At 37.3% G+C, this 72,089-nt stretch overlaps 1 pseudogene; it reads left to right on the top strand.

Moving 5' to 3' along the window:
- The first annotated feature begins 38,211 nt into the window (after nucleotides 1-38,211).
- On the top strand, nucleotides 38,212-48,233 carry LOC149832206 (uncharacterized; annotated as a pseudogene).
- Nucleotides 48,234-72,089: the final 23,856 nt, after the last annotated feature.

Raw genomic sequence — 72,089 nt, 5'->3', positions numbered from 1 at the left:
CTTGAGATTTTCCCTCGCCATTATTTTCCTAAGAATGAGATTTGTGACATTATTTTCCTTTTATATATATATATATATATATATATATATTGTACCAATGTATTTTTTCTTCATGGATTCACAACGCAAGGGCCGGACTGGCCCAAGAATTTGGAGTAATCTAGTGGAAAACACTCAAGAACGTTGTTTGTGTAGACAAAAGTTTGAGGGGAACAATCAGTGGTAGCCAATTTTTTTGTTTTGAGTAAGTAGCTGAAAGGTTGAGGCTCCAGTAAGACCACAGTGATTGTTGACCACACAATAATAATATGTATAATGATGAACATGGCTTAAGAGATGCCAATATGAAAATATATGAGGTTGCCAAATCCCACTCCACAACAATAACTCAAGCTCTTGCAGTAGAGCAGTTCCAAGGTAAAATCAATATTTTGGGTCATAACATGTTTCTTGTTTTAGGGTATGTTTCGATTTGCAAGACGAATCCCACCCAAGAACGACAGAGTTCCGTAATCTTGCATCATCCAGGTGCTCAATCAAACACTGAACAAATGTGTTAAAAAAACTTTTGGAACTTTTTGAGTCCAAATAGACCCAAAGTTTCAGACCCGTTTGCCAAAAACAAGGGGTGTGCAACGCATCTGTTCGGGACAAAGCCCACGACCCGATGTTTCCTCTTACCCCTCAACATTGACCTTTTCCTCTTTGGTACTCGGGCAAAAGGTGAACCATCACTGCTGCTGCAACTTGAGCACATTCAATGTCACTCCCTCTGGCATCGAGCACCATCTTCGATCAGTGATCTCTCTCTCTTGGCCTGCACCTCAACTATTCGACCATTTGTATCAACCAACTTTTGGTTCAACAACTCAACTTTGTTTTGTGGTTAAGGTGCTGGATTCCGAATTAAGAAAATCATATTTTTTTATCCTTAAATTTGTTCATGCTAAATCATTGAAAAGATAAAAAATAAATAAACAAAACATAAAGCGAAAGCATACCCGAATCCATTATTGCACAGATCTTCCAAAACCTCTATAGGTGGTCTTTCCTTCTTCTCCAAACTAAATGAGAGAGAGACAATTTTCTTTCTTGATGGAGAGGCAAATGGTTTTGAGGATCATAACCTAGTTGTAACCACCCTATAGTCTTCTTTCTAATTTAGCTCATCATAAAATAGGAAATTAACATATGAGGATACATGGAGTATATACATGTTATTATAACCATACTCTATAAGATGTCATGTGACCCAATCATATAAGATCACTTTATATGGCCATTTCCTTATACAATTTATAATGTATGATCAATTACATATGTAGGACCTTACAAAATTTCTAACATAAGGAATCTGGGTCTCTGCTTTGTGGTTAAGGAATCTAGGTCTATCTGCTTGTCACTGAAAATGGATTATGACTGGTCTTTATCAAAATTCCTTGCTCGACCAGTCCATTGCAGACAGTATAGAGGGAATGAATTGTATCATACTGGATTTTGATTCTTGTTTGTGGGTTTGATTGATGCTTGTGTCATTTTAAGATATGTAAGTTTATTAAAGTCAACTTCAGATAGTTGTTATAGAAGTAGCTGGTTGGTAAAACCAATTGCTATCTTGCAAGAGTGCTTTATATTATGTTAGAATGGTGATGCTCTTGAAGGTGGCTTTTCTCAGTACATCTCTTTTCTGATCATGTTTCAGTGTGTGTATTGCTATTATTGAAGTTCATTTTCAGCCATCTATTGGTTGTGGTCTCACTTGATTTTTTATTTTTTTTATTTTTTAATTTTTTAAATTTAACAAAATCAGTTTTTAAAATAAGTCTATTCTATTTTATTCAATACACGCCAATTCTGAACTTTTTTCTTGAAAAACCGATTTGGTTCAGAATCCAATTCCAACAACATTGTTCAAAAATATGCAACCATGTGTCACCGTTTACTTTCTTTAGCAAAATTTTATTGACTAGAACAAGTTGTCCTGGCAACTCAAACAACGATTTATTTGTTCAATGCTAATTATTATGTCAAATGTTTGCAGGACAAAAATTTGTTATGGTTAGCTTGTTCAGGACAGAAAACATTTTAATATGAATCAGCTTGATTCAAAGCAAACTTGGTTGGGGGGTCCTACCTATATTGTGCCTTGAACTGCCCCTGTTTACCAAGAGATTGACACACCATTATATTGAGACCACTACCTGATAATAATGTCGAATTTAGATTGGAGGTCTGACCCAAATTTGATCCATTTGTAGCACTACAAAACAGTGTGATGTTAATTTATTAAAAAAAAGATAAGAGAAATAGACCAAGAATCTTGCTTGCTCCCCTGCCACAGTAACACCTGCTTTAGCAAGCAACCAGCAATTTCCTCTATCCTCACAAACTAGTCAAGATATGAATGTGTGATAAATAAACTTGCATATAAACAGAGGCGTAGCTAGGATTCATGTGAGTGGTGGTGGTAGGGGGGGGGGAACAGGGGTGTAGCAAAAAAAAAAATTGGTGTGATAGTTTGGGGTTCGGAGGCAGCGCCCACGAATTTTTTTTTGAGATAAAATAAAAAATGACTAGAATTATTAATAAAAAACTATTTCATATGGACAAATCAAACTATTTGCTGCAGTCTTTCTCAACCTCAACGGAAAGTTCTTAAACATTATCTAATGGCAATATATTACACTGGTGCGATAATTTGAAGTTCATAACAATGCATAAATTTTATTTATGACAAAATAAATCAAAATATAAAAGTACCAACTAAAATAGACCCCGACGGTTACTCGCAGCATAAAATTCATCTATAAGAGAATATATAACTAAAGTCATAGTATATTCTCGTTTGATGTACAATTTCATACAATCAGCAAGAAAATCGTCATCCATTTTGTTACGAATTTCCGTCTTCACATACTTTATCACTAAAAATGCCCATTCTATAGTGGTCGCAGAAACTGGTAATATCAATACAAGATGAAATAATCTAATTAGCATGACATAACTTTTTGACCTTCCACTTGCAACCAACTTTTGATACAAATAAGGTAGAGTAGGTACTTGAAATCGAGGATCAGAAACCACATCAATTTGATAATATTGTAACTCTGCTTTCAAGTAAAATATATCATGTGGTGTAAAATCTTGAGGATAGAACTTCTCTGCAAGCTTGCAAATATCAGCTATATTAAAGGATTCAAATGAGTTTTTAGGATCCAATGTTGCACTGAGAGAAAGAAGTTCCACTGATGTGTCATTAAATCTAGTATTTAACTCCACCAACAAGAAATCTATAGCTTTATTGAAAACATCAAAACAATAGTGATGCTCAACTGAGGGATACTCACGACCACGGAATCGACCAACCATATATGAACCACTGAAGTCAGGTAGGCAAATATCATTTGTTGAACAAAATGATGTTACCTCTTGAAGGAATTCTTCCCAACCATCTTCTCTCAAAGCTTGAAGCATAGTCTTTGTAGTGTAGACAAATCTCATAACAATCAAACTATCTTGATTTTTCTTCTGAAGGGTCTGACATAGAATATAAGTAACTGCAAATATTTGATTCATCAAATGCAAGACAAATACAAATTCGAAACTTGTAATGCGATTGTATGCACCATCAACTTCAACCTAAGATCTAACACTTAAAGAATTTTCAATAAGGCACTCAAATACTTTACATGTTACAACGTACGTATTCATCAAGCTCTTTACAAATTCATAATGAGAACTCCAACAAGTAGCTCCAGCTCTATGCAAGTTCCCAATCTGATTAGCCCCACTTCCTGTTGATCGTTCCCCAGTTTCTAACAAATGCTCAATTTTTTTTCTATGTGCAACTTTCAACTTACCAAGACACTTAGGCGAAGAAGTAATAATCTTAACATTATCCAAATGAGAAAAGAATTGCCAAATATTATGAACACCCTTAGCTGCAGAAACCAATGTTAATTACAAACGATGCGCAAAACAATGGAAATAATATGCATAATGACAATCCTTCAAAAATAAAGCTTGGATCTCATTCTAAGCACCCCACATATTACTAGCACCATCGTACCCTTGTCATCACATATTCTGAATTTGAAGGTTGTGACTACTAAGAATATCATAAAATTGATTTTTCAGATTCAACGAAGTAGTATTACTAACACTTTTAATTGTAAAAAATTGTTCTCTTAAAATTTCCTCTTCAATGACAAACCTCAATACAATGCACATTTGTTCTCGTTTAGATGCATCTCGTGCTTCATCAACAAGGATACAATACCTTGCATCTTCAACTTCATTACGAATCATACCTTGTACTCGGTTTACCATAATATGCAGAATCTCGCTCTGGATATCTGGAAAAGTGTATGTGACATTTCTTGGTGCATTAGCCAAAACAACTTTACCAATATCTGTATTCATTTTTCCAGAATAATCAACCAGTTCAATAAAATTTCCACGATTCAATGAAGATAAAGATTCAACATAACCCCTAAATGTGCAACCTTGGAGCACTAACCACTGAAGAGCTAACATTGAGGTTTTTACTCTCAAACGAGCTTTCTGACGTTCCTATTGGGATATAACATTCATCATTTTGTCAATCTGATGACCTGGTCTCATCAAAATCTCTGCATTTCTTACATATATATTATGATATAAAGACGGTGAAGAACCGACATGGATAAGAAAAACATATTTTTCTCCTTGACTAACCCTCTTCCAATTATTAAACTCAGTCGTTGCCAATGCTGAGAGATTCGAAAAAGGGCTATTATCAAGAAAAAGAAAGCAATAAAAACAATATGCTTTATCTTCTGTCAAAGAAAACTCTAGCCAACGAAACTTATCATACCAACGTTCTTGACATCGACGCACTTGTTTACCACATTGTCTACTTGGGTATTATGCAAGTTTTGGTTGAAAATGTCTCTCTCTCAGATAAGCCTGTCTAATTTGATCTATTTCATTAATAGGGTGATCACACATATGCTTTCTTTTACACGGATCTCTTTCAATATAAAAATCAGATTTTGAAGTTGGATTCAGAGATGGAATATGTTCAGATGATGAAGGAATGGTTGGAGTAGGACTTGGATTTTCCTCGACTTGTCCATCTGAAGAGTTGTCTAACTTTGAAAAAAACGATAACAAGTTTTTTCTTTTCTTAGTGCTCGAAGATTGTCCTCTTTTCATTTTAAATTCTACAAATAAAATAGATACTACATGAGCATAACTTTGATTGTTTCAACTTACAGAAGTATTACTTTAATTGTTCAACATAACAATTATACATAAGTACACTGAATCAGATACAATTACCGATTGGTGATAAATAATAAAAAAATGATTGAATAACATCATGTTAAGGTAGTGAAAAAAACTAGAGAAAAGCAAGTATAAATTTTTCACCGAATCAGATACAATTACTGATTGGTGATAAAATTATTAATCCAACACGTAAACTATCAATAATCTACACAATTAATCATTACAATTCTACACAAGTACATCGAATCAAATACAATTACTGATTAGTGATAAAATTATTAACCAAACACATAAACTATCAATAATCTGCATAATTAATCATTATAATTATGCACAAGTATACTGAATCAGATACAGTTACTGATTGGTGATAAAATTATTAATCAAGCACGTAAACTATCAATAATCTACATAATTAATCATTACAATTCTACACAAGTACACCAAATCAGATACAGTTACTGATTGATGATAAATGACAGAAAAATACCAATATAACACTATAAGTCTATACCAATTAACATTATAACAATTAACACTTAACAACTATAACAAACCAATAATCGTGCATAGGGTATGGATCAGGACAAATAACAATAATAAATTTGTAAATTGCAACTAGATAAGAGTTAAGCATATACTTACAAGTCACTAAAAAAATAACTAGATAAGAGTTAGCATCGCTAAAACGATATTCACTCATTTACAACCTTCAAATATATCTTCTTGTCCTTCAAATAAATTCACTGATTCACAATCTTCTCCTATTGTCCAAAGAAAATTAATTTGGATATCAGAACATTAAAACACAAGTTAGAAGTCAAGGCTTTTCTATAATTCTATGTAATTTGAGTAGATAAAGTAGATAATTGATTCTATAATTAAGAAATCAGAGCTTATTCTAAAATTCAGAAGTCATTTATTCACAATTTTCTCCTAGCTTTGTTCCAGCCAAAATGAGTAGATAAAGTAGAATTATTGCACCAAAAAACATAAATTACCATCAACAATCAGCATTCATCTTCCACTTTAATTTAATTCGTGAGTCAAACAATTAACATGAGATAAAAGACTGAGAGACATCTGCATATATGTATATATGTATATAATATAGACATATATACATAGGAATATATGCATAGAAGCTCATTCAGGAACAAAAAATAGGATTTATCCCCAAAATAGGTAAATTGTTTTTTTTTTAAATAAAATTTGATAAAAAATAAATACAGTAAATTATTTTAGGTCAGGATCAACCCTACTTCGGAGTTGATTTGATTAAATCCACTATAATCCACTTATAATTTGATTAAATCAAACTAGCACATATTTGATTAGTCAAATTACCCAAAAGATCGATATCTTGTCATCGTGCTCAGTCGGTGTCTCGTCATCTCTCTCACTCAAGAGCACAGGAGCAACGTCGGAGGCTTAGAGGAGAAGCGTGGGCGGCCGGCGTCGGAGGAGAAGCTTGGCCGGCGTTGAAGAAGAAGTTGGGAGACGTTGGATCGGTCGTCGGGAGTCAGGGATTTGGGGAAGACGAGGACAAAGGCTAGGTCACTCAAAATCAAGATCGAAGAAGAAGAGGAGCTAAGGGGTAATAAGTTAAACGGGTTGGATTCAGCACGGGCGGGTGCTCGTGTAAGGTCCGTGCATAATTTTGAGGAGTTTACGGCTTACTTAGTGTTGATATGTATGCATACACATAATTACAAGGTTATACTGTGTAATTAAGTATATTTTGACTATGCCTTGTGTTGTGGCTTGGAACGCGCGACCCGAAAATCGCGTAAATATACTGTGTAAGTAAGAAGTGCCTAATTCTGGATGAATTAACCTTTGAAATTTTAAGGTTTAATTTATAATATGTTTTTAAAGTTTGTCCCAAAATTTGGGATTTATACGACGTAAAAACCTTGTCAGTGTATGTGAATTACGAGTTTTGGACCCGAAATTTTAATACGCTTAATTCTCGCAAACGAAAGGCAATTTCCTTAAAGGGTCTTGACCATTTTGTATTAATTGAGGTTATTTAGAGCACTAAACAATTTATCGAGATTTATCTAATATTTTAGTGTGTAAATTAAGCATTGTTTTGAAAGCACATACATAGGCGATTTTAGATTTGGAGCGGATCTACTGGGAAAGGACCCAAATCCATTGGGCGCCCTCTCTAGTGGACACTCTTGGTCATGGTTGACCAGCTGGTCAAGGTTTGACCAGCTGGGTGGCACTTTTGAAATATTTTGCATGGCATTTGAAAAAGAGACCTTGATTGGCCATAGATTTCAAAATAGCTCATGATGAAGCATCATGAGGGGCGACTTTTTAGAAAAAGGAGCATGGGGCTGGCACCCCATGGTAGTTTTGTAAAGTTTTTAAACCTATTCAAATGCTGGAAAATGATTGGGCATACGGAAGGGCAGCCCTTGTAATATTTCAAAATAATAAAGGCTCTTTTAAGTGGCATTTTTTAAAAGACTTTTTAAAAGTTCAAAAGACCAACATGCATTGGGTGTGGGCTAGCTATGGGGGGGGGGGGGGGGGGGCGTGGAGCACCCCAGCCATTCATCACCTCTCTTTTAATCCTAACCATTCAATCTAAAAGACCTAACCTATTTATAGATTGAAGAGAGAGAAAGAGGAGACCTCTTGGGCATTTTTCCTTGGAGCTTCTCTCTCCTCCTCCCCTTCTTTCTCCTAAAACTTGAGTGAGTATGAGCACTTAGTTCCAGCTCCAGCCGTGAACCACATTACCTCCAGCTCCACTAAAGCCTCGTAGGTGAGACACTCCTACTTATGTCCATAAGTGTGGTTTCCAATGGAACATTTGGGTTTCTCCCATTATCAATTTTCTTGAGCTAGTTGTATGCATGTTGAATAGGGTTTCGTTTTGAGCAAGTTTACATGTTCATGCATTCAAGAGAGTTTCCTCTTTGCATACCTCATTGTGGGTTCGTTTGAGCAAGGGTATGGGTGTTTTTATGTTTTTCGTGAGCTACTACATGTTTAGCTTGAAAATGGTGGATTTTAATGGTGTGTTTGCATGCATGGAGATTGTGTTTTCGTTTTGACACAATTGCATGTATTTTCGATGTGCAACGGAGTATAGGTACCAAGTAATCTTTCCTTTTGGGTTCAGTGTGTCTTTATTATCCTTTGCACGACCATACGTTATTCTCAATTGGTTTGTTTGGTATGTAGCAGCCACGGTTCTGCCCCGTTATGGCAGCAAACCGTGCTGCCAAGGCTTTCACTATTGTTCCTCTTCGGTTGGCAAGGAGGCACTGTTTCGGCCTAAGCCCAACAAACTCCCTATTCGGGTTCACCCTTGTTGGGTGTTGCTGGTTGAGGTCAAGCAGGCTGAGCCATGCTTGAGAGGCCCATTTTCCCCTTTGGTTTTGGCCTTGCGCTTTGAGTTGCCGGGCCATGAAGGCCACAGCCTTTTCATGATTCCATTTTCTGCTCGGTCCATGTTCTTTTAATTTTCTTTTTTTTTATACGTGGGAATTTGTCCAGGCTATTGGACGTGTCCAGCAGCCAGTGACCAGACCGTTCCAGTCGGGCCACCTTCCTCTTCCTTTTTCCTTGTGGAGCGGCATGAGCATGGCCGAACCCACCAAACCGAGTGGGTGTGGGTCGGTTCGATGTTTGGCCTGACATGGTCTGGACCGAAATGGTCCAGACCTGTCAAGGGCCGCCCCATGCAGGTTCGTTTGGGGTGTTGCCCCTCTTTTACCTTTTCAGTTTTGGCGCCTTTGTGCCAACACCCAATCCGGGTGGTTGGTGCATTAGCTCTGGCCTGGACTGGGTTCAATCCAGACCTGTTAGAGGCCCCTAACCGAACCCAGTTTCAGTTCAAGACTCTTTTGTTTTGTGCCCAGCTTAGAGCTGGTGATGTTCGGGTTTGCCGCAGCCTGGCTGCAGTAAGTAGGCGCAGTTGGGAGCAAGCCAAAGGCCTGCACCCCTTTGTTTTGGTGGCAGCAGTGCCACAGTTTGGGTCTGGATATTAGTCCAATCCCTACCCTTGGTAGTACAGCCCGTATGTGGGTCTGGACCAGTCGGTCCAGACCTGAGCCCTTGCCCTTTTTCGGCTATAGCCGGTACGTATACGCGTGCGGGCTCTTTTCCCGAGCCCATCACACCTAGCCCTATTATTTCAGCCTTGTAATAGGTTATTTTTGGTGCTTGGTGGCAGCATAGATGCTGTCTTCTTTTCGGTTTTGCAGCGCTGCCCAAAGCGGGGCTTGCATTATGAGGGTTGTGGCGCCTCATGGCACCGGGTGTCTAGTGAGTTGGCTGACCCATGTCCAGCCTCCCTGACGCTTTAGTGCTAGACTTTTGACAGCCTTTGCGTGTAGTTAGAAAACCTTCGGGCTACAGCCTATGGAGCTGCAAGGACACTTGTAGCACGGGGTCCAATACCTCTACGGTTTTGATTCGTTGCGTCGCAACGAATAGTGCGCACCGACCAAAGCAACGTATGTATTTTTGGTTACGAATGTATAAAGTAATGTTGAATTCATCGTCATGGTGTGATGGACTCCTACTTGCGTATGTGTGTTCGCTTTGCTAAAGAATGTGATTTTCATGCTAATGGCACCCTATCAAAGGTTTCTAAATAAAATAAGAGGGTTTGCGTAGTTAGGGAATCATTGACTCATGTCAATGGAATAAGTATAGCATTGGCTATTCCCTTGCCATACGTAATTGACATTTTGACACCTTGTTTTATGCCTTTGTAAATTTAAGGTTTTTACGATAATGAGAGGTTGACAACACTTCTCTTGTCCTATACGGCACGGCCAACCACGTGTCTGTTTATGCAATCATCACGAGTTAATGTTTGCAAGAGATCGTAATGAACTACGTACTATATAGGTTGATAAACCCATCAATACGGGTAATGTCAATACCTACTCTCGTGCGTAGGTTTGTGTGGCATAGAACACAATATATAAATACATATATATATTCGCAAAGCGAATACCTTATTAAACACCTTCAAGTAAATGAGGTGTTACTTAGGTATGAAAACCCAGGCATATGTCATCGAATGGATGCTATCATCATATTCATTGTATTTGAATGCATGATTCAGTTTGACAAAGGTTAGTGTACTTTTCCCTACGTGTGAAGGGAGTTTGAGGCACCCTTATGTATAGTCGCAGTCTTATGAGACTTATGCGACTATTAGAACTCCTTGGCGAGTCCTGTTGCGGGCAATGGCCCCACTTAGCGAGATAAGCGCGCTTATGGTTGCGATGCATGGTTTTACAGACTTTGGCACAGCTTGTTAGTCACGTGTCACCGTGACAAATGTTTCTACTATTCCATCATCGCGTGCAATGTTTGCATTGTCATTTGTTTAGTTCTCTCACGTATGACACGATGCACATCCGTGTCCACTGGTACCTGGACCCAGTTTACGATATAACATTAGTAACTTTTATGTTCTGTGATGCATACCTCTTCTTGGTGTTGAGACTATCCTTGATAGTTATTTCTGGGTCAAACCCATTTGGTCCAGGGGATTCAGTCCCAGTAGTATGCGGATTTCGGGACAGTGTGGCTGGCTATCCCTCTTTGTCTCTTTCCTTAGTTAGACCCTTGTTGTGACTGATTTGCTTTCACCTCGATGTGGGTGTTGTCGCAGTTCATCAGCATAGCCCAAACCGAGCATACGTGTGTACGCTTAGTGCCTTTTACATTAGTGTGGTTGGTATGGCGGCCGACTCCTTTTGGGAACTGTTCCAACACAGCTATTGGATTTTCTTCCCTTTCGTCCCATTTTCCCACTTCGATAAAGAGCTTTGGACTGCAGCCTATGGGGCTGCATCAGTGCCTACGAGACAAGTCTCGATGATCCTGTTGCCTAGGACGGTACCGTAGTCTAGACCAGCGGGCCGCGTAGGTTCGCATAGTAGTATCACCTTTATAGTTGTTTTGGAGACTTCATCCTTGTATTTTCATAGTCCTTTGCACGAGATAGCTAGTTGACTAGTCGTACCTTCCCGATCGTACGACGTAGATGCCGCTTTACCCTTTTACACCGATTGTGTTCGTCGCCACCTGGATAGCAACAATAAGTAGTTGAACATGTATTTTGTTACGTGTGCATTGTTACGTTAAATGCATCGGAGTTAGCACTCTCCGTTATGTGTGGTTCGCCAATGGTATAGCATAAGTAACACTTGTGTATGATGCGATTCAGTGAAAAGCAAGTAGAATCATGTGCTCATTGGCTTGCATGAGGTAAGATTATCCGAATACATCGGTTCGATGATTCGATCACCTTGTCTTCGCCTAATTGTTTATGACGCTTGGCTTTTGCACATTTTTTGATGTACATGTCCCTCGTTGTGTGGTTGTGGGATTCATGAGACTTGAGTGTTTGTATGACTATACTTGATCTATCCATGTCGTAGAACTCCTTGGAGAGTTTTTCGAGCTATAGTTTCACCTTGCGAGATGAGCTCGCTTATATTAAAGATACATGCTTTGTATGTTGTCTTGATTTGTTCGAGAGCGGTTTTACCGTGGCCACATGTTTCTATCTGTCTCATCGTGAGGCACGTTGTTATGCAATGTTGCATTAGCTTGATTGTGTACTTATCGTAGTCGGCACATGCGTGACTACTTGCACTTGAGGTTTACTTGCTTAGATCGTACTATTTCCTTGAAGTATAATACTTGTTCACACTTGATTGTTCAGTACACACTCGTGCTGTTTTGCCTTGTTGTGGATATGCGAGTGCCAATGTTAATGTTTTAGAGACAATGCTTATGAAATGAAATATTGATAAAAGATCATATGCTTATGAATGTGTATTTGCTCGTACACTTAATTGTCTCTCAGAAATGATATATGCAATGCCTATGTGTTTATATTTGTGCAAAAGATAGAACTTGTGATACTCTTACACTTTGCACTTGGCACACCCTGACACAATTGTTGAGTAGTGCGTACCCTGAGGAGGTACTTTGCTTGAGGTTTTGGTAAGTGCACCATGTGCCCTTACTTCATGAAATGGAAATATAACACCATAGGGTATGATTAATGATATGACTTGATATGGGCTCAGTGGAGTCCCCGGGCAGTGGCCCTTGTGTTGTGTGGACTCTTGTGTGATATACCTTGAATAAGAGATAAATAATATGGTGTTGTGACTGCTTTCACGAGCAATGTGCTCTGTTGGCCGCGTGAGGCTGAGCATGTGAATGGGCAGGCCAAGTCCTTGTTTTGCGTACCCTGCGGGGACTACGAGGCAAATTCCTCATTGTGAGGTATGATTGAACATGAGCCCTAAGAAAGATAAACCTGCTTCGCCCCATTCACAAAACAGTTCACCATGGGAGATGGTGGATGGTACAACCCTGAGTGACTTGTCGTTACTACGACACGTGTTTTGACAGGAGCCGTAGCGCCCTTTGGCCTCCAGTCACTCGGAGTTAGGGAGGTCGAGGTTACCTTTTTAGGACCTCACTACTGCAGTAGTATGGATTGCGATCCTTGCCTATGCGAGTATTTTCTCCTAGTCGTGTGCTGCTCGCATGAGGTTGACTCGGTCTATAGCTTCCCCGGTAATCGTAATATTATAGTTGCTTACTGCTTAGTACTCGTTACCGTTCAGATTGGTTGTTTTAGTTACTTATTGTACGGCTGCTCTGGTTGCTTGTTCGTTTCCAGCACTTGTTACGATTACTACAACTTGTTACCTTTCAGTTGACTTGTACTTGTCTCTTTTTTGCACTTACCTGACACCGTTCATAGCACATTTGATTATTATGTTCTTTGATGCATACTTTACCAGTTGTTATGGATTGTGTAATGAATTAGCATAGTTATTGCTCTATGAGTAGTTTTGTACTCTTGCTCATGCTATGTATTGTCATGAATAGCTCTGCTTCGTCTTCCACACTTTGATATATTGTGTTTGGTTTGTCTCACCAGCTCGAAAGAGTACTGACCCCATTTTATGGGGATACAAGTTGCTTAGGCGTGCGATGGAGCTCGATGTGCTGCAGCAGACTCTGGACCCACACTTCTGACACTTGCTGGATCTTGGCAGTTTTGATTTTTGTATAAGGGAAATGAGATTTGTACACTTTGTAAATGTATTAAATAAAAAGCTGTTTCCTTTTCTGTTGTTCTCTACTGTGACCCGCCCAGAGTTTCCACTTGTTCTTCCCTTTCGGTTTTCCGCACTTGTGCTCTCTGGTTTTCAAAAAAAAAATCCTAGAAATCTGGATTTTCCAAGTAGGGATTCTGAGGCGCCACAACTCGCCCTCGCTAGGTGTTGGATCTGACCCGAGAATCAGGGTTGAGCTGGGACTGGGTTTTTTAATTTATTTATTTTTTTAACTGGGCTACAGCCCAGTCCTGCCCCCTCCCCCCCAACTCCACCTTTGCATATAAATTTAGTGTTTGAGTGCATGGCAAGTCTACCAACTTCTCTCCCTTGCTTGGGAAAGAGCACATGAGGCCATTAAGAGAGAGAGAGACTATCCAATTTGTTTGAGTTTTCGATGGACAAACTAATCTTAGTTTAGACATTGATCTTGGGGTGTTTGAATGTACCAATTGTCCAAAAAATTAAAGATAAGTTGAGAAATTGCATTGGGCAATACAGTTCTACAACATTAAAATGAAAGTGCTATAGAATCGAGGCAACGAGCACTAGAGGGGGGGGGGTGAACAGTGCTTTTATATATTGTCTTTGAAATTATGACAGATTTTGAAATTCGCAAAGCAATCACACAAAGAACACAAGAATTTATCCTGGTTCGGCCTTTCTCGACCTACATCCAGTCTCCAAGCAAAACCCGCTTGAGATTTCCACTATCAACCTTGTGTAACTACAAGATCATACATACCAAATCTGGTCTCACTTTCAGTAACAAACCTACTAAAAGCAAACAACTTCTTTAAACCAAGGAGTCCTTTCCTTTTACAGAAAAATAAAATAAAATATTCAACTTACAATCAACCTACGAGCCCTTCTTATGAATGAAAATGAAATGCAATTGGATTTTGAGGTTGCTGAAATACTCAACTCACGAATTCAGACTCTCAAAGAAATTTGAGTAAAAAATTGGAGTGAAAATATCAAGTGAGTGAGAAAATGAATATGAGTGAAAAGCAAAGAATAATTCAATATAATTCAATTGGATTTCATGTTTTTGAGTGTGGAATGCACTCATAATTATAGTTGAAAGATTCCATACGTTGAGGGTATGAAAGGGTGTTAAAACAGTCCATTTTGAATGATCAAAATGTTTGAAAAATGAAAAGACACGCCTTTTAAAAGTTACAGAAAAACAACAAAATTAGTCGACTGGAACAATAGTTAGTCGACTGAAATTAAATATTAGCAGACTGACAGTTATCGTCGGTCAACTAATGTGTTTATCATCGCCATTTGAAAATCTTAAGTCTTGAAACTTAGTCGACTAAAGAAAAAGTTAGTCGACTGATAATATCATCAGTAGACTGAAAATCTTTCAGTTGACTGCTGCTAAATATTCTGAAAATACATGTTCTGTCCGGTCAACTGATAAAACCTTCAGTAGATTGCTGCTAAATTTTCCAGAAAACACATGTTATGTCCGGTCGATTTATAAAACCTTTAGTCGACTGCTGCTAAATTTTATAGAAAACACATGTTCTGTCCAGTCAACTAATAAAACCTTCAGTCGACTAATTTTACAAAAATAACATTTTTGCTTAGAAAATTTGGCGTGAAAAGATTGGTCGACTAGTGAGTCTATTGGTCGACTAATAAACATGAAAAATTAAGTAAAGAGTTTTCTAAAATGATTTTCATGAAAGGTTCTTTTAGAAAAGTTTTTCTAAAGACTTTTTAGGTGAAATGCAATCGAAATATGCACTCTAAGTAAGACTCTTACAAGAATCTAAGACTTTTAATGAATTTTACATTTGCACACTAGTTTTCAAAGATTCTTCATCGAGTTCTTCAATTCTTGTCATCTTTCTTCATTGCCTTAGCTGAAATGCAGTTGATTCACTTGTTCATCATCAAAACCTTGTACTTGAAGTATCATGTATGGCTTTATTGTCGTAGCAATCTCTCTTTTTTTGATGATGACAAACTAGTCAAAGATGGAGCATTTATATGCATAGATGGAGATTTTACTCTCCCTATCAATATGTTGCAAAACATAAGAAGTTAGTACAATCAAAACACATATATCACATATTGATTGTTTTATATTTCCATCATTACTTCATGCATTTCTAAAACTTTTTCATGAATGCAATTTTCAATGCTTTCACATGATGCAATTTCCATGTTTCTTTTTCTCCTTTTTCTCATGCAATTTTTGTCTTTTTCATGAATACAATTTTTAATGCTTTCACATGATGCAATATTCATGTGTCTTTTTCTCCTTTTTCTCATGCAATTTCTGTCTTTTTCTCCCCTTTTGTCATAAGCAAAAAGAGTAAGTGCAGATATAGCATAAGCAAAATGCAAATTCAAGTTCAAAATAAGACAACCTAGAAAGTATCAAAGTTCAGTAATGACAGTAAACAAAGTTCAAGAGAAGTGTTGTTTGATCATCTCCTTGAGTTCAGCAATATCCTTCTGAATTGAAGAAAGTTGTTGAGTCACATCTTCACGAAAAGTGTGTTGATGTAGCACCAAAGCTTCCATTCGCTGCAAAATTTCATCATTGTCTTGACTAGTAGAGAATTTCTTTCATTTTGCTTAAGATGAAGGTGTCATAGGACATGGTGATGGTTCAGAGGGTTCAGTTTGATCAAAATTTAAAGGAGGTAGATATTTAATTTTCATTCGTTTAACAATAGTTTGATCAAAGAACTCCTTTTGTTCAATATATTTTTCATTGGTTAGGGGTACTTTGAAATATCTGAAAATATGGGTAAGAAGACATCCAAACGGAAGAAAAGGTTTTTGTTTCCACAAATTAGTAAAATACACGTTGGCCCAATTTACAGAAATATTTCCAAATAAGAGTAAAGAGACATAGAGAGATTTGTGGAATAGTAATCAAAAGATCCAGTTTTAGGTAGAACATTGTGGGCAAGAATTTGTCCAGCAATGCGAGCGCGAGTTTGAAAATTGGTATTTTTGAAAAGAGGACAATGAGGTGCACCGAGAAGAAGAATTTGTTCAAAAATTCTTTCATCATTAAGTTCAATAGTATTGAAAAGAGTTTTTGAAGGTGGAATATCTAGGATTTGTCCAAGAAGTTTAGAATCAAACTCAATTTCAACATCACGAACAAGAGAGGAAATAAATCTAGTTTCATGATCAATTTGTAAATTTGTGTAAAACAAATGGATCAGTAAAGGATAATGAAGAGGGTCTGCACCAGTGTCAACAAGGTGTGAAATGCCTGTGAATAATTCCCTGATTTTGTAGCGAGAAAATAGATGAAACAGAACATTTCGGTCTGGTAAAATAGGAAGTGCAGGAATCGATTCAAAGGTATCATACAAAAGAGGATTTCTGAGTAGTCTAAGAGAAAATCCATGACGTGCCTGGTAAAATAGGAGGTGCAAGAAGGTTTCGGCAAGAGATTAAAATCTCCTAGTGTTTTTGGAAGAGATAGAGGGTTTAGTTTAAGAAAAGGGGAAAACATACGGGTGTAAAAACGAAATGGTGTGTTTTTTTTTAAATGAAGGGGTATCGGGTTCCTTAAAAACTTTTAAAAGAAACAGGCATAAAAACGATTGCCTTTTGTTTTTAAAAAAAATCCAAGGGGTATCGGGTCCCTTCAGTTAAAATTAAAAAAAAAACAGTCGACTAGAATTTTATCGGTCGACTAAAAATGTGCGATTTTGAGATTTTTCAAAAATAACATTTTTAAAAACAAATTTATAAATCTAAAAATGAGCAAATGCCTAGTTCTCTCCTAATTCTCATAAAATCTTCATTTTTAAGTGGTTTAGTGAAGATATCGACATGTTGTTTATTAGTGGATATAAAATTTAACGAAATGTCTCCTTTTAACACATGATCTCGTAAGAAATGATGTCTAACTTCAATATGCTTAGTTCTTGAGTGTTGAACAGGATTTTTCAAAAGATTTATAGCACTAGTGTTATCACAATAAATAGTTGTTGTGGAGTAATTCAAACCAAAATCTTTTAAGGTTTGTTTCATCCATAGTACTTGTGAACACGCTAAACTAGCTGCTATATATTCCGCTTCAGTTGTTGAGAGTGACACTGAATTTTGCTTTTTGCTAAACCACAAGACTAAGGAATGTCCTAAGAAATGATAAGTTCCACTAGTACTCTTGCGATCAGATTTGCTTCATGCAAAATCTGCATCACTATATGAAACTAAATCGAAGGAAGATGATTTTGGGTAAAATAAACCAAAATCTGAAGTATCTTTCAAGTATCGAAGAATTTGTTTTACTGTTTTTAAATGAGATTCCTTCAAATTAGCTTGAAATCTAGTACACATACAAACACTAAACATTATATCAAGTCGACTAGCAATTAAGTATAATAGAGATCTGATCATACCTCTATAGAGCTTAGTATCTACATTTTTTTGCATTTTCATCTTTGTCAAGAGAAGTAGTTGTGCTCATAGGATTTCTTCTTGATTTCGATGAGTCCATCCTAAATCTCTTGAGAAGTTCTTTTGTATACTTAGCCTGGTTGATGAAGATTTCTTCTTCAATTTGCTTTATTTGAAATCCAAGGAAGTAGTTTAATTCGTCCATCAAGCTCATTTCAAACTCTTCTTGCACAACTTTAGCAAATTCTTTACAAAGAGAATCATTAGTAGAACCAAATATTATGTCGTCAACATAAATTTGCACAATAAGAATATCTGAATTAAGATTTTAAATAAATAAAGTGGAGTCTACCTGACCAATGAAAAAAACAGATTGTTCTAGAAAATTTCGTAGTCTTTCATACCACTCTCTTGGTGCTTGTTTAAGTTCGTACAAAACTCTTTTTAATTTGTAGACTTTTTCTGGATATTTCTCATTTTCAAAGCCTGGAAGTTGCTCTACATAAACTTCTTCATTGATGTGTCCATTTAAGAATGCACTCTTAACATCAATTTGATATAACTTAAAATTCATGTAACTAGCAAAAGCAAGCATCATTCGAATTAACTTCAATCGAGCCACTGGTGCATAGGTTTCATCAAAATCTATGCCTTCTTCTTGATTATAGCCTTGTGCTACTAGTCTTTCTTTATGTCGAATGACTTCGCCATTTTTGTCAAGCTTATTTCGAAAGACTCGTCTTGTTCCAATTACCGGATAATCCTTTGGTCTATCAACTAAATCTCATACATCATTCCTAGTAAATTGGTTAAGTTCTTCAGACATGGCCAAAAGTCAAAATTCATCATCACAAGCCTCATTGATATTCTTTGGTTCTATTTTAGATATGAAAGCAATATTTGCAATATATTGCAATTACTTTCTAGTTTGGACATCACTCTTTATTTCTCCAATAATTTGTTCATGTGGATGATTGAGAACTTCTTTCCAAACCGGTAGAAGAAGAACATTTTCTTGAGAAGTACTCTCTATCAAAGGTTCTTCTTGAAGTATGACTTCTTCTCATTCGCTTAGAGTTATAACCTGCTCACAGTTCTCATCAAATGCAACATGTAAAGATTCTTCAATGCAAGATGTTCTTTTATTAAAAACACGATAAGCTTTACTTCTAGAAGAATATCCAAGAAATATTGTTTCATCTGATTTTGAATCAAACTTATCAAGATTATCTTTGGTATTTAACAAGAAGCATTTACTACCAAAAATTTTGAAATATGATATCTTTGGTATACGATCATAATACAATTCAAAACATGTTTTATGTAAGATTGGTCGAATAAGAACACAGTTCAAAACATAACATATTGTATTTATTGCTTCAGCCCAAAAGTATTTTGGTAAATTTTTATCTTGAAGCATGGTTCTAGCACATTCTTACAAAGTTTTATTCTTTTTTTTAACAACCCCATTTTGTGGAGCCGCTCTAGGAAAAACAAAGTTGTGAGATATACCATGTAAATCACAAAACTTTAGAAAAGATTCATTTTCAAATTCACCACCATGATCACTATGAATTTTAATAATGGATGTAGATTTTTCATTTGTAATTCTTCTATAAAGTTTAGAAAATTTAGAAAAAACATCATTTTTGCTTTTTAGAAAAATCACCTATGTAAATCGAGAATAATCATCTACTATAACAAAAGCATACTTGCTACCATTCAAACTTTGAATTCTAGATGGTCCAAATAGATCTAAATGTAAAAGTTCAAGAGGACGTTTTATTGAAATTATATCTTTTGCTTCAAAAGAACTCTTAATTTGTTTACCCATTTGACAAGCATCACATAAGTGATCCTTCTTATATGGTATTCTAGGTACGCCTCTAACAAGATCATTCTTGGATAACTTAAAAATTAATTTAAAGTTAACATGTTCAAGTCTCTTGTGCCATAACCATTGAATTTCATTTGAAGCAATAAGACATTTTTTATTAAAAGTGGGTAACTCATCTAGATAAAGTTCATATATATTGTTCCTTCTTTTACCTTTAAAAATGATCTTTTTAGATTGAAAATTAGAAATTAAGCATAAATCATGTTCAAAAGAAATGAGAAAACCTTTATCACATAATTGACTAATGAATAATAAATTATGCATTAAACCATCTACTAAAAGAACATTTTCTATCAAGGAAAATTTTGGATTATCAATGTTACCAATACCGATTACTTTTGCCTTATTATTGTCACCAAAGGTGACAGTTCCTCCATCCTTACTTTGGAGGGTGGAAAATAACTCCGGCCTTTCAGTCATATGTTTGGAACAACCACTGTCCAATATCCATTTGCTCCTTATTTTGTGTACCTATAACAAAATTAGAAGACAAAACATTTGAACCCTTTCTATTTTTGGGCCCATGAGAGTTAGTCTTAGGAACCCATATTCATTTGGATTTTGGTTTCCTTTGATAATAAATATTCTTTTTATAAAAACATTTAGCATTTCTAGAGTAATCATGTCTGGGCTTATAAGCATTATAAGTACCATGATTAGATGGATTTCTATTATAACTAAAAAATTGAGTTCTTTGAACAAATGGTTGAGAATTTTGTCTTTGATTTTTTACCACATAGTTTAGTCTATTTTGAATATCAAAGAAACTATATCCCAATCTGGTTTTGTTAACCGAGCATCTTTGAGAACCAAGAAGTCTTTTTAGATTCTCTTGTCCATTAGTGAATTTGGTCACTATAGAAAGAAGATCAATTGATTTTTCTTTTAGACTTGTTATTTCTTCTTGTAAGAGATTGGTTCTAATTCCAATTTCTTTTATCTCAAATGCTTGACAAGAGTTTTCCTTCTTGAGATCTTCTATCTTTTGAAGTAACATTTTGTTTTGAGAGTCAAGAGTTAAATTTTCAGTCTTTAACTCTTTGTTTTTAGAACTTAGACTCTTAAATTTAGCATATAAATCATTAAATGCTTCTAATAAATCATCATACTCAAATTGACTTACCGAGTCTTCTTGTGCTACAAAGCACATGTTGGCGACTTCTTTATTAGATTCTTCATCGAAAGAGGAGTCACTATCATCCCAACATGCTTAAAACGTCTTTTTCTTCTTGAATTGGTCCTTGGGCTTGATTTTGAGAAAAGGACAATCTTTCATGATGTGTCATGCCTTTTTGCAATTAAAGCACTTGACTTCATTAGGATTGGAAGAATCCGCTTTCTTTACCTTTTTTTGAAATCTTCTCTTTTTGATGAATCTTTTGAATTGCCTTGTAATGAGGGCAATATCTTCATCTTCTTCTGAATCTTCAGAGTCATAAGTAACCTTGAAAGCAAGAGATTTCTTCTTGGATTCTCTATCTTGTCTATCATGAAGTTGGACTTCATATGTCATTAAGTTACCAACCAAATCTTTAAGAGTGAAAGTGTTTAAATCATTTGCTTTCTCTATAACTGTGGTTTTTCTCTCTCATTCAAGAGTTAAACACTTTAGGATTTGTTTGACTAAATCTACTTGTGAATATTCTTTTCCAAGGGATTTTAGAGTGTTAGTGATATCGGTCATTCTTGTTACCATGTCCGATATAGATTCATTTTGCTTCATTTTAAACAATTTAAATTTATGAACTAAAGAAGCAATCTTAGATTCATTTACCTTTGACGTACCTTTATGAGTAACGAGAAGAGTATGCCAGATATCATTTGTTGTAGAGCATTCAGAGATGTGATTGAACGCTACCTTGTCAACGGCATAATACAATGCATTCATAGCTTTGACATTGAGTGAAGCAATCTTCTTTTCTTCATCGATCCATAGGTTAAAATCAGTTGATGATGTTTGGTACTTTTTTGAAATAACTCTCCAAATTTCGAGATCCAGTGATTGTAAGAATATTGTTATTCTTACTTTCCAATATCCATAATTTGTTCCGTCAAAGAGAGAAGGACAAATAGAGAAGCATCCTTCTTTGTGCTAAGATGATGTTGTTGTCATGTTAGATGATGGTAAGATCAAAATATATCTAACCTGCTCTGATACCAAATGAAAGTGCTATAGGATCGAAGCGACGAGTACTATAGGGGGGTGAATAGTGCTTTTATATATCATCTTTAGAATTATGATGGATTTTGAAATTCGCAAAGCAATCACACAAAGAACACAACAATTTATCTTGGTTCGGTCTTTCCCGACTTACATTCAGTATCCAAGCAAAACCCGCTTGAGATTTTCGCTATCAACCTTGTGTAACTATAAGATCATACAGACCAAATCCGGTCCCACTTTCAGTAATAAACCTACTGAAAGCAAACAACTCATTTAAACCAAGGAGTCCTTTCCTTTTACAGAAAAAAATGAAATATTCAACTTACAATCAACCTACGAGTCCTTCTTATGAATGCAAATGAAATGTGATTGGCTTTTGAGGTTATTGAAATACTCAACTCACGAATTCACTATCTCTCAAAGGAATTTGAGCGAAAAACTGGAGTGAAAATATCAAGTGAGTGAGAAAATGAATATGAGTGAAAAGCAAAGAATAATTCAATGTAATTCGATTGAATTTCATGCTTTTGAGTGTGGAAAGCACTCATATTTATAGTTGAAAGATTCCATACATTGAGAGTATGAAAGGGTGTCAAAACAGTCTATTTTGAATGATCAAAACGTTTGAAAAATAAAAAGACACGCCTTTTAAAAGTTACAAAAAATGGCAAAATTAATCGACTGAAACTGTAGTTAGTCGACTGAAATTAAATATTAGCAGACTAATAGTTATCGTCGGTCAACTAATGTGTTTATCATAGTCGTTTGAAAATCTGAAGTTTTGAAACTTAGTCGACTAAAGAAAAAGTTAGTCGACTGATAATATCATCAGTAGACTGAAAAATCTTTCAGTTGACTGCTGCTAAATTTTCTGAAAATACATGTTCTGTCCGGTCGACTGATAAAACCTTTAATCAACTGCTGCTAAATTTTCTAGAAAACACATGTTTTGTCCGGTCGACTGATAAAACCTTCAGTCGACTGCTGCTAAATTTTCTAGAAAACACATGTTCTGTCCGGTCGACTGATAAAACCTTAAGTCGACTAATTTTACAAAAATGACATTTTTGCTTAAAAAATTTGGCGCGAAAAGATTGGTCGACTGGTGAGTCTATTGGTCGACTAATAAACATGAAAAATTAAGTAAAGAGTTTTCTAAAATAATTTTCATGAAGGTTTCTTTTAGAAAAGTTTTTCTAAAGACTTTTTAGGTGAAATGCAATCGAAATATACACTCTAAGTAAGGCTCTTACAAGAATCTAAGAACTTTAATGAATTTTATATTTGCACACTAGTCTAAAAAGATTCTTTATCGAATTCTTCAATTCTTGTCATCTTTCTTCATTGCCTTAGCTGAAATGCAGTTGATTCACTTGTTCATCATCAAAACCTTGTACTTGAAGTATCATGTACGGCTTTATTGTCGTAACAGACTTCTCAGCATGTTCTACTTTTACCTTTTCTGACATCAAAACCTTGTACTTGAAGTATCGTGTTCTACTTCATTCTTCAAAATGGACTAGATTCATAGTGGGTTTGAACCCAGTAATTGGGCAGTCTGGTCATGGGCAGAAACCGGATCTACTTTAACTTGTTCCAATGTGTAGGGGTGGGCACCAGTTCAACACCAAATGAATAATCTAGTACCTGTACTGAGATACAACCAAACCTAGGCGGTATTTACAGCTCAAAGCCGGACCTCGCTAGACTTCCTTTGTCCACAAGCCCATCCTGAGACCATGTAGGCTGACTTAGTGGGTTTTGTCCATTGGTCATGCATAATTTTATGCATAATTTTTATAGTTTACATGCATGATTACGTGTGAAAAATGATTACAAATGCTTGTTTGCTAGTAGTTTCATTAATTTCAATCAAATTGTAAATTGAGCAAATTGAGTCTTCTTTGAGTCTTTTAGCAAAATTAAATAACTTCTTAGAAAATACTTTTGGAAAAAGGGAGTCTTTTAAATTTTTTTGAAAATTTTATGAACTCTTTTTGAAAAATATCTAATTAACCCTAATCATGGGTTATAAATAATAGCATGGGAGAAAGAGGGGGGCGTCTTTTCCCACCTTGAAGCTCATGCCTCTCTCTCTCTCTCTCTCTCTCTCTCTCTCTCTCTCTCTCTCTCTCTCTCTCTCTCTCTCTCTCTCTCTCTCCTCTCTTCTACCTTCTTCCCCCTTTTCCTCTTTCTTCTAGCCTCTTCTTTGTCGGCATCTTCGGTCCCTTTTGTTGGGAAGGCATAATGCGATGAGCAGAAAGGCCATTCTTTTTCTCAACCCTTTCGTGAGAGGCGAGCCTTCGAGGTAAACCTCTTCTTTCCCCCATCTCGTTACTTTTTGGCACGGTAAATAGGTTTGTTTGCCTCTAGCATGCATAAAATTTCATCTTTTAATTAGTGCATGCATAATATTTTCTTTTTTGATTTATTATAATAGAATAATCTAGCAACTGTTGCATCGTATGCATATTGAGAGTTTCGTTATTCTTAGAAAGATAGAAGATTCGTCCACGCTGCTGTCATAATACATGCATGAAAGAAAGGTCAAATCTATATTATTACTGACAGATCTGATCATTCTTTAGGTGCTGATATTGAATCAGCCAGGGCAGGTCTCGATCATGCTAGTTCAGGCCTGATAAAATTTTTGATCAGTATTGGAATGACTTAGGCTGCGCAGTGCAAAGAGTGGATTTGGAAATGCAGACAGATTCGTCCCCCAAGCAATCTGATCATCAAAATATTGTTGATCAGTATGCTCCTGGATTAACACATATCAGCGTGAAAAGTTTTTTTTAAGATTGAACATCTTTTGATTTATTGGATCAGCGCGTGCAACAAAACACATATATCCGCGTGACTGGCAGAAGATGTGTGTTAGTTAATCATGCATACTTTCTGAAGCTTTGAATTCCTTATTTGATCCAAACTGATCTGTCAAAATTGGATTGATAGAACCTGACTCACGCAATCTGGATTGTGCAGATTTTTTCTAAACATATTAAAAAAAAATATGACAACACGGGTTCACTAACCCAGACCAAAATCTATATAGATTTGGTGGCGTTGGTATTGCATGATTGATAGGCGTGAACCTTCTGATCATCATCATCTATATAATTTTTTTGTGCGATCAGATTTGTGTAGCTTGACAGCGTGTGCATCTTCTATTTAGCCTTTGTCATTTTAGTTGTGTGGTTTAACAGTGCATTGCATAGTGACTTAGAAATAGTTTTTTTAGTAACCAGTTGAATTGGATATTGTTAGAGTCGTTTGCTTAAGTTAGTTATTTTTATGTGTAAAGGCTAACTATTTAATCTTTTTGAAATCCAAGTGTGAGGGTGTGCTTTTGGTTCGTGTGTTTTGTGCTTTCTTTTGTACTTTTGCAGGAGGGCTCAACACTTAAGGATAAGGCACGATAGCAAGAGAGGTCGTGCACACATTACGAAAAAAGGCTAGAGTGCTTGGAAAAAAGTCCTGCAGATTTTTACTTTTCTTTATTTTTTTTAGGGCCAGGGGGTCATTTTATTAATTATGTTGTAATAAGGCCATTTTATTTTTTAAAGCATTTGTAATTAGTTAATTATTCTTTTTATTCTTATTAAAAGGCAATAAAATTTGTTTTGTGTGGGGTACAAAAGTGAATAAACTCATTCCCTGAGTTTGACTTGGACTTCACCACTAGTGTGAACCAGTTTTTATGATTTGATGCACAATTTACAAAGACTCTTTTATTGAAAATATTTTTTAAAAATACTTTATTAAAAAAGTTGCATCAAATTTTTGGCATCGTTGTTGTGGAACGATGAATTAAGAACTGAGTACTTATTTTATTGTCGAATTCATGTTATTTAGGGTTGTTAGTTTTTTTCCTGCAGTTATTTAGGATTGTTAGTTTATTTTCCTGTTAATTAATCAGGATTGTTAGTTTGCTTTCTGCATTTAGGATTGTAGAACCACGTGCTTGTGAACCTAGAGACTATCTTACTTTTCCTGTACGACCCACTTATTAGGCTACCCCTAGGAGGTGACTGCGCATGATTGGCATTGTGCCCATAGTTTGCTTTGTGTAAAATATTTGTTGGTTACAAGTGTGTGGTTTATTATTTCTTGTTTTCTTGCTTTCATTGTTTTATTTTTGCCTACTTTCATGGTGTGATTTGATCACATTAGTGCGCTAGTTAGGTAGAAACCCAACTTTTAGGACGGTTACTATACTGGTCTATAGCCTAGTTAGGTAGAAACTCAACTTTTAGGAATTCGAGATATGATAGTAGGGACTGGTTGCTCAATACTAGATCTCTCACTTTCTTCTACAGCCTCCCTTGATTGGTACTGCTTTTCACTCCTAAGGGTTGTAACAGCTTCAGTCTGCTCTTGATGGGCACCTGTCATGTGCAGGCCATGCATCAACTCTTTACCCCTAAGCTTAACCACTGATTGACTAGGCAGTGTCCTCTCGCTTCGCTTGCTAAGCATCTCGGTGAGTTGTCACATCTGTGTCTCTAATTTGGCAATAGACTGCATGTGAGAGCTCATATTCGCCTTGATATCTAAGAAGGCCTACAACATCTTATCCTCGAAGGACTGATTAGATACAGGCTCCTAGGATGAAGGCTGACTAAACGAAGGTTGGGCGAAAGTGAAAGACTATAAGAAAATAGGTTATTAGCGACAGAATTTAGCGACGGAATAATTTTGTCGCTAGTTAGCGACAGATTAACAAGCGAAACACATTCGTCGCTATAATTAATGAAATTTACGAAAATAGCGACGGAATATATCCCATCGAAAATCCGTCGCTAATTAGCGACGGATTTTGCGACGGAATATTTTGTTGTAATGGACAAAGCATTTAGCGACGGTGGTTGCGACGAAAATTCTTTTGTCGCTAATTAGCGACGAAATTAATCCGTCGCTAAGACGTCATGAATTGTCGCATAACTCTAATCCCAACCCTCTTTTTCTTTTCTTCTTTCGTTGCTCCCGCAACCGCCAGCCTTTCGTCGTTCGCCGTTCGCTGGCCCCACTGTTCGCCGGCCCCACCGTTCGTCACCGCCCGGAGACAGATAATTTCGAAAATACCTTAAGGGGGTCGCCCCCCTGCATTTTCCGGCAGGTGGTCGACCCCCTGCGTTTTCCGGCAGGGGGTCGACCCCCCTGCCGAAACGCAGGGGGTCAACCCCCTACGTTCCAGCAGGGGGTCGACCCCTTGCGTTCCTGAGGGGGTCGACCCCCTGCATTCCTGAGGGGGTCAACCCCCTGCGGTTTTGGTAGGTCATTGGGTATTGGGCTTCTCAAGGCCTATGCAAGATGTTTTCATTTGCCTCATTTTTTTTTTGTGGTTACTTCGTTTTAAAACAATGTTTTTTGCATATTTCTCAATGGAACCTGCTTGTGCTCAGCCACCCGTGGTAAGTAAGTGACAAAAACAATGCAAATCGGGTAAATACCCGTGGTGTGTAAGTGATGCAAGCACATCACATGTTATTTAATTTATTAGATGTAACACTTTATTGTTCACACACTCACTTAGTTGTTGATATCTAGTGTTGCTTTGTTGGAGTTCGGAGATCATGTTGAGCATGATTTTAATGTATGAATATAGAAGTGTTCTTATTTTTGGAGTACGGATTCCATGCTAGGCATGATAGTAGTTAGTGAAATATTGAAGTGTGTTTGCTGCAGGTACATGTTTGCCATTTGTTTGATATGAATGATTACGATGTATTGCAATGTTTGATGTAATTGTATCCATGCTTGCATGTAGTTACTTTAGATTTGACTATGGCTTTCATGTGAAATTGTATAATGAAAGCATGCTTCAAATGATTGTATCGTGTCATTAATAGTTTACACATGAAAATATTAAGTTATCAATGCATGCATCATAATTCTTGTTATTGTATGACATCATATATTGCATGATAAATTTGATATTTTCTTCATCATAGCATTCTGATGGTTCTCTTTTAACTGGTTAGGTTATTATTCGTAACATCATAAGAAAATGACTGCAAACCGTGAATGGATGTACCGTAGGATAGTGGACAATGAGTTATCACATGAATATATGGATGGTGTTAAAAGTTTTATTAAATTTACAATGGCAAGTGTCAGTACAGTGGATCCCATAGGTCGGATTAGGTGTTTCTGCAAGATTTGTAAGAATAATTGATTTGTAGAACCTCATGGCATTAGACATCACCTGTACAAGAAGGGTATTGTGAGTGATTATCAGAATTGGACGTTTCATGGAGAATAATTTAAAAACAATTTTGATGCACGGGTGAATGTGGTGCACAATAATCCATATATAGATTAGATATTTGATGCCGCAGAAACAGAACTGGGTTATGCTATGAGTCCTAGTGATGTAAGAACTACCGTAGATGAAGAATCACCAAATGATGCAGCTAGTAGATTTTATGATTTACTTAGAGATGCTGATGAGCCACTTTGGAATGGTTGCGAGAGTCACACTATCTTGTCTGCAGTTCTTCAACTAATGAATTTGAAGTCTGAGTATAATTTGAGTCAATCATGTTTTGACCGTTTGTGCATGATTATGAAGAGTATGTTGCCCAAAGATGAGAAATTGCCACAAAATTTCTATCGTGCGAAAGTTATGGTCAACGCTCTAGGTATGGGGTATAAAAAGATTGATGTTTGTCCAAATCACTGCATGTTGTATTTCAAGGATCAGGAAAATAACATATCATGCCCGTCATGTGGGCATTCTCGGTTCAAGCCAAAGACAAGAGGCAATGGTAGCACAAGATCAAAGGAAGTTTCATACAAGTCGCTCAGCTACTTTCTTATCACTCCTAGATTGCAACGATTGTATATGTCTTTAAGGACAGCTAAACACATGAAATGACATGCAAATAAAGTTCGACACGATGAAAACAAGATCACACATCCTATTGACGCAGAAGCTTGGAAGCACTTTAATCGTACTCATCAGAACTTCGTAATGAAAGTGCGAAATGTTAGACTCGGTCAATGTACAGATGAATTTAATCCATTTGGGGGTAGATCAACTCCATACTCATGTTGGCCAGTATTTGTAACTCCATACAACCTTCCACCAAGCTTGTGTATGAAACATCCAAATCTTTTCTTATCTCTGTTGGTTCCTGGTCTGACCTCACATTGCCAAAAACTTTATGTATATTTAAGGTCATTGATTGATGAACTAAAAGTACTATGGGATGACGGTGTTACCACGTATGATACCAACAAAAAACAAAATTTCAATATGAAGGTCGTTGTTCTATGGATAATCAGTGACTTTTCTGTATATGGTATGCTATCTGGTTGGAGCACACATGGGAGGTTGGCATGTCCGTACTGCATGGAGGATTCCAAAGCTTTTAGATTGACACATGGAAGGAAGTCTTGCTGGTTTAAGTACCATCGTCGATTTCTACCCAGCGACCATCCGTTTCGACGACAAAAGAATGCGTTTAGAGCATGTACAACTGAAATGGAAGGTTCATCCACAAGATTGTCTGGCATAGAGATTCTAAGAAGATTGCGATACTTTTCAGATGTATTAACAGATGCCCGTAGTCCTACACCCTTCCATGGATTTGGGAAGGATCACAATTGGACAAAGAAATCTATTTTTTGGGAACTACCATATTGGCCGACCCTATTGATACAACATAATTTGGATGTGATGCATGTGGAGAAAAATTTGTTTGATAATGTGTTCAATACAATAATGAATGTTAAAGGAAAAATGAAGGATAATATGAAGGCCCGTATGGATTTAAAAGTAATATGTAAAAGACCAGAATTGGAACTCAAAGAGTATAATGGCAAAATACTGAAACCAAAGGCAAAGTACGTGCTTGGACCTGATCAAATAAAGCATGTATGTTAATGGTTGAGACAATTGAGATTTCCAGATGGATATGTCTCTAACATTGCTCGGGCTGTGAAGATTGACGATGACCAGTTATATGGGTTGAAGAGTCATGATTGTCATATCTTTATGCAACGATTGATACCCCTAGCATTCCATGATATGTTAGACAAACCTATATTGGGGGTATTGTCTGAGTTGAGTGGATTTTTTAGAACATTGTGTGCTTCGGAAGTCATAGTATTTGATGTAAAGAAATTCAAAGACTCTGTCATCACCACTGTTTGTCTCCTATAAAAGATATTTCCGCCAGCATTTTCCGATGTTATGGAGCATTTGATCATACATTTGCCATATGAACTAAGAGTTGGTGGCCCTGTGCAATATCGATGGATGTACCCATTTGAAAGGTATATGTTTTTTTATATTTGTCTCTTTAATGACAGATATTTTAAATTTAAAATGTATATTTTTGTCAGATGCATGTTTGACCTCAAAAAAAAGGTTTGTAATAAAGCAAGAGTAGAAGGCTCTATTTGTGAGGCGTACACTTTAGAAGAGATTTCAAATTTCTCATCTATGTAATTTGAACCTCACATTCCAACACGTTACACATGCCCGCCTCGTAACGATGATGGAGAACAAGTAACTGTAGCTGACAAGATGTTGATATTTCAACCACTTGGGCATGCATTTGGTAGTTATTGATCAAGGCTCTTGACAGATCGAGAGCAAGACGCAGCACACATCTATATTCTTTTTAATTGCTGAGTGATTGACCCATACATCGAGTAAGTATATGTAGACACAACACAATTATAAATCCTTTTATGTTCTATACGTGCATACATGGTTCGGTAATATAAGTATTTGTGGTTTGCAGACGATTTGATCTGGAGTTGCAAAGAGAAGTTTCACATCTCACTGATGCAGAAGTATAAAAAGAATGTAAAACTAAGTTTGTGGAGTGGTTGAAACAGTTGGTAAGGACGCTAACATAAATTTTGTACTTGTAAACAACACTAAGTTACTTAATTGGTCGTGATCACCATCATTGTTTATGTTTGTGCGTAGGTCTGCCATGGTGATGTTAAAGATCAAGGAATATGTGATTTAGAAAATGGTCCGACCAAAGTTGTGCAATGCTACAACGGGTACATCGTAAATGGTTATCGATTCCATACAAAAGATTACGGTATAAATAAATCAACGATGAATAGTGGCGTGTGTGTCAAGGGTAACAGCTACGGTGAAAATGAACACGATTACTACGGTGTTATAGAGGAAATAATGGAGTTGACTTACTTAGGCATAAATAATAGGGTAACTTTATTCAAGTGTCATTGGTTTGATCCAACTGCAACAAGACTCGACAAAGCTTCAGGCATTGTGGAGGTGAATCATAAATCAAGGTTTGGAACATATGAACCATTCATATTAGTCTCGCAAGCTCAACATGTTTATTATACTTCATATCCGAGTATAAAAAAGTCAGATAGAAATGAATGGTGGGCAGTTTGCAAGGTGAAATCCAAACTATACCCTGAGTATGATCAGTTACAGGAAGACAAGTTAGCTGAAGACAGTGATTACTATCAATTAGATGATATCTATGACTTCGCTTATGGTCACGATGTTGCGCATGATATACATGTCATATCTCCATTGGCCGATGAAACATTCATAGAAGAATGTGATCCAAATGATATACCAAGTGGATGGGTAAACAATGAAGAAGAAGATGAAGAAGAAGAATATGAAAGTCAAACAAGTGATGAGGAAGAATTCTCAAGCTAGTGAGCAAAATCTTGTAATACAAACCTCTATTTGAATGCATTGCAATACTTGATGTGAATGATTTGAATTATTTGAATATATTGTAATACTTGATGTGAATGAATGAGTTGTATTGCAATACTTGATGTGAATTATTTGAATGTATTGTAATACTTGATACGAATGATTTGAATGCATTGCAATACTTGATGTAAATGATTTGAATTATTTGAATGTATTGTAATACTTGATGTGAATGATTTGAATTATTTGAATGTATTGTAATAGTTGATGCGAATGATTTGAATGCATTGCAATACTTGATGTGAATGACTTGAATGCATTGTAATACTTGATGTGAATGACTCAAATGCATTGTAATACTTGATGTGAATGACTTGAATGTATTGTAATACTTGATGCGAATGATTTGAATTATTTGAATGCATTGTAATACCTAATGTGAATGATTTGAATGCATTGTAATACCTTATGTGAATGATTTGAATGCATTGCAGTACCTGATGTGAATGATTTGAATGCATTGCAATACTTGATGTGAATGACTTGAATGTATTGTAATACTTGATGTGAATGATTTGAATGTATTGTAATACTTGATGTGAATGAATGGGTTGTATTGTACTTGATGTGAATGATTTGAATTATTTGAATATATTGTAATACTTGTTGCGAATCATTTGAATGTATTGCAATACTTGATGCGAATGATTTGAATGTATTGTAATACTTGATGCGAATTATTTGAATGTATTGTATGACATTTGTTATTTGTTAGAATATGGTTCATGGAGGTTACAGTGGTCGTTCATTCAGTAGTAGCCAGGCCCAGCCTTCATCTTCACGGGCTCCTATGATAGGTATATCATTTAACTAATTGGATGCTTGATTAGTTGAAATGCGCATTCTGAGAATTTCTAACGTATTTTTTTACAGATGATGTTTCGCCTGTACACGACCCACCTACACCAGTTGATCACACAAGTCAGGAGTCAACACAGAATGCAGGGTCTTCTCAGTCTGGCACAAGAAGACTCATTCGAATAGTGTATATCGATAATCGACCGTAAGTATTTCATTTTCAATTATTGCATATCTTATAAATATTTTATATTGATATTTACTGTGTACCAATTCATACACACCATGAGGTTTGAGCCACAAGAAGTAGTACGTGAGATTAGAAATTCACTTCTTCAACATCTACCAGAACCAGTCGCTCAATGAAAAGAGTATCCAAAAGAGGTGATAGATAGATTGTGGTCCTCATTCACGATATATAGTTGTTTCTCATAGTTAATGTGTTTCATATTTAAATTTTTTTTAGTCATGTCTACTAACTTTTAGAAAATATTTGTAGGCTTTGAATCGCTTCACAACTACGGTGGAGGAAAATGATGCAAGGAAGGTGTGGCAGAAAGTGATTGTCAATCGATTTACAGACATGCTGCACAATATGAAGACTGTAGCAAAAACAGCATCTGGCGGAATAGATGATCCACTACAGTGGAAGGGTCATAGCCCTATTACTATCAAGAGAAATTATTGGGATGGAATGTGTGATAAGTGGGCGGGGGATGCATTTTGAAATCGCTCTGCGAAGGCTGCACAAAATTGAGCGAAAATGCATGAAGTCCAACTACACATAGGTGGATCTAAGACATTTGGGAGTCACCTAAAAAAATGATAACTCATCAATATATAATATTAATTTTATAAGTATTGTTGCAAACTTGTTAACTAAATCTTTTATCATTTAACTTCGCAGGAAGCAGAAAAAAGAGGCATTGTACCATATAAGGATGTGTTTGTTGAAACACATAAACGAAAGACTACGGGAGACTTTGTATCAGAGAAGGCGAGAACGACAACAGTATGTATTTATTCTATTAATAATCATTGCAATATGCAAGTTATCATAATGTTATCATTAATTATTAATGCATACTTTAAATATTATTTTATAGGAGACATATGAGCAACAGATGGTAGAGCAATATGGTGATGATGCTACTCAGCATCCATCATTTGATCCTGCAGCATGGGTGACTGCAGCAGGTGAACCCAAAAAGGGTCGTGTGTTTGGGTTTGGGAGTAATATGAACACTTCACCTGTTATTGCTTCTTCTAGTTACGGCTTAGAGACTTCTTCCGTCGACATAAGCTACAAGCAGCAACCTATTCTTTCCGGTGATGATGTACGCCAGATCATTAAGGACACAATGCGTGACTACTTTCATGAAACAGTCGTCGATGTTCTCTGAGCTGAGTTCAACAGTTTTTTGCTGAACAGGGGAACTTCAATTGCAGGTCCCTCTCAGGTATGAAAGTTTCATGCAATATATTGCACGTCGTTAGATTTCATGTAACTTTGATTGCCTTAACATATTCAGTTTTTTTACTGCCTTAAAACACATATGAGCATGTAATAATCACATATTCAGTTTTTTGACTGCCGTAGAACACATATGAGCATGCTAGAATCACATATACAACTTTTTAACTGCCTTAGAGCACATATGAGCATGGTAGAATCACATATAGAGTTTTTTTGACTGCCTTAGAACACATATGAGTATGCTATAATCACATATTCAGTTTTTTGAATGCCTTAGAACATATATGAGCATGATCAAATCACATATATAACTTTTTGCCTGCCTTAGAGCACATATGAGCATAGTAGAATCACATATAGAGTTTTTTGCCTACCTTAGAGCACATATGAGCATGCTATAATCGCATATAAAGTTTTTTGCCTGCCTTAGAGCATATATGAGCATGATAGAATCACATATAAAGTTTTTTTGACTGTCTTAGAATACATATGAGCATGCTATAATCACATATTCAGTTTTTTAACTGCCTTATAACACATATGAGTATGCTATAATCACATATTTAGTTTTTTGACTGCCTTAAAACACATATGAGCATGCTAGAATCACATATAGAGTTTTTTTACTGCCTTAGAACACATATCATTCATGATAGAATCACATATAAAGTTTTTTGCTTTGCCTGCCTTAGAGCACATATGAGCATGATAGAATCACATATAGAGTTTTTCTGACTGCCTTAGAACACATATGAGCATGCTATAATCACATATTCAATTTTTTGACTACCTTAGAACACAAATGAGCATGATCGAATCACATATATAGCTTTTTGCCTGCCTTAGAGCACATATGAGCATGGTAGAATCACATATAGAGTTTTTCTGGCTGATTTAGAACACATATGAGCATGATATAATCACATATAGAGTTTTTTTACTACCTTAGAACACATATCATTCATGATAGAATCACATATAGAGTTTTTTGTCTGCCTTAGAGCACATATGAGCATGATAGAATCACATATAGAGTTTTTTTACTGCCTTTGAACACATATGAGCACATGATAGAATCACATATAGTGTATAATTTATTTCAATATATTTTGTTTATCAATACTGATTGTTCTTTTCTTGTTTAGGTTGCTAGCGATAATCAGCGTAGCGAAGCTGAAGGGACAGATCAAGGCAATGAACAAGAAGACACACAAAATCTTGGCGATGATTAGATTAATATGTTGAATTTGTTCTATTTTTTTTTGTTTCGAAAATATAATTGTTGAATTGTAAATAATTAAACTTGTTAATTTTAAAGTGGAACGATTAATTGTTTTAGATTCCTTTTATATGAAATTTTATGTGTACTTTATTTTTATTTACAGAAAATATAATTTGTAGCATTCTCGATATTTAATTTTCAAATAATTTTTTTTATTTTTTTTGTTTGCGACGGATATATCCGTCGCTATACATATAATTTAGCGACGGCTTAGCGACGGAATCCATCGCCAAGCCGAGGTTGCCGTTTAGTAACGGCGGATTTGCGATGAAATCTGTCGTTTGTTATTCCGTCGCAATTAGTGACGGAACTGGCGACGGATTTATTCCATCGCCAGTTAGCGTCGAAAAAATTGTGACGTAAGCTATTTGTCGCTAATCCGTCGTTAAACCGGTTTGCGATGGATTAGCGACAGAATGAGGTCGTCGCTAATTCACTGCTTTGTTGTAGTGAAACTAGACCACTGGAAACCAGACGCATAACCGCTTTGCCTGGGTGGGTTCTGGGAAGGTACAAGGGGATGTTGTGGATTCTTCCATGAGAAATTAGGATGGTTTCGCAAACCCGGGTTATAAGTACTGAAATATGGGTTGGGTACGGGTTTAGTGAAACCTTGCATCATTTGGGTTTTCTATTGAACAAACTCTAGGTACTGTGGCACCGCAAGGCAGTCAAACACATGGTGTGCTCGGCTAGCACAAAATGCACACACCTGCACAGTTGGTCAGGGATTTGACAATAACTGATCCAATTTCTAGGTCAGCATGTTAATCTTGTTCTGCAACTCAATGTGTGTCCCTATCTCATAAATACTAGCCTTCTTCGCTCCATCTTATGTTGGTGCAACCCTCTTAGATTGTGAGGTTGAAGCGTGGTGCATCAATTTCTTGCTCAGGGTCTCAAACAGGGTTCATGCCTCATCCCCACTCATCAGCATGAAAGTGCCCCCACAAGCAACATCAACCATTTGATGGTTCTTCTCTATCAGACCATCATAAAAATACTGCACCAGTTACCAATGGGGCACCTGGTCGTAGGGACACTTTCGAAGAAGATCTTTCATTCTCTCCCACGTCTCATGAAATATTTTTTCCTCAATTTGTGAAAAGTTGATGATGACTTTTTGATATTGGTTCATCTTACCAATCAATAAGTATTTCTTAAGGAACTCTCTTTGCATATGTTCTCAAATGGTAATCTGAACTATATCTAAGGCTTTCAGCCAATGCTTGGCTTTGTCTTTGAAGGAGAAAGGGAGCAACGTCAACTTCAATACATTATTCTCAAAATTGTTGATCCACATCGCAGAGCATATATCGAGGAACTCATCGAGATGATGGTAGGGGTTCTCGTTGCTAAGGTTGTAAAAAGATGGTAACATTTGAATGACATTGGCCTTGATCTCAAAATGATTAGCTCATACATCAAGTCTCATGATACAGGAGGCAGAAGTGTACAACATTGGGAATAAAGTACTCCCTAAGGGGATGGGTCAATTGTTGATCCTCAGTCATGGGGTTGGGTCTGTGGGCTCTCCTAACGAGAGACTCAGGGTCCTCTAAAGTCTCTACAAGCTCGAGGTCAAGCAAGCGTCGCCCTTGCATGCACCTAAGGGTAGACCAGTACAGCAACCACCCTAAGAAACTGGTTTTCTATCTACCTAACGTGCAGAGCGGTCAAACCATAAAGCAGGTAAAGAAAAATAAAAGTAAAAAATAGTAAACACAACACCACACACTTGCACCCAACAAATATTTTATAAAAATAAACTAAGAGCACGGTATTAATCGTGTGTAATCATCTCCTAGGAGTAGCCTAATAGGTGGGTTGTACAAGAAAAGTAAGCTACTATCTAGGGTTTGCAAATACATAGTTTTAGATCGTAAGTACTAAAAAAAACTAGCAATCCTAAACAATTAAATAGGGAAAGAAATTAGCTATCCTAAGCAAAGAACAGAAAGGAAACTAGCACCCTAAGTAAACGAGAACACACAATAGCAATAAAGTGAATACTTGTATTTTAATCACCGTTCCCATGCAACGACGCCAAAAATTTGGTGTGAGTTTTATGAAAATGATTTTTAAAACAGTATTTTATGTAAAACCAATGTGAAAGCCAGACACCAAATAATAAAAACTGACTCGAACGAGTGGTGGAGTTTGGGTCGAACTCAGGAAACAGGAAAAATACTTTGTATTCTACAGAAAAGCTAAAGTACTATTTATTGCCTTAAAAATAAAAATAATTATTTAAATAAATGAGTGTGCAACCCTCTGCGGAGGGCTTAAACAAATAAAAATAAAATGCTTTATTACAAACCCAAAATTGAATTGAATCAAATAAAATAAAAAACAAAGTCTAAGCTAAAAATAGCGAAAAAGTCTTCTGTGCTTTGAGCTTCTAGTCCCTTCTTTATTGAGTTTTATTTTTCTTGTTGTTGAGGGCTCTTTGAGGGCCTGAAGGGTCTTTTGAGGGGACTTTTTAGGGATCTTAGAGGGCTCTTTGAGAGTACTTTTAAGGGCTCACTGTACAATCACACACTTTTTGAGCAGCTCACCTCTAACATACGGATTGAGAAGAAGAAACATCTCTTTCACTTATCGCAAACACCTTCTGACAAAAAGAAAGACCAGCGAAGATAGGGGCAAGAAGAAGAAGAAGAAGAGACAAAAAGAGGAGGAAAACCAATGGAGAGAGAGAGGAGGGAAAGAGAGAGAGATGTAGAAGGGTGCGTGAACTCTAGCGAGGAAAAATGTCTCCTTCTCTCAAAAAAATTCTTTTTATAGTTGTTAATTAGGTTTTTAGAGATTATTTCAAAAAGAGTCCAATAAATTTTTAATATTTCAAAAAGATGACTCTTTCAAAAAGTAATTTTTAAAAACTTAATTATTCTGCCCAAATTACTCTAAAAAACCTGAAATTTGCTCAAATTTTAATTTTGATAACAACGTGAAAACCTTCGCAAACAAGCATTTTTAAAGGTTTATCGCATATGATCATGCATGAAAATGTATGAAATTATGCATAAAAATTATACACGATCACCTTCCTTAAACAACAGAGGATGAATGTTGCAGAATTAGATGGAAATGTTGATGCAGTTTAGTTTTGTTCATATTATCCATTCCATAATATATTGGTTGCTACAACGTATACATTGCAAGAGGGTGATGTACCATGTCGACTTGGAGGCATTTCACTTTTCTCTGTCAAGTATGAATCAGGTCTCCAATTAGTTCAACGCATTGAAACTACTGGTATATTGGATACAAAATGGAACCCTTGTAGGGGAAATATTAATAATCTACTTGCTGAAGCCAACTCTGGTGGCTTTTTGAGGCTTCATGGACTAAAATACAACTTTGAAATGGCTGAAATGCAGGTATGTTTTTTATTTGAAAAAACCCCTAATAAGTTGTATTGAATACTATCCCATGCAGTGACTAGCTCAATGAACATCAAATTGATTTATTTATTTAAAAAGCAATCATATTTGTATGCATATAATATTGTGTGCAAGAGAACTTGTTGAAAGCCAATACAATGATACATGTATCATGAATGGATTGTGATAGTTCTTTATCCTAATTGTGTGCCTTATTTTGAGAAAGGATCCAGTGCACCTATTTATGTCATGAGTTTCCTCTCTCTAAGGTCTCTTAGGGATTGTTGCCTCTTGTCCTGTGTTTATGCCACATTATTTCTTGTCTTTTGAATCTTGTTCAGTTTATATGTTTAGGTTTTGTTGGTCTTTCTCTATTTCTTCACATTGATATATGGATAGCTTCTTTTTATGTAGGCCTTTATTTAAAAAAATTCTATTAAAAGAAAACAAGTTATTGCATTAGGATGCTCTGATATGTGAAGCATGATGTGTTTGGCAAGCTCTAGGGAAAACAAGTAGGAAGTGGAGTGGAAGTGAGAAGAAGTGACATCAAAATAGTAGTTAAATTGTTTTACTTAATTAATTTTTTTCAAACTTTTTACTAGAAAATGCCCATTAGATAACCAGGTTTCATAGGAAAACACAAATTTTAAAATAAAATCACAACTCCATTATCAAGAAAGTACCATTCTCATATTAGGGATAGCAAGCTCCCATTATGTGGAAATGTTATTCCTCTAAATCTCTGGAAGCCCATAGGTCCACACCTCTGAAGCAAGCTTCTTGGGAAGCACACCTGTAAGGTTTTTAGGGGTGTCCAGTAAATATGGTGTACAATACGTGGTGTGTATGTACCTGCACATACACACATAGACAAATGAAGACATAAATATGTATTGCAACTTGAAACAACATGATGCTTAGATATTGATCTAGTGAATAAAACTCCTATCTTGAAATAGAAACCAGTTTTCTTTATGGGAATCTTCGTCTTTGTTGATAAAACAATTAAGGGTTGGAAGAATAACTTACCTGGATTCATGAAATCCTTTTAACGCCTTTTTTGAAAAGATATGGGAATGTCGTTTGCAAGTCTTGACGGTCCTTTGCTCGAGAAAAAGGTAAATTCAAAACAGGTTATTCTGATCTCCGTAGCTCGAATCACACTGCCGAGAAATGCCAGATTGCAATAGAATAAAAAAGAAATGGGTAAATATCTATTGAAATGAATAAAGAACTAAATAAATAAATAAAAAGAGACAAATTGATCTAAAAAGTACCTTTTTCGGACTCGAGAGTCTGTTTTGGCTCTTTTAATCTGTCAGCACCTCCGTGTAGGTATGATGGTTCTTCAATGACTTCAGGACAAAGTACATGCAGGCTAGAGTAGACTTGTTCTGCAGGGCCAACACTTAGGTATCTAATTTTTAGATTTTCTTCGGATCTAGGAGAAAGGTCTTATTTATAGATTTTTTGGATGAGATATAGACTACTGGATTCTCGAATCAGGATCCAACCCAGACGAGTTTAGGGTTATCCCAAATGGGGATCATATCTATCTGGAATAATCTCTTGTTTTTTAGAAACACATAGGAGGAGGGGGGGGTTGTTAAGGGATAAGATAAGGATAAGTCAAATGGCTTATCTGCACATTCAGTGTACTAGACAGCAAAGAAGTTGTCCCATCCCATAGCGGACGACATTCTCTTTTGTCGTCCATAACGGTGGACGATGTTCTGTTTTGTCATCCTCAATAGTAGACGACATTCAAATTTGTCGTCCCCAATAGCAGACGACATTCCATTTTGTCGTCCCCTATACTTGACAGGTCAAACGGGGATGAAACAATACTAGACAGCAGACACTTTGTTGTCCCCAGTACCAGAGGACACTCCTACCGGGTGGCAATCCTTCCATACAGTACTCTTAATGGAAGACAATCCCTAAAATATGAGGATTTTGTCATATTTTTTATATTTTTATAGGATTTTTTTTTGTGGGGGTCAGGGGGGGGGCTCCTAAAATAGGGTAAGAAATGACTCGGTTTTGAGATATTCATCTTAAAACCTCAAAAAGTAATTTACAACAATGTTATCATTTGAGCATCTTAGAAAATTTTTGGGTGTCTACAATCTTTTATCTCTCCATGATAAACTACAAAGTTCAGAAGATGTACTTATACTGGGAGGTATACTTTATTAGAATATGTGTTCACATTTTTGTGGTCTGTGGTTATCATTTCCAGGTGAAGTTCTGGGAGAGGCTAGCAGAAAGGATATCAGTTCTTCAATGTGTTTATGCCTGGATTGAAACTTGTCACCCTCATACATAGCAGTTGGACTTTCTGATAGTTCGGTCTCTATTGTCACCATAGGAGAGGGCCAACTTGAAATAATAAAGCATTGGCAGGCCCATGATTTTGAGCTTTGGGCTGCTGCCTTTGACACACACCACCACCACCACCACCAATTGTTGTATACTGGTGCAGATGACTGTAAATTCAGTTGCTGGGATTTGCGAGAGAGTACCTCAAAGATGATATTTCAGAACAGCAAGGCACACAAAATGGGGGTATGCTGCATACAGAAAAATCCTATGAATACCAATTTACTGTTAGATCAAGCATTCAATCCCATAGATCAACATGTCGAATCATATAGAAACTTTGATAGAATTCTGTAAACGGAAGCGTACCTGAATCCATAGCAACAATCGCTGAAGGTATGATCTTCTAGATCAATATACTCGATTTTATGTGCTCTTGTTTCCTGTAGCTTCTTCTCTCTCTTAATGGGATGTAGAGGAATGCTCAAGTATGTGATCTAGGGACCATGACCCCTTTATTAAAGATGATAATCACCTTTTGGGTAATTACACTTTAGCCCATCATTAAAGTGTAATTACACCTTAGTCTCTACACATTAGAGCACCACACCCTATGGATACATTAAAGCTTAAATAACTTAAACAGAAATTAATCACTTTTAAGAAAGCTTACAAATTAACAGTTTATAATACATAATTATTATACATATAAGTCCAATGTTGGATAAATGATCCAATGTAATTGTAAATGTTCCAACAATCTCCCACTTGGACTATATGTGTAACCTTATAATTATGTATTATTAAAATACCATATGAGCTCAACTTTACTGTCATACCTGAATGTATCCAAAATCAATCATGTCCATCAATTATATTAACACAGAATCAAGGCGGCCTTTATTACATTTGTCGTAACTTGACCTTCAATGGTCACTTGTGCCAACACAATTGAATGACAAAGATCATGATGTGGATGTGTAGCATGGAAATTTCATGCAATGTGATTACAACATGTCTATTTCCAACTGATCCACCTTAAACCTTATTGAGATCAATCATATACCATATTCAAAGTGTGAATAAACTGAATGACTTTAATTTCTGCAGAAAATTAACCTTAAAACATCTTTACAACATAACAAAATTGTGTCTATAATAAAAAAAAACATTACAAATGCAAACTCCCACTAAAACTGAATATCTTCAAGAGACTTGACACCCATACGAGCAACATGCTCAACAAACAGTTTGGGTGGCAATCCCTTAGTAAGTGGATCCGCAATCATGGAGTTTGTCCCAATATGTTCAATAGACACTTGTCGACTTTGAATTCTTTCTTTAACAACCAGAAATTTGATGTCTATATGCTTTGACTTCATCGAACTTCTGTTGTTATTGGAATACATAACTGCTGATTTATTGTCACAAAATAACTTTAGTGGTTTTGTAATATTATCCACTATACGCAGTCTCGTGACAAAATTACGCAGCCAGATTCCTTGGTTGGATGCTTCAAAACATGCTACAAACTCAGCTGCCATGGTAGAGGATGCTATGAGAGTTTGTTTAGCACTCCTCCATGAAATGGCACCTCCTGCAAGTTAAAAGATGTAGCCCGACGTAGACTTCTTGCTATCTTGGCATCCAGCAACATCAGAATCGGTATACCCAATGATCTCTAGCTGGTCCGATCTCTGATATGTGAGCACGTAATCCTTCGTCCTCTGTAAGTATTGTAATACTCGTTTGACTGCTCTCCAATGGTTCATTCCTGGATTACTTAAATATCTGCCCAACATTCCCACAATGAACGCGATATCTGGACGCGTACATAATTGAGCATACATGAGACTTCCTATTGCCGAAGCATAAGGGATGTTCTGCATTTCCTTTTGCTCATAATCATTTTTAGGGCACTGATTGAGACTGAACTTGTCTTCTTTAGCTACAGAGGTATCTCCTGGTTTACAATTTTGCATGCCAAATCTTTTTAGAATTTTTTCGATATATCCCTTTTGTGATAGTCCCAGAGTACCTCGAGAGCGATCTCGATGTATTTGTATTCCTAACACAAAAGATGCATTACCAAGATCTTTCATCTCAAAATGCTTAGCTAGAAATTTCTTGGTGTCATGCAATAAGCTTATATCGTTACTGGCAAGCAAAATATCATCAACATATAAAACTAGAAATATATGTTTGCTCCCACAGAACTTATGGTATACACAGTCATCAACCAAGTTCACCTCAAAACCGAACGAGATGATCACTTGATGAAACTTGAAATATCATTGTCTAGATGCTTGTTTGAGTCCATAGATGGATTTCTTAAGTTTGCAGACCATATTCTTTGAGTCATCTGACACAAAGTTTTTTGGCTGCACCATATAAATTGTTTCATCAATGTCACCATTGAGAAACGTTGTCTTTACATCCATCTGATGTAACTCAAGATCAAAATGTGCCACTAATGCCATTATAATCTTGAAAGAGTCTTTCGAAGAAACTGGAGCGAAAGTCTCTTTATAGTCGATGCCTTCTTTCTGTGTAAAGCCCTTTGCAACAAGACGAGCCTTATACTTCTCCACATTGCCTTTTGAATCCCTCTTGGTCTTAAAAATTCATTTGCAACCAACAGGTTTCACACCTTCAGGCAATGGGACAAGTTCCCATACGTCATTGTCACTCATGGACTTAATCTCCTCATTCATGGCATCTATCCACTTTTGAGAATTGGAACTCTCCATGGCCTGATGGAAACTGATAGGATCATCTTCCACCATTCCAATGTCAACATTGTTTTCTTGGAGAAATACAATATAATCATCTGGTATTGCACTTCTTCTTTCTTTAGTGGATCTTCTTAATGGTATAGGTTCTTGAGGTTGTGGAGTTTGTTCATCTAGAATAGTTTCTGGAATGAGAGATTCTCCAACATTGTCTTGAGTTGTGTTTTGGACAGGGTCAGAGTAATTCTGATCAATACCAACAACACCTAATGGAATATCAACATATTCCTCTTCAAAGACAAAGTCTTTTACTTTATCACCCCCCGCAAACTCGACATCCTCAAAGAATCGGGCATTTCCAGATTCAAAAATTGCCTTGGTTGTGGGATTATAAAACTTGTATCCTCTAGATCTTTCAGAGTATCCAATAAAATAGCAACTAATGGTTCTTGTGTCCAGTTTCTTTTCATTAGGCTTATATGGCCTTGCCTCAGCTGGACATCCCCAAATGTGCAAATGCTTTAGACTAGGCTTCCTGCCTGTCCAAAGTTCATAAGGGGTTTTAGTAGTTGCTTTAGTTGGAACTCTGTTGAGGATATATGTTGCAGTCTTAAGTGCTTCTCCCCAGAGTGATTCTGGTAAGATAGAATGACTAATCGTACTTCTTACCATATCCTTAAGCGTTTTATTTCGTCTTTCAGCAACACCATTCATCGTGGGTGAACCTGGCATGGTGTATTGTGGGACGATACCACATTCCTCTAGGTATCTAGCAAAAGGTCTTGGACGTTGTTCACCTAAACCGTCATATCTACCGTAGTATTCACAACCACGATCAGATCTGACGCTTTTAATCCTTTTGTTGAGTTGATTCTCAACTTCTGCCTTAAAGGATTTGAACACATCCAAGGATTGTGACTTTTCATTAATAAGAAAAATGTAGCGATATCTAGAATAATCGTCAATGAACGTTATAAAGTATTGTTGACCATTCCAAGCAGCCGTAGGGAATGGCCCACAAATGTCTGTATGAATAAGTTCAAGGACGCCTAATGTCCTGTTGGCTACAAATTTCCTTTTATTGGTTTGTTTTCCCTTAATGCAATGAATACAAATATCATAATCTGTAAAATCTAAGGGATCTAGAATTTCATTAGACACAAGTCTTTCAATTCTTCGTTTTGAAATATGACCTAATCTCTTGTGCCATAATGCAGCTGAATTCTCATTGGCTAATTTTCTTTTGATGCCATGACTTAAATGCAGGGATTCATTAAATGCAGCAATAATATCAATAGAATAAAGATTATCATGCAAAGACAAAGAACCAGATCCAACTGATTTTGAATCATGAAACAAACTGAATTTTCTATTTCCAAATGAACAAGTAAAGCCTAATTTGTCCAAAGCAGAAATAGAAATAAGGTTACGTCTAAAAAACGGAACAACAAATGTTTCATCAAGATTCAAATAAAATCCAGTTTTCAACAATAATCTAAATTTTCCTATTGCTTCAAATTCAACTTTCTTGCTATCGCCCAAATAGATGTATCTTTCAACATCACTTGGCTTTCGGCAATGGAGGCAACCCTGCATAGACACACTGATGTGAGTGGTTGCACCAGAATCTATCCACCAAGTGTGTCTAGACACCGAAGTTAAATTAACCTCAGAACAAACCAAATTAAGTAATGTACCTTTCTTAGCATGCCAAGAATGATAGTTGGTACACTGCTTCTTTACATGTCCTTCAGCACCACAAAAGAAACATCCAGTACCTCCCGGGTTACCCGGTTTCTTTTCTTGTTTCTTGTTGGGTGTTGTATCTGCAGCTTCCTTTTTTCTTTTAATTCCCTTGCTTTTACCCTTCGGGTTCTTAGATGTAGAGGCAAAGTGAGCACTTTCAGTCTTATCTTGCTTCAGTCTTTCCTCTTCCTGAACACAATGGGAGATGAGCTCATTCAGAGATCAAGTCTCTTTCTGGCAATTGTAGCTCACCTTAAACTGACTGAATTGTGTTGGAAGAGAAATAAGAACCAAATGCACTAGCAATTCCTCGGAGAGTTCAAGCTTAAGTGCCCTTAATTTTGAAGCGAGATGAGACATCTCCATAATGTACTCCCTGATATTGCCTCTACTTTTATACCTCATTGAGATTAGAGTTGTCAAGAGCGTACCAATTTCAGACTTTTCGTTCTTGGCAAATCTTTTCTCAATGTCAGCAAGGAAATCTTTGGCTGTAGTAATATTTTCAGACGTAGTGCCCCTGAATGATTCTGGAATGACCTTCTTCATGATCATCATACACATGTGATTTGATCTATCCCACCTGTCCATTTCCCTCTTTTCATCAGAGGTACTATTGTCTGTAATAGGTGAGGGAGAATCAGTCCTTATCGCAAGGTCGAGATCCATGACTCCGAGAACTATCAATAGATTCTCTTGCCATGACTTGAAGTTTGTGCCATTAAGCATGGGAATAGAATTTATACTGGCAGTAATATTAGCAGGAGTGGAAATAGCTGAATCAAAATAAAATAAACTAGTCATGCTCACATAATTAACATAGTAATAATAATGATTTCAAATAACGGTAAATTGCATTTCAAGATATTGACACTCCATTAATATCCCATCTTTGGATAGGATATTAACTTGTAATTGACATCTTGGTGTAGTAATCAAACATTAACAGTAAGAACATGTCGAACAATGACCTTCCTTTGGGCTGATCTATTGCCCACATGTAATCCGAATAACTATCACATGTTTATTACCACAGGTGCTCATGTAATTCTGTTAAATATTGATCTTCCTTTGGGCCGATCATTATTTACATTATTACACTTGCATAAAATCCTTTTATATTTTGAAATGAATCGATTTCCATAAGAGAGGTCACTTTGGTGACATGATGTTTCAATCAATTAATCTCAAAATACATATAACTTTTCCAATATTTGAATTCAAAATTATTTGGCATAATAAAATTTAACAGATCCGAAATTGATCAAGAAAACAATTAAATTAGCCTTAAGATTGAATTAAAATTGACTTAAAAAAGTCAATATAAAGAAGGTCGGGCAAAATATATATATATATATATATATATATATATATATATATATATATATATATATATATATATATATACTCTGTTTATAATTGTTCCAAAATTAACCACTGTTCTGGAAATAAAGAAAAAGTGTAGGGCAATTTTGTAAAATGTTATTCCACAAAGAATGCGGAAAGGGGTTAAACCGCTTCACGATTTTCCGTCGTGCACGTCTTCTTTCCGGCGAAAAATCAGCAGCAAACTGAAAAAGGAAAAATTCGGTCGCCGGTCACCTTGAGGCGGAAACGGCAGGTCACTGCTCGCCTGTAAGGCGACGCCGGTGGCATTCCCTTCACAGAATGGACGGAATCCTCAGTCTGGCGGACAGAAAAACTGAATCCCATCATCTGGCCGATGTTAGATAAAAGAAATTTTCCGGTCGACGAAAGGTAAGATTGAAAAATCATTTTTCCGGTCATTGAATCTTTCGTTTGTTGAAAGAGATATCAGTGTTTCATTCAGCCGATCAAAAAAAAAAATTTGCAGCATGTATACTGATATCACGATTGAAGTTCATGTTGCAAATAACAGAAAAAAGTGTGCTTGCAGTTTCTGTGTGTTACACAAAAATGTTCTGTACGAAGATGCAGAATCGAAAACTATGCTTAATCTCAAAATGTATAACCTTTTAATGTTTCTAAATGATCCGTTCATGTATAGCTCTGATACCACTTGTTAGATCAAGCATTCAATCTCATAGATCAACATGTTGAATCATATAGAAACTTTGATAGAATTCTGTAAACGGAAGCGTACCTGAATCCATAGCAACAATCGCTGAAGGTATGATCTTCTAGATCAATATACTCGATTTTATGTGCTCTTGTTTCCTGTAGCTTCTTCTCTCTCTTAATGGGATGTAGAGGAATGCTCAAGTATGTGATCTAGGGACCATGACCCCTTTATTAAAGATGATAATCACCTTTTGGGTAATTACACTTTAGCCCATCATTAAAGTGTAATTACACCTTAGTCTCTACACATTAGAGCACCACACCCTATGGATACATTAAAGCTTAAATAACTTAAACAGAAATTAATCACTTTTAAGAAAGCTTACAAATTAACAGTTTATAATACATAATTATTATACATATAAGTCCAATGTTGGATAAATGATCCAATGTAATTGTAAATGTTTCAACATTTACTGCTTACTGGAAGTTATGATGAATCTCTTAGGTTGTGGGATGTACGTTCAACTTTTAAACCTGTGATGGATAATCATATTTTATTGGGCTGTGGGGTGTGGAAATTTAAGCACCATCCATATATTCCCGGCCTTGTTTTTGGCAGCTTGCATGCATAATGGTTTTGCAATTGTCAGAATCAAAGAAGATGGCATGGAAATACTGGAGAATTACCATAAACATGGGTCACTAGCATATGGTGCAAACTGGTTTCGGGGACAGTTCCATTTGAAAGGTGAACGGCATCCAAGTTCTTTGGTGGCTACTTGTTCATTCTATGATCGGTGTCTCCGTGTATGGATACGAAAGACACTGTCAGCTGACGTCCCAGTGGAATAAATACCCTTTTCTCTTGTTTGGATGGTTCATTGCTGATTGGGGTTTGACAACAGTACTTCAAAGTTGATGTTTGGCTGTCTTAGAAAACTTATAATCTGCTTACTTCAGCTTAATTTGGTAGCACCAAGATGGTGCTTCTACTGATGCTTACAGTTGAGAATCAGATTAAGATCATTGGCGGAAGTAGGGTTTTGATTAATTCTCTGTTGCTCCTGGTCTAGCATGGGCCGGCAATGCTAGGTACTGTAGTTCTATTTGAACATTGTAATAATTTAACTTAATATGTTATCGAGTTTTCTTGGTTGAAGAGCTGCCATAAACATGAATGGCTGGTGTTTGGTGCAGGCCATCATCATGGGCGATTTCCCATGAGAGGTGATCAACTCTCAGGATCCTTGTTATCTGCCTTCTCACTCTCTGATGGACCTTTTTTTTGTGTTTTTGGGTTCTTGGTGCATTCTATCTAATACGTGGCAGCAGAACCTTGCTTTGAAGTTGATAATAGAGCTGTGACTCTGGCATACTGGATAGTGTAGTCCATAAGATCACCATTTCCTGCTATCCGAAAGACCGAACTGTAACATTTGTTTGCATTTTTATGTAAATTAATTGCTAATGTTAAAACTACATTTTGGTTATACACACACATTAACACTCCTCTTATGTTCCAAGACCTCTAGGTGCATAACAACTATGACCCAGAGACCATGACCTGATCTGGCAAGCCACAAACCCAGTAGTCATGTTTTTTTTTAGAGAGAGAAAACCCCAGTAGTCATGATAAGTTATACTACAGAACTGCAGCTAGCGCTTATTTTTTGGCAGGAAACGATGCACTGCAGTTTGGATCAGATTCTAAAATTTATTGACAGAAGCCTGGTTAGATCACTTCTAAGTGATTCTTCATAATTAATGGCCTAAAATACTTGGTTTGAACGCTCTAATGTTTAGAGTGGAGTGATTAATCCAAACGTCCGATTACAGTATGGACAAACTGCAACAAGATGATTAGTGGTCAGTTATTCAGATCAAAAAAGGAAACTGGTCCCATGGTTGAACAAATCCACTAAGTATTTATATTGGATGGATGAATACATTGGATAAGTGTTCACCAAGACACATACAGGACTGTGCATGTCAGGAGCAGGAAGCTACAGAGTGTGCAGATGCTGTATGTCCCCTCGTGTGTCCGTCTGCACACTTGGGAATGATTTTTGAAACTTTGTATTTTGTTATAAGGAGAAACAGCTTCAATGTTGGAGTTGGAAGTCATTCTTCACCTAGTGGGGATTCTGCTGTCCCTTCTCCTCCTGTTGGTTCCCCATCCAAGATTCTTGTTGTTTTGTCACGTTATGACAATGAAGAACCAAGCAACATCGACTTGAACGTGGAATGCCTCTTTCTCTCTCTCTCAATCGGCCTGGCCTAGTTTGATGTCCACATCTGAGAACCGTAAAGCGGATCTGGATCCAGATCATTTGGGGAGAATCAGATAAGAGTGAAGAACTGGATTCTCCCCATTCTAGTTCCCAATTTTATCTAGTGATCCAGGGAATGAGGTAATTGGATGGTCTGTCTCCCTTCTAATTCCTCTTTTACCATATCCCTCTAGATTGTCTATTTCCTTTCCTTGTAATATTGTATGTTGAACTTCCTCTGTCACCACAACTAGATCCTCACTTCACTGTTATGTGTCGGTAAACGTGGGAAAATACTTTCATTTCCCAATTGATACCAATTGCATCGCGATCCAGACAAATCCATCAAACTGGGGCCAAGATTTTGGCTAGGAGCACAACAGTAATACTGAAAAAAAGTTGGGTATGGATCTGTTACCATCGTAATTTTATAGATACTTTTAGTATCTCTTTGGTGCACTGATCGAAACAGGTGGGCCATGGACCTCGAGAGTCCAGATTGAGCACAGTCACTGCATTCAATGCCTGCCATCCATCTATGCAGACCCATTGATCGCTTGCCCATCATAGGGGCTTGGTTCATTGGCCTTTCTGCAATTTGTGCCTCTTGACGAGTATCCAGTTTCTTGGAATTTGGGGGTCCGAGACTGCATTTGAATTGGGTCAGGTCCATATGGTCACATTTCATTGGGTATGGGTCCAAGTCCAGAAATGGCTATAAGTGAGACCTGCACCTCGCGCGCGACCCATATCCTGGCCCGAGTCCATCCCAACTCGGTTACAATCGAGCTCAGGTTGAGATCAGGCTGGGCCATTTAGGCCTGACCCAATTAACGAACCAGGCCTGTCAGACCCGGTGTATTTTACACAAGGGCCCAGCTTGTTTGGTGCACGATTATTTAACCAGGCCTGGGCTGCATTTTCAGCCTGATGGCCACCCCTGCCTAAGGGCTGTCAACCGGTTGGGTCAGGGCCGGCTCAGTATTGACCCAGACCCACCCATATAACTAATAATCAAGTTCTGGTTTTGTCAGGTCATGAAAATAGAATCCCAAACCCAGACCCATATAATTTTAGAAATTTATTTTTATTGTATATATATATATATATATATATATATATATATATATATATATATATATATATATATATATATATATATATATATATATATATATATATATATATATATATATATATATATTACTCAGGTCTGGTCGGGTAGGGTACCTGCCAAAAATCATGACCCAAACCCGGCCTGCATATTGCTCAGGTCGGGTTCAGGTGAACCCGAATATTATTCAGATTGGCACTTTGCATGCCCATACCCGGGAATTTGGTTTCGGGTCGAGTTGGGTACCCGATACAAACACTTTTCTAAACCCTTTTCAGTTACTGTCGTCTGTTCATGTTTTTGTACCTATGTCACAAGTACATGCTAGTTCGGGTCCTACGTCCAGGGAGGCACGAGAACATCCCACATGGCATGTACCCTGTTCTATTTGTATTTTTTAATTTTATTACTTATAAATAAATTTTAAATAATAAACTATTAAAAATGTATTTTTTATTTGCTAAATATGAAAAAATGTCCTCCTGCCCTACTTTTTGTGCAAAATAAGTATTCTCTTCGCCTGCCCCAAGCCGGGTTGGCGTAGTGGGGATGGGCCTTGGCTATCACACGGGTGGTTAAGGCTCAATCCTTGTGGGTGTTATCTCTTTGTACAAGCCAATGCCCAAAATAAGCCCTGGGGGCAAGGGTCCTTGCCACGGGTGGGGTCAGGTCCTCTATGATCTTCTAGTTCCCAGGCCTTGGGTTTCTCTGTATAACTAAATCAAACAAAAATATATATATTCTTGTCCTATGAGTCACCCATATCTATATCCATATCCATATATCCATGTGATATACGTTTACACAATGATCTTCAAAAATCAATAACCTACAATGAAAATTTTGCAACTAAAAAATCTGCTTTTCTAACGGAACAGCTCAATCAAAGTGTGATGCACCAACGGTGAGATCAAAAGGACAAGGACCATCCAGATCAAGATGAATGACCGATGCAGGCAGATGAACAATGGTGACCAACATTCACGAGGGCTTTGCCCATATGGCAGGTATAACTCATGAAGGTCATCAAGCGGAAGAGATGTCAAAAGTTCAAAACCTACAAGTGCATGTCCCTTGCTACAAGATTGAAGCTGGTTGTACTCTCCGGTGGGCGAGACCCGATTTTTTAATCCAATGAAATCCCAAGTTAATGAGATGCATTTTCCCAGTTATCCGAAAAAGAAAAGAAAAAAAAATCATGAAATTTTTTGGAAAGTTTTAAACTTTTTGCATTTTTTATCCGCAACATTTGCACAAAAATAAAATAATTCAAAACATACCTTGACTTTATCAGCGTCCTATTGCCAGTTTTTGAGCTAAATCAAGTTTTGAATAATGTGAATGTGAGTTGCAAGCAGTTCACCGAAAGCTTCAAAAACTTAGCTTATATAAAACATACTTCGACTTTATTAGTCTTGTATTGGTTTCATATAATAAAGGCGGGAAGCCATAATCTTATATGGGCATTTTATACGAGCCAACTTGTTTTGCAAATTCTTTACTAACCGCACGTTGACAGGGCTTAAATTGGTCACCCTTAAGGACCTCCGGTTAGGGAGATATGGCCCTAACAAGTTGGTCCTAATTTGGGTAACGATTTACAGTGATTTGCTTACTGAATAATACTACAAATCGCTATAGCGATTTGCGGAAGACACTACAAATCGCTATAACGATTTGTAGTGTCTTTCGCAAATCACTATAGTGTTTCATTGGAGACCCGAAAATACTACAAATTGTTGTAGGAAAGTCCGATAATACTACAAATCATTGTTGGAAGGCCCAAAAAAAAATTGGTCCGGAGGGCGCTGCTCCCCCGCCAGGGGCGGCCCCGGACACCCCTCCTGTAAGGGCAAAAACTCTAAATCAGGCACATAAGTAGAAAGAGAAGGGAGAAAGAGTGAGAGAATTGGTGTTCATGGCCTTCTCCAGGAGGAACTCTTTACCTCCCTTGATTTCTTCTCTAGAGAGAGAGGGGGTTTTACAGTGTTTTACGAAGAAGGAAGAAGAAGAAGATGGCGATGGAGCATTGTAGGATCGTCTATTGGATGTGCACAAAAGTAGAGAGAGAGAGAGTGATAGGGTTGATGTTCATGGCCTTCTCCAGGAAGAACTCTTTGCTTCTCTTGATTTCTTCTCTAGAGAGAGAGAGGGTTTTACAGTGTTTTACGAAGAAAGAAGAAGAAGACTTTGAAGAGTCAACATCATCCTCGACTTTCTGGATAAAGGACATGTTTGTCCTTTTTTTGAAAAGAGAAAGAAGAAGACTTTGAAGAGTCAACATCATCATCGACTTTCTGGATGGAGGATATGTTTGTCCTTTTTTTGAACTGTTTGTTTTTTTCTTTTTTGAATAAAGGGCATTTTTGTCATTTTCTCAAACCATCACTTTATGAGAAGAATAGCAAGAAAGGGTACTTAAGTCTTTGCAACAACACCAGAGTCCGATGCAAAGTTATGTCAACATACACGGGAATACGAGCCCCATGTGCTTGTATACGTGGTGCTCATTCAAAGCCCCGAACACAGATGTGGGATTCAGTGAATCATCGGGGGCGAACATACACCATCCACTCGAGTCACTCAAGGATGAGCCAAGTGACGAGTTATAAAATACTAATATTAGGTAATGCCAGCCCCAAAGGGGTTGGAAGTAAAAGACTTGGCCTTGGCTGTCATACGGGAGCTATGACCGTAGTCCTGGCAGGTTGTGCCAGCTCAACCACGTCTTTAATCCCAAATGCTGTTTCTTGAGTATCAATTATCATTTTTAGAGAAGGAAAAAGATGGTCACGGATAGGGTTGCACGTTCCCATGTTTCATAATCATTAGAATGGCATTGTGTTTTCTAACTTTATTTTATAAAGAGTTAACTTATTCACATTCTTCCCTTATATCTGTTAGTGACATAAGATTTTTTGGATATCAGGTTCTTTCAACTAAGTCAAGGTTGGTGTTGGTGATTTGCCAAACTTTATCAGCCTTGTATTGCTTTCATATGACGAACCAGACCGAGTATACTTATGTTTTGCTTGGCCCAAGTACATGTATAGTCATGGAGCCTTGATGCCATATTTAGTAGAAAAAAACACTATTCTTTCATATTTTCTCAGTTTTTTTTTTTTTTTTTATGGATCAGACCCTACATGGGTCTAGATGTTTAATTGATAGTAGAAAATGGGTTTTGTATCACATGGATGAGATTTGCAAGCAGGCTGAAAAATCAATGGCCTTACATATATCCAAATCCTATATAGGGTCAGATTGGCTGGATACAACCGGGGATCATGACTTTCAGCTAAACGGAATGCTCATGTCAACGTTACCCAAGTATTTGTCATAGACGCTACTTGCAAAGTCTTACTTTTTCCACTTTCAAGTATAGGCTCTATATTCTCTAGGGCATTTACATTCGAGCTGCGAGATGAAAAGTTTACTTAGCATGGAAAGTAACCGTTGTCATGTAGAAGTACAAAAGGTTGTGTCAAGCTTGTGTTAAACATTATTTTTGTCTTTCTGTTTTTTTTATATTTACACGGAGAAACCACCGCCCGGATCAGAGACCTAACCCCGCTGGCCCTGCCTACTGTAATTACGGTCGCTGTCCTGACTGTGTAAAACTTCATGGGCTTACCCTTTCATAAAAGGCATTTGTGCAAATAAACTCTGTGCATTGACAAGATGTGGTAGGGATGGCAGTGGACCAGGGGAAAACAGGCCCCGCCCGATCAGGGATGGAGGCAGGCATGGAGGTTAAAATCAAAACCCAAAACCCATGTGGGGATGGAGGGGGGGGTGGACTTACACTTTCTCCGGCCCCGCCCCGCCCCGTCCTCGTCCTCGTCCTTGATCCCTGCCTTGCCCCGCTCCGTCACATTCCCGATCCTTCTTTAGAGATGGCAGTGGATCAAGGAAAAATGAGGTCCTGCCCGCCTTGCCCCATTTGGACTGTGGATAAAGGACACAAAATAGGGATGGAGGCAGAAATGAAGGTTAAAATCAAAACCCTTGTGGGAATGGAGGGTTGGATTTTGAGACGGGGTGGGGTGGAGACCTTGTCCCCCGCCCCACTCCACTGCCATCCCTAAGATGTGGATACCACAGCATATGCATGTGTATATTCTGGCACGTGTAACCCCACACCTACACACATACGCACAAACCCATACACGAGAAAAACCACACGTTGTCAATTTGCTTGTATGTTATCAGGAGAATACAGAGAAAGAATTTTAAGAACTTCACCCAAAAATAGTCCTTGGATAAGTTTTCATCCTTGTAGCAGTACATTCAAGAGTACCGTAGAGTTATTAAGGAAAAAAAAAATAGACAATTTTGGAAATAAAATCTTGGTAACTTCAAGATTGACAAAAAGCAACAGAGAGAACTTTGATGTAACCCGAAACCAGATTTACAGAGAAAAGGTACCAAACTATGGCTAATCTCTACCAATTATCTAAGAAAAACTAGAAGAAGCAGGAAATAATTAATGGGGAATTGAAATAAATAAAAATTAAAAGAAAAGACTAACTAGGATTTGTCACATCTTAAGTCTTATAAATAAAATTCTTAAATCTCTCATCCATTTATAAATAAAAGTTTTTCTAATTCTAAAAGAAAACAAAATACATATTATATGATAAACTTTTCCAATCAGGGAAAATCACTTCACTCACTTACAAGCTCATTAGCATGTTTGCCTGCCGAGTACACCCATCTTCAGCCTTGCAACAAACGATTTACTCCTATGTGTTTCGATCTCATAGCTTCCCTTCAGCTTGGTGACTTTCACGAGTTACCCTTACCAGAAGAGTGGAGCTCTTGTTGGGTTTGGTGTGATGAAAAACAGAGAACGTAAAAACTAATGTTATAGAGAATATCCAAAACATAAAGGATAAAGTGGTCATTTAGTACTTAAGGAAATAGGCAGATTATGAGACAAAAATACTAAGAGGCTATCATCATACTCTGTCTAGTACAAATGTGTCAAAGTCCTGATCCAGATCCGGATAGGTCATGTCAGAATACGATCTAGATCTGGATCTGGAATGAACATGATTGAGTCTATTCAGTTTTGGGTCACAACCAGATAGGCAGACACGGTCAGATCCAGGTGGAATCAAATCTAGGACGACCTGGTTTATCTTTTTCACTTGAAAATCATTTTTTTTTTCATATTTAGCATATCCAGTACCAGAGATTCATATCTGAACCAGATCCGGAACTTCAACTTTAAAATCTGATTAGATCTAGACCTAAAACCAAACTCACACTTCAAAATGGATCCAGCACCGGGTTAAGCCTAGTTTGAACCATATACTCTCTCTCTCGCTCTATTACCAAACCCTGACCGTAGTGTTTGGTACTGGTCGGGTCCAGGTCAAACCCAACCCATTGACACCCCTACCCCTATGAATGATGGAGCAAGTTGTTCAGTCCTCAAATGCTACTGAGCTACAAGTGTCATTTTGTCTGATATTCTTATGCGTGTAACTTTGGCCACTAATAATTCCTAAATCATGGTCCTACAATTTGAATCCATGGCTTAAAATTACCAAGAACTTAACAGCATATGGTAGTTAAGACTTAGGTATAAAATAATAATATTCATGAATATATTACAGTGGTGATCGAGATATATAGGTCAAACAATATAAAAGCATGAAAAAGAAAATATGGTCACATAAGTAGGAGAATAAGATGCCAAGTTTTGAGTAAAATCATGTAAACATGATAACTATTTAGAAATCAATTAGAAAAGGTAGATAAAGATGGGGAACCAAGAAAGTAGCTGGACCAGTTAGAGTAGCATTATCTTAATCAAGGGATCTCTACAACCCTTGGCTTGAAAACAAGAGAATAAGTCAATGAATAAACAAAAGTAGATATCTAAGCAGTTTGAAAGTTTATGAACCAATAATTATCTTCTTCAATATCATGAAGAAACAAAAAAAAATGGGGACAACCCTTAGCTTGAAAACAAAAGAATTAGTCGTTAAATAAATAAAAGTAGATAGTGATAAAGGTCAATCCGTCTAAGCAGATTGAAAGTTTAAGAACCCAACAATTATCTTCTTCAAGATCCTGAAGAAACCTAATAAAAACGAGACAGAAAGTATTATTCAACTCAAAAACAGTGCATAAAGGCTAAAGCTACGAGCCTATTGAGTTAATGATTCCTAGTGTAGGTTCAAAAATTTAATTCTTGGCAGCTGCTGGTGCCACGTTTCAAATGTGATACACCCTCAAATCTTTTGCTAATTCCAGTAAGCACTCATTTATTCTGCAAAACTTCTTCTATTAGGGCTGTCAACAGTTCAGGTATCTGACCCATCAGGGTGCACTCAAACCCTCTTAAACATACATGGTTGAAGTTATGTCAGCTTAAGAAAAATAAAATTCCTATATAAAAGATAAGCCTCTTGCTAGGACAACAATAGTAAGTATGTCAAGCAGAGCTGGCGCGGATCCCGAAGGTGGTTTCTCAGTGTAAATTTCTCTCTATCCCTACACACACACACACACATATATATATATATATATATATATATAGTAACTCGCATCTTCAAACACGTAAAGTGTTTGAAGATACTTTGGATGCAGCACTGCATGTCATCAAATTAATGGCGACACTACGTCTAGATTTTTTTGCACACTCAGTCTTCACTGCAGCTAAAAGTATGGGCAAATAAATTGACATTTATGGTTTAAAACCACCGCTAAAAGTCATTTTTTTTAAAAAAAAAGACATGCAGCATTACACTACACATCCGAACGGTTAGAAGGAAAATCCGTTCAAAGATACAGGTGTTCTTGTATATATATATGTGGTTAATCTAACATTAAACTAGTTGTGTCTTGATGAATTCAATCTTATAAAAATAACTAAAAATACTTTTAAAAGAATTTTTTTTTAAAAAAATCATGGTTAGTTTTTTTTTTTTGACATTATAAGTCTTTTGAAAGAATTGAAAAGTCAAACACCTTTTCAAAAAAGAAACCTTAAATATCTTTTTTACTTCAAAAATTAACCTTATATTTTCAAAAAATTTATTATTTTAAAAATATTTTAGTTATTTTCGAAAGGTTGAATCCATCTAACCAATTTAATGTTAGATAAACCTATATGTATATATATATATATATAAAGAGAGTTTATACCTATAAATAGGTGAGTAAACACTGTAGTTAGGCCAGTTGGATATTCAACAAAAATCATAATGCAAACCTGACCCATATGCGTCATCAAAAAAACTAAACCATATCTTTTTCGGGTCAGATTCAGGTCGACTCGAACAACATTTAGGTTGTCATTTTTCTGTTCATAAGGATGTTGTCAGTATCGTCATGAATTGGCCTGAATGGTATAGGCCGGAAATCGATACAAAACCAAGTTGATTCCCTAGATCGATTTTTAAAACCCTTCAAGCCCGATACAGATTCTTGGTTCATACTCGGATAGTCAGTTTTCTGTTCATATTCGTATATTTAGTCTTGCGACAGCCCTAGCCTCAATCACATGGTGGAGATGTGGACATTTGAGTGCTATCTCTAGGCTCACTTTCTCACCATTCTAAAGCTATTGAACAATTGTGGCAAGTCAATGGTTGCACATGGCTTGCTAGACCAAGCTTACACTACTATCTGGAGTGCTCAATCATAATGGTATCTCATTTTCTCAAAAAATCACTGTGTTGGTCAGTATAATATTTGCAGATTAGATTCTGCACCAGTCCAAAGGCATCTTCTATCATTTCGCAATGAAGCTTTTCTGTATGGATGTACACTGTGTGGTTCTAAAAATATTTGAAGTTGACAGCAGCATGTTCTTTACATAACATGCTGAGAGACTCTGTGCAATGTATGCCTTTTGCTTTTCTAGAAGACAGTTCAGTAAAGTAATGGGATATATAGATGATCATCTGAAAATGTGTAGTAAATTCATAAATATCGAACTTTTTTTTTTTTGTATGACGAAGAACCTCGTCAAACGGTCAAAGCAAAGAAAACCCTGGGTGGGGCTCCACTCCATGATCACCTTGCTTTACGTGACCCACCTTTGAAAGCTACCGACACAACCGTGCACCAGTGGGGTTTGATCCGGTGCTTTCATGTCATTCACAACCACCCTGCCGCGACCCCACAGTGGTAAATTTTAATATTTTTATAATAAAATTTTGTTGAGTACATGAATTCCACACCTAAATGGAGGTTTAATTTAGACCTATAACCCAAAGGAAAAGCCATTTACTAAGCCGACATACCCTACACTTTAGTAGAAACCAACTGATCTTCTGTCTACAGATATGATCTACATACATTGAAGTCATTTGATCCAAATTGTGACGTTAAGGGGCGTTTGATTGTGGTGACCGAATTCAGGTTTTGGTGGAGTAGATCTCGAAATGGGCCGAATCTTTCTACTATTAGAGGAAGGGAGTTCATGAACTTTCCTCCTTCACATGACATTCCATATGATAAAATTAGAACAAGCTCACTAGACATATCTCTGTACTCTGTTTGGATGTGTTTAGAATCTTTAGATTAGTGGGATGTAGTTGACTTTGACACCCCTTCCACGGGTATCCTCTTTTGCCCTCTTTTTGATTGAAGAATTTTATTGGAATTGGGTTCTAGTTCTCCAAAAGTCTAAGAACAATTACCATTCCAACAGTAATTTTGTTGGAATTGGGTTCTAGTCCCCGGGCCGCTGCACAGGGTTGAGAAAGAAGGGAAAGAAAGAAAAGAGAGAGAGCAAGGTGCCGAGTCTGGCCGACCACCGATGTTCTCACCGGCCAATGCACAGGGAGAGAGAGAGAGAGAGAGAGAGGTGGATCAAAACAGGTTGCCAAAATGAATGTTAATTTGTAAGAGTTGTGTTAAGAATGTGAATCACATGGTTGCCTTTTCCAAGCTCCTGTTCATCAAAGTGGACTGTCTAGCAGGTGATGTTTTCCGTGTATACCTTCATAATAAATTTAGAACTATCGGCCTTGTTCTTACAAGATCCCAAACAGGCCCTCACAAGGGAGATATCCAAATGTGTAGGGCTGGAAAACTGGCCGGGCCAGGCACATTTTTGGATGGGCTTGACCAGCCTGTTGACCAGGCCAGGCTGGGCCAGTTTAAACCGGGTTCGGATCAGGACTTGGTCTAAAGCTAGACGGGCTGGCCCATGTTAGCATATAACCCGGCCTAAGTCCATTCTTATCTCTCTAATTAAATTAGTAGATCATGTTATGGAATCATTTTTTTTAAGATCTTGATCAAGATCAACAATTTTTCAATGTGAAATATAGAAAAATTAAAGATTCTGCTGTGTTGATTTCTTGCTATCTGGACCCTTCTAGGCCAGCCACTGGTCAGGTATATTGGATCCAGATATGGATCCATAGCAGCAGCTCAAACTTGGATCTGGGTGTGGATCCACCAGGATCCTCCTCAAGCCCAACATGTTGACAACGCTATGTATGAATGAGAATAGTGGTTGCAGCTGACACAAATGCTGGTGAGAAATTCAATTTCTCGTGATTTTTATCACGATTTTTTAATGTGTTTGCAGGATGGATTTGGATGCATAACTCAGCTCGGTTTGGCTCATCACAAACTCGTTCGTGATCGGTTTGTATAGTTGGTGAAGAGCCACGAGCAGCTAGTTTAGCTTAAATGAGTTGAGCCTGAACACAAGGGGTTTAGGTGCTCATATAGAAAAATTATATATATTTTTATGGATAATATATATTGTGTAAGATATAAAAGAAAAAAATACATAAAATATGTATAAAAGAAGGATGAATGAAAAATATATACATAAAATATGGATTATTAAGTGTAATTTATAAAAAATTATATATACTTTCAAGTATAATATATAAAAATGTATATACTATGTATAAACAACATGAAATGTTTTTATATGAGCCAGCTCCTGTTCGGCTCGTCTCATTCAAGGACGAGCTCGGCTCGACTAAACATGAACATGAGCCGAGCCACGAGCTCAATACACTAGTAAATGAGCCGAGCCTGAACATGCCCTGTTCGGTTGGTTCGGATGGTTTACCAGCTCTATTCTTATGTCATAAAAAAACCTACATGAATTTAGTTAACAAACTTTTTTTTGAATTAACCAAACATTAGCCCCATTGATCAAAACATGATATTCTTGTCTTCTTTGTACTTGGGGTGCGTTTAATTTGCTCGGATCTCATATCTGAGGGATCAAATTTGGCTGCGGCCCATTCCAGATCGGAGTGATTCAATTTCTCGATCTAAGATCCTTATTTTGTGAATATTTGATATTCAAATTTTAGTATAGTTTCGTGAATCTCAAATCTGAACTCATGGATTTCAGAAGCAAGGAATTACTTTAATTACAGAATGCTTGCATAGGTCTGGCTAACAAGACAAGCAAGTTAAATCCACATCACATTCATTTTCCACAATATTATTATAATATTGTTATAGTAACAAACTAACGTAAGTGACCCTAGGTGGTGCATGCATATAGCACTTAGATACTTAAAAGCATAGTTACCGGGAGCTTGTTGCTATATGGGAAAGCTTGCTTCCTGGGAATCTCTTTTGGAAAGTGAAAAACTCTTTGCTTCTTTCGAAGGAGAGAGAGCTTTGAAAAGCTCAATTTCCTTTAGTAGGAAGCGTGTTTCCTCCTAGTTTTTCAAATTGATTCTCTTTGGCTTCCTGAATGCTTCTCTTTTGCTTCTTGTCACTTTTCACTCAGCTCCTTATGTTTGCATGTTAAAAAATTATAATTTTTTATAACATGCTACTATGTTGGTTTTATATTTGTTTTTACATGTCATTTCTTATTTGCTTATATCGAAATTTTATATTGCTTTTTATATGATTTTTTTTATTATTCACTTGCATAATTGCTTCGCAATTGTATCCTGCTTGTCGCTTCACATTACTTTTTAACACTTGCTTCCCCGCTTTCGCTTCACGCATCCCTTTATGTATGGCCTAGGGTGGGCAAGTGTCCACCCTGACCAAGAAATTCCCAATAAAGGGGGTTAGGTCACCCTAAGCCAAATGTGTTGCCCCCTTCAAACCCAGTTCTCTCTCACACAACTCATTAGAGATTGATTGTTAGTATGGGCACATGGTACGAGTGGGACTTGCAGGTCCTAATATTTTTTGTGTTATGTATGTTTTAACTTGAAACACTCCAAGGGATAAGCCCACAAAGTTTTACACTGCCAGGACAGCGATCTATGGCAGGTAAAGCCAGTGCAGCTAGGTCTCTGATCATGGGGTGGTCTCTCCATGTAAATGTCATAAAAAAAATTTTTAAAACACACATTGGTATTGTCCCGGGCCGAGTTTGGAATGGGGCATGAGCAGTACGGAGCTCTACTGAGTGGAAAATGCATCGAGCGTCGCGGTATGCGTCAGCTTGATCGGTGACGTGCGATGGTAGCATGACATGCGATAGGCAACGATATCGTCGTTAGTGCATCGCTGTATGGCGGCACAGACGTGGAGCGTTGTTTGGCTAAGCAGTGTTAGCGGACCAGAGGGTGTTGCCTTTGGAGAGTGCTAAAGAACCTCTCAACTTGCGGACGTCCCACGTGAGGCGATTGGATGCACAGGGGTGCGTGTGGGTTAGGAGTAATTCCCCCATGAGTCACACTAGGTGATTCCAACCGAGTAAAGATACTCGGGGCTAAGCAAGAGAGAGCCTATGCGCCAACGAATGAGTTTGGGTGGTGCTCTTTGCTATGGCATGAAATCATCAACTGGTCTTCGGACTGGGGGTCGAAAGACTTGGATCCTTCAGTGGCGAGGTTTCAACTGGCTTGCGCATGGAGCTGCAATGTGCACCATGGCATTCCAAGCTAAGGCAGGTTGGTGCCCTTCTCGAAAGTGCTTAGTTGGTATGGGACGACTATGTACAAAGTGGCATTGATAACATGGAACGCATTTGAAGATGCACTTGAAGAGCTTCCGCTAGGCAACTGTGCGCGGGGTAGCGCACAGAGCCAATATTCTGATTCAGTACATTGAAAGTGTTGGTGGGTGGCTTGTGGCCGTTAGTCTGGCCATGTTGGCTAGTCTAGTGTGCTACAGGTTGCGAGCTATTCCATGTTCGTGGCAAAAGTGGCTATGAGATAGCGATTAGAAGGCTTGTGACGGCAAGGAGGACCGTTGCGCCGCATGGGCTTATTGAGCAAAAATTAGCCTGTGACAATTGGCATCAGAGCAGATCGATATTTTGAGCAAGATATACTAAAAAAAAAGGTTCACGGAGACCTTGTTATTCATGTGCGACACTGAAAGGAACAAAGATGGTTTATTCTTGCAATGCAAAATTGCGTAACTGAATATTGGTGAATCGAATCGTTGAAGTAAATTAGTGGTTGGATGGTATGGGACATCTTTACCACGATATTCTGAAGCGTAAGGTTGTTGTTCAGTTGTTGGCTAAGGAAACGCAAATAAATCAAAAAGATTCTCACCAGTTGTGCGTTAGGCTCACAGGTGGAGCGTAGCGTTTGCCTTGTGCATGCGGAGAATGCACGTTGGATTCGGCTGGAAGGATTTGCACCTTTGGGTCGGAGAGACTTGATAAAACTTGTGCTCTTTCCCAAGTTTGTGGGTTAGCGGAGTGCCCACGTTGAGCAAAGATGCTCGTCGGTTTGATCCCTTAAATTGAAAGTTCTCTGAGAAGTGTGTGTGCGGAAAGAGTTGTTGTTCTTAGATCGTTGATCCCTGCGGAAATTCTCTGCTGACTCTAGAAGAGAGTTGCAGCATGCGGGCTTCGGGAGGGGAGCAGCAGCATTGGGCCGAAGGTGCCTATGTGAGGAGGACGCAGCAGCATTGGGCCGAAGGTGTCTATGTGAGGAGGACGAGTGCCACGAAGACACTCTGAAAGATCACATTGGGTTAATGCTCCAGCAAAGCATTTCTCACTTGAGGACTTAGATGGATCATTGAAAAACCGTAAATGTTGCCCTAAAGGGATAGAGATCTCTGCAGGAAACATTGGTGGTCATCTTTCTCTGAGAGGATCACAAAGGGCTCAAAGTGCCCTTGCTGAGGTTGGAAGGCAACCCAGCCATGAGCTTCATGACGACAAGCTTGTCGTGCAGGCAAGAATGCCCTGTTTGAGTTGGAACTACACTGGGGTTCCACGAGCATGGAATGCTCGTTGCAAGAAAGCGAAAAACTGTTGTCTAAGCGATCAGAGATGCGCTAAGGTATGGGACTTGGCATATTGAAGATTGTGGAGATGGTGGATGGACACCAGAACAAGTTGAGTTGGAAGAAAAAGAAGTTAGCCAAAAGTTAACACAAAAGGGAACTGGCAGATCAAGCTAACTGCGTTCTTACCTACACCAACATTATCGAGGACGTATAATGGCTTGGGTGGGGGAGCATGTTTCGGGCCGAGTTTGGAATGGGGCATGAGCAGTGCGGAGCTCTACTGAGTGGAAAATGCATCGAGCGTAAGAACGCGCGGTATGCGTCCGCTTGATCGGTGACGTGCGGTGGTAGCATGGCATGCGATAGGCAACGATATCGTCGTTAGTGCATCGCTGTATGGTGGCACAGACGTGGAGCGTTGTTTGGCTAAGCAGTGCCAGCAGACCAGAGGGTGTTGCCTTTGGAGAGTGCTAAAGAACCTCTCAACTTGCGGACGTCCCATGCGAGGCGATTGGACGCACGAGGGTGCATGTGGGTTAGGAGTAATTCCCCCAAAAGTCACACTAGGTGATTTCAACCGAGTAAAGATACTCGGGGCTAGGCAAGAGAGAGCCTATGCGCCAGCGAATGAGTTTGGGTGGTGCTCTTCGCTATGGCATGAAATCATCAACTGGTCTTCGGACTGGGGGTCGAAAGACTTGGATCCTTCAGTGACGAGGTTTCAACTGGCTTGCGCATGGAGCTGCGATGTGCACAATGGCATTCCAAGCTAAGGCAGGTTGGTGCCCTTCTTGGAAGTGCTTAGTTGGTATGGGACGACTATGCACAAAGTGGCATTGATAACATGGAACGCATTTGAAGATGCGCTTGAAGAGCTTCCGCTAGGCAACTGTGCGCGGGGTAGCGCACAGGGCCAATATTCTGATTCAGTACATTGAAAGTGTTGGTGGGTGGCTTGTGGCCGTTAGTCTGGCCATATTGGCTAGTCTAGCGTGCTACAGGTTGCGAGTTATTCCATGTCCGTGGCAAAAGTGGCTATGAGATAGCGATTAGAAGGCTTGTGACGGCAAGGAGGACCGTTGCGCCGCATGGGCTTATTGAGCAAAAATTAGCCTGTGACAGGTATCATATTGTTCATAAACATACCTAAGTATTGTAATCACTAGCTATAGTAGCAATTGAAGTTGTGGTAAGATTTTATTGTGCAGTGAGAGTTCTTTGTCACTGTTTCTTGCCGCAAGCATTAACTGGTTTTGCTTTGTTTTGTTTTTTAACAATGAGAAAAACCATTGTTATGATTTGGACATTTTGTAATGGGCCAAGAGGTGCCATGATGACCGTGGCCTTGTTTCAATATCTACAGTGTAAAATTATGGGAGTATTCCCTCTTCTTACTAGGGATAGTTTCTCATGGTTTTGAACTTGCTGCAAGCAATGTACATGTCAAGTGTGGAGCTCACGACGTCCTTCAACTTCTACACCTTAAACTGACCCACTAAACCGCTATGTCACATGGATACTTCAATTTCGTGGTGTGTCCTCCATGACTAGAACGGTCGTGCTAGGACACGTGGACACCAATACTGACACGTACAACAAATATTTTAATATTTTTAATGGTTTTAAATAGTATTTCATAAAAAAATAATTTTTTATTATTAAAATATCATAAAATAGTTTTTTCTGAATCTAAAAATTAAAAGATGGTGTCATTGTGTCCTGTTTTTTTCAAAAAAAAAAAATCAACCTAGCGAATCAAATCTGTGTCACGTATCCTTGTGTAGATCACATGTTTTTGTGACGTAGCCTAACCGGTGTGCGGAGGCCTTGTAGACAAGAATTAACTCATGTAATGTACCACCACTTATTTAGTTATTTAACAAACTAATATCTTGCCATGACTTTTATTAAATTCATAATACATTTCATTATTATCTTGCAAAATCACTTTTTTTCTTTGGGTATCATGGGAAAACCACTTTACTCAGACACGAGTTCATTGGCGTGAAAACCCAACCTTTTTCTTGGTACTTTGCTACATTGTCATAGGAGAAACTGGGTCTGAGTATTGGATAAATGTTACTAGCTCCCTTTCATGTAGATGAAGATTCTACCCAAGGTTGTTAAATGCGATGAGGCGAAGCCAAGGCGTTGAGCCTGCGCTTCGCCTACGCAACTGGTATGGAAGTGAAGCGGTGGGAGGGGAGGCAGGGAGCGGCGGAGGAGCAGTTGGCCGGCACGTGGCGGTGGATCCACCGGCACTTGGGGTTAGCACAGCCGACGAATCGGGCGGAGGAGGAAGACTTGGAGATGAAGGAGGGGGTTCTGGAGGTTGATGAGGGGCAATTTGCGCATCACAGCACGCCTCATTACCTTGAGCGTGTGCCTCGCCTCTGAGGCGTACGCTTCAGGTACTGAGGCGTACGCCTCTCACAACACTGATTCTACCAACACCCGTACTTGGGAATGGATATGGGGTGAGATGTGGACACTGAACTTGGATCTTATATTGATTAGGTAGGAAAACGTAAATGTTGCATATTTTGGATCTCCAAGAAAAAGAAACACAAGTAAATAGTACCTAGAAATTTGGGTAATTTACATAGGCACCTAACATTTATATTTAACTTCATGGCCGAAGAAATAATTTTAACAAAATGATTGTATTGTACCACAAAAATGATGCGGTTTCTAAAATGTCACATAATTTTCAAAATCAGCCATGTTGAAATTATAAAATATCTAAATTTAAAAGACCTTTTTACTCTTTGCATATGTGAATTTTCTCTAGATATATGAATTTTCTCTCAAATATAACTATTTTTTATTTAATAATCTTTATTCTCACATATATATTTCTCTAATCTAATGTCAAAAACTTACGTGTTCATATTCGTTGAAAAGTTGAGACACATGCCTATAATTTTACTATTTTGAGTCACAATCGAAAATCACTTTTTCGCTTCTGAGTTTCGAGACTAGAACATAAACATGCTTTGCATACTAGAACAACTGAACAATATATCTTTTAGAGAATGCTTCGACTTAGAAAATGAAAGATTCTAAAAAAATATAAAAAAGAATAAAGAAACTAGACAGAAATATATTTTCAATGATACATGATTTGATGAAAAATGATAAATGAATGGGCATTGAGATACAACCTCGACAATATTCCTAAAAAAAAAGATGAACAGGTGTGGTTGCACAATTTTTGTTTGTTTTATGCTATTTTTCAGTCACCTTTATCAAAAAAAAAAAAGAATAAAGATAAATTTGGATGTTAGTTTTTCATCACTACTATAATCACATTTATCTGATGATTAGTTGGGGAGAAACATTCTCTAGAAGATAGACAATTAAATTATTTCAATTTATAAGAACAAGATTTTATTTCGAATTTAAAATAAAAAAAATGAGAACCCTAGAAGGGTTTTTGGTTCTGACTCAAAACATGAAAGTTATAGGCATGTATCACAACTTTAAAATGATTATCAAAATGAGGTTTTAATATATTTAGGAGAAAATTCACATATTTGAGTGAAATTTTACATATATAGGAGGTTGCATGTCCATGAACCACCTTCTAGTCTCCTAACGCAATACAAGCCTGGTTAGAAATGTTTTTTGTTACTCTAGGATATGGTTCTCCTCGAAGATTTGATCTATTGCTTAAATCTAATAAAAACATATTTTTTATCACACCTTGTGAACTTTGGAATGCAAAATTCTTCACCATGTTCAACACAAATCCAATGCTCTAACCATTGCTTTGGGGTTTTTTGTGAATGTTTATGTTATGAGGCTTGTACAAGTTTTGGGTGCTTGGTTAAGGTCTAGGTTTGGTCTTGTTGCATATCTTGGGCTATACCAGGGTCTAGATATAGTTAATGACGGATTTTATTATTGTCTGGTGGACCTGGATAGGTAGGTTATTCATAATGGGTATTTGGGTCACACTAGGTCTAAGTAGGTGGATTTTGAGATAATAGTGAGTCCAAATATGAATGAGGTGGGGTTTGGAGTTGGTTTAAATAAAAAAAAAAGTTAAAATTTGTTCAAACATATTTGGGTCAAGGTTCAGATCTGACGCATGAGTATTCTGGGTCGGATATGAGTTAGGGAATCCAAGGTTTGGGTCAAACCGGGTCGGTTCTACATGAATAGGACCAAAGTGTTGGGTATGGGTCTAATCTGAATGAAAACCCAAACCTGACCCTATCAAGGAATGCCATTTGGGTCATAACCAAGCCGAAACCCATTTGAATCTGGTCTGGGGTTCCAGAACTGGTCCATAAGACCGACAGGTAGGCTATTCGATACTAACTGGTTTGCCTCACCCAGTCCATAAGCAACTGCAATTGTTGTTCGAACCCTCTCGTGCCTTTATATATTTGAAAAAAGGTTTAGGCACTTTTGTCATAAATGGACATTAATGAACCATACATCTGTCTAAAAAGATGTCTTGCACCCATTTTTGACCTTCACCTTAATGATGGATATAAAGATCTCAAACAACTTCAGTAGCTGCTTCTGAAAACCTGACTTGTTCTTCTATTTCAAATTTTCAACTCAATACTAAGACCAATCATATATTCTGATCTTGTCCCTTATAAAAGCTCCTACCTCTCCTCATTTGATATCACCCATTACTACTTAACCAACAATGCATTATTAAAGCACCTTAAGTTCGTAATCTCCTCGCTACCTTGCGAGAGAGGCAATGTGACAACCTCCAACTTAAGAGTGCCAAAGGCTCTTTGTTTTCATGAACCCTTCATAGGAACCTTTTAAAAACCACCTTAGTTATAGAAAAAAGCCCCATACAGGCTTGAGCAAAGTTGGTAAGACCTTGCTTACCTACTAGCTTTTGATAAAACCCTCTCCTTTACTGTTGCACAAGTAATTATAAGAAAATAAAACCCTAATCTTATTTTTAGATCATGGATAGATCTAATATCCAAATACAAATATCTAAAAACTTTAAAATTTAAAATAGATCTAAATAAATTTTTATGAACCCGAGTCTTCTGTTCTGCTCTTGCATAAATTAGTTTAGGTTAAAACGTCATTTGAAATATAGATCGTTTGGCTATTCCAGTCTGCATAGCATTATTTTTGTTTTGATTTTGAAACTCAAAAACTAGAATCATATAAGGGTTTTCGGTTATGACTCAAAATAAAAAAGTTATAAGCTTATATCTCAACTTTTCAATGACCATAAAAACACAAAATTTTAACGTGGGATAAAAGAGATAAAGATCTGAAAATAAAGATTGTTCTAAAAAAAATAATGACATACTTGTAAGAAAATTAGCATGTGCAAAGGGTAAAAAGACCTTTTTAAAGCTAGATATTTGCTAATTTTGATACAAAGAGGATTTTGGAATTTGTGAGATATTTTGAAAAATGCATCATTTTGTAGTATAGTTCAAGCATTTTTTGTAATTTCAAAGAGCAAAAGTCATGCAGCTAGTCATTCTAGCAATTTCAAGAAAAGATACTATATTGAGTATTTAAATACACTATGCATTTCTTAGGTAGTGCCTGAATGTAAATTCTCCTTTTTTTTTTGTTAAATCGCAGATTGGATGCTGGCCATAAAAAAGGAAACCATGTCATTGGGGCTACCATGGGCCACATTCACAACCAGGCCTTGTCCTACAAAAGGGCCATAACAGTACTTGCATGAGGTATGCGTTGTGTTGTCAAGGTTAAATTTCAGCCCTCATAGTCATAGGTATGAATATGAGGACTGATTGGGTAAGGCAGATCCAAGTCACTACCTGTTTTATTCTTAATAATAGTGACCACCATTCTTGCCATTCCTGGGTCTAACCTGGATCTGGACCGGCCATGTTTTTAGCTGCATTCTTTTATCTGAATTGTAAATGAGTCAAGCCCTGCTAGACTGCCCCACCAAATCCTTTTGGCGGGCCAAGTTCCATCATCACATGGTTCCAGAGCGTTAATCGTATACCCAATAGTGTTTGTGATATTTTTAAGATAGCATATAGATCTGTTTTCAAATATCATGATCTTATCATTGTTTCTATCTTGCTAATTCCTAAAAAATGCCCTATATATATAATGGTTGGTTCCTTAAACAGCAGGAGGGTTCACTTTTTTAGTTATCTTTTTTTTAATCTTACCTCGCGATGCTACTTGAATGATCTGTTTAGTATGAATAGGCTCTTGGATAATCCGATTAAGATACTTGATTGAGTTTTTATAAGGTTTAAAAAATCAATGGATTAAAATTTTCATTAAAAAATCATGTTTTTTTTCATTCATCAAAAAGTCTGTTCCTAGAAATGGACACATCCATAGGGTCAGATGTACAAAACATGGTCTACATCATAAAAAATCAGCACTAACCACACTGAGTGAACAGTTATGAAAAAACAAAATTCTCATATATATATATATATATAGGAAAATATGTATGTGTGTCTAAATGGTTTTTTTTTTATGTGGTTCTGGCTCCATAAATGTGTTGGGCATGGTCGATTTACTAAGAATCTACACTTGGATAATGTGTTTGGAGCCTCAAAAATTTACAAAGATTTTGGACGGTTGATTTTTTGAACATTATGAAAACCCACCCATGTGTTTGAATCAAATGCTTCAAGAGCTATCCCTCTAAAATCTAGTACATAGATCATATCTGTACCATCAAAATTTAAAAATAAAATGAAAAAAAGCTTGAAAAACTCATTTCTGTACCATAAAACGCCCTTTAGCACCAAATGGGTTTAGCACGAACCCATTATTATATATATATATATATATATATACACACACACGCGAGCGAGTGAGTGTAAGGTCGTGCTGGGTGCATATATATATATTGCGTTTTAATGGTTTTTAACAGTGCTCTAAGACTGCCACTAAAACCCTTAAAGAGCAAAGAAAAAACACAGGCCGCTGATGGCACACAATCAGCGGCACCCATCACGTCCGACAAGGTTACATCTCTCTCTCTCTCTCTCTCTCTCTCTCTATATATATATATATATATATATATATATATATATATATATATATATATATAGAGAGAGAGAGAGAGAGAGAGAGACTGGTAAGATTAAAAAGAAAATCAAGACTGTTAATTTCATCCAATCAATCCAATTTGGACAGAAATTCGGATCCGGCTTAGCAGTTTATCTTAAATAATTGCAACTTGATGACCAAAGGCTAAATTTCATGTATTTTAGGCACCTATATGAGATTACCTTGCTTTTTGGTTTAGGTCCGTCCTCAGCCGCTTTCGCACGTGCACAAGAACCACCTGGCGACTGGGCCAGGCACGTGAGGAGAAACTGCGGGGAATGGATTTCCTAACCTGGACGCGTACGTTAAAAGATTTTAAGTCGTGAATCTTCTGCTGCCACGCCACGTAAAGAAAAAAAAATTGAACAATTTTTTCCTAAAGGGAGTCAACCTTTAATATTATTTGCAATACACCACTTCTGATGCAGCTTTCAGCATGAAATGACAGAGATTTGACGCTTTGGTCTTATCAGTGTCATCGCATCAATGCTCCAAGTCAGAAAAGTTAATTACACCACTAAATTAGTTATGTGTTCCAAGGTAAAGGCCAATAGTCTACTGACAACACTTGTATAACATGCAAAAATATTTTCTTGTCATTTTTTTTCAATCTACAAGCTCCTTCGAAAACCCAAAAACACGTTGGGAATAGAAAAAGATATTAAGAAGAGTGATGTAAAATAAAACTGACCCTTCCAAACATGAGAGAATTTTCATTGAAAAAGTTTTTCTAAAATATATACTTCTATTGTTTCAAGAGGAGTGAAAGCATGTTTTTTTTACCAAGAGAAAATTTATTTTTATACTCTTCAATACCCATCTCATCACCATCACCACAACCATCAATCTCGCCTTCATCAACCACTCAGATCCGGTGACCCCATCTCTCTCACTTCTTTCTCCTTGATGGCTCGCATCTCCAACAATGATGCAACCTTTATTCGGCAACTCACAAGCACGAATTTCTATTTTTTATTTTCAAAGAAGCTTTTAATCGGATGGTGGGTGTATGGATAAAGGGATGGTGTAGAAAAAAAAGGTAAAAAAAAAAAAAAACAGGAGGCACCACCACCCCTTGTTCTCTCACATTTTTTCACTCTGTTTTTT

Source organism: Nuphar pumila, chromosome 7 (genome assembly GCF_984573655.1).
Source record: "Nuphar pumila chromosome 7, dmNupPumi1.hap1.1, whole genome shotgun sequence".
NCBI lineage: Eukaryota > Viridiplantae > Streptophyta > Magnoliopsida > Nymphaeales > Nymphaeaceae > Nuphar > Nuphar pumila.
Note: the sequence above shows the minus strand (reverse complement) of the source record. Positions and strands in the feature narration are given on the sequence as shown.